Source organism: Solanum verrucosum, unplaced genomic scaffold, assembly GCF_900185275.1.
Source record: "Solanum verrucosum unplaced genomic scaffold, falcon-dt-bn FXZP01000232.1, whole genome shotgun sequence".
NCBI lineage: Eukaryota > Viridiplantae > Streptophyta > Magnoliopsida > Solanales > Solanaceae > Solanum > Solanum verrucosum.
This window is the reverse complement of record NW_026020017.1, coordinates 1,292,603-1,364,691: the sequence shown is the minus strand read 5'-3', so window position 1 is coordinate 1,364,691 and position 72,089 is coordinate 1,292,603. Positions and strand designations below refer to the sequence as shown.

Sequence of the window (72,089 nt, the reverse complement as noted above, 5' to 3'; positions counted from 1 at the left end):
CTTCTTCTTCTCTTTCTCCTCTTCTTTTCCTCTTCTTTCTCTCTTATCTTCCAAGCCCTAACTCTCACTCTTACTCTCACTCTTTAAAATGGGACAAAAAATGATCCAAACATCAGTCTAACACCTCAATATAACCCAAAGAAAAGATTAGGGAAAAGACCAAAATACCCTTAAAATTTTCGGACTAAACAAACTGCACTGTGCGACTGTGCGACTGTGCCAACAACCCAACTTCCAAAGGGCATAAGTCACTCATACGAACTCGGAATCAAGCAAACTCGGCGGCGTTGGAAAGATCATTCCAAGGGCTTTCCAGACATAACTGGAAATTCGCCTAAATCATTTTGAGCTAGGAGATACGACTGCTCAAAGTTGACCAAAAACTCACCTTTTTTCCATAGCCAAATTTTCCAGATTCTTTCCAAAATGACTATTTCCAATTCAACTCTTCTTGGAACTCAATGTGCTACACCTAGGGACCTTAACTTAACACTCAAGAAATTTTTTTATTCCTCGGTAAAATCCCACTCCACATGAAGGATGGCTCGAGTCTTAGTTCGAAAATTCTCTGGGGTGTTACAATTGCTACGAAAATAATCCCCAAGTAAATTTCGCAGATAATTTATAATTTTCTAGTAGTTATAAATGTCCTAAAAAATTATAAATATTTATTTAAGACAATAAGCTAGTCTTTGATATATATATATATATATATGAAGAAAAATAGCTTTATGTAAAATATTTTAAAGATCGTAAATATTTATTAAAGACAATAAGCTGAACATTATTTGATATGTCGAGAGCACAGACAAATCACTATGTAAATATTTTAAAGATTGTATATATATATTGACAATAAGCTGGTCACGATCGACTTTGATATGTGTTCCAAAAGAAAAGACAAATCTTCGTGTAAATATCTATTGAAGACAACAAAGTTACTATTAATTTGATATGTCGGGGGCAAAGACAAATTAATCATTACGTAAATGTTTTAAGTATTGTAAATATTTATTGAAGACAATATGCTCGTCACGATTGATATGTCTGGAGGAAAGACAAATCATTATGTAAATGCTTTAAAGATGATAAAAATTTATTGAAGACAATAAGTTGATCACGATTTGATATGTCAGAAGAAAAGACAAATCTTTATGTAAATATTTTAAAGATTGTAAATATTTATTCAAGAAATAAGTTGGTTACGATTTGATATGTCGGGACAGTTGGGAGGAAAGATAAACCATTATGCAAATGTCTTAAAAGATTGTAAATATTTATTGAAGACAATAAGCTAGTCTTTAATATATATGTAGAAAGGGAAGATAAATCTTTATGTAAATGTTTTAAAGATCGTAAATATTTATTGAAGATAAAAACATATTATGATTTGATATGTCGATCGGAAAGACAAAATCATTATGTAAATATTTTAAAGATTATAAATATTTATTAAAGATAATAAACTGATCACGATTAACAATTGATAAATATATCGAAAGAAAAGACAAATTTTCATGTAAATATTTTAAGGATCATAAATATTTATCGAAGACGATAGAATTACTACTCAATATGTCGAGAGGGAGACGAATTAATATGTGAACTTTGCTAATGAACTATAAATATTTTGAACATCACAACGCTTTATTCCAATTTTTTCAGTATAAAATAAATTTATTGAACTTCATTATTGATATCAGAATTTAAGAGTGTGCACTTGATTTTTTTATTTAATTTGAATTTTTTATTTTTTTATTTTTAATTTTTGAAAAGGCGTAACTCAATTCGAATCAAAATAGATTTGATTTGTTTGATTTTTTTCTATTCGGTTTAGATTTTTTTGGTTTGGTTATTCGGTTATGTCATTAATTAATAACATAATCATAGTTATATTTGTAATTTGAAAAAAAAAAAAAAAAAAAAAATAAATAAAAATAAAATAAAATATATATATATATATACACTAGGAGAAATGAGTATTGAATCCCTTGACTATACTTTCTAATATAAATCATAAGTAAAGTTTAAAATACAATACTTATAGGCAAATCAATTATAGATGTCCAAACATAAAATATGAACATAATCATAATGAAAGGTAATAACTAAAAAAGGACAAAAGTGGTTAACTCCAACTTAATTCTAAACTTATATATAAAATTAGTTTTTTTTATTTTTTTTCTTTCTAAATCCGAAATCAAACTAAAAAAATCAAACAAATTAATTATTAATCCAAAATTAAATCAAAAACATAAAAAAATCAATTCAAATTAAAATTTAATTTGATTTTTTAATCTAATCTAAATAATGCACTCCGGACACCGAATAAAAAAAAACATAATCTCTATCCTTGAAGCGTGTCAATAAACTAGGACTAATGTGTGAGTAGCCAAATTACATATACGTGGCATGCCACCAAACATGCAAAATTTTCAAGAACTCAACACGTGTCATATATATATATACTTAACTAAAACTTATATATAGAAAAATAACTAAAATCGGATAAAATCTCACTCTCTAGAGTATCTTATCTTATTTCATATAAAATTTTAAAAAAAATGTCCATAGTTTCATTATCATCACAAAAACAACCACCGCCATGGCAAGTTGTTGTTCTTGTAGCAACTCATCTTGATCCAAAAACCCTAGCAATTTCTTCATGTGTTTGCAAATCATGGTTAATTTCTATGTCTTTAGATCAAATATGGCAACCCCTTTGTTGTTCTCATTATCCTTCTCTATCAACACTTCATAATTTTAATAATAATAATGATGACGATGATTCGAGTGTTTCTTATAGGCGGTTATTCGCCCTCGGTCAGAGGGCGAGTAACCGTCGATGGAAACCGCCATCAAAACCTTGTATTTCGCTTAAAAACGTCATATTTGCACTAAACATTTATAAAAACTCTACGTGTGTGGTGAGTTTAGTCAAGCATGGAAATCAACTTAGTTTCGACAAAAAAGGCGTTTTTCGATTTGATATCGATGTTGAGCAATATCGGAGGAGGTAAGTGTGTTCAATTGAATTCTTTTCGTAGAAAGTTAGTTCTCTCTGAATTTCGAGAGTCAATCAAGTTTTTTAATCATGTTTTTAAATATTTTCCCTAATTATCAAGGTGGTTTATACTGTTTTTTTTATAAATATTTTAAGTTAATTAAAATATTTAAAGTTGTTAATTAGGGTGGGTTATACTGTTTTTTATTATTTGGCTTTTAAATATATAAATTTTATTTGAAACGGATAGAAGTGTTATGTTCAAATTTTGATCAAAGTTTATATTTAGTTATTAATAACGATGCTTTATACGAGTACTATTTTTTAAAGTAGTATTCAAATATAAAAAAATTAAGAAGCTTTTATGTTTGAATTTTGATCAAATTTTTAAAATTGGGACATAGGGAGTATATATACACACACATTGTCGAATTTTATGGATACTTAAAATGTATTTACCCCTAATTATTTTTTTGAATTTCTTTGTTAGGATTCCTGGCTCCGTCACTAATATCAAGAACGGGGATTTGGGATCGTTCGATACCCTGGGAGACGTGAGAATAATGTGGGACGTAATTTTGGAAGGGTATAGAGGGTTTTCAATGTGATGAATTGTAAAGGGAAAGGTAGGTTTGTTTTAGGGTTAGAAGGATGGTTTTCGGAGGAGCTACCACCGCCCGGGTGTTGCTCGATCGAGACCGTTAGCGGTCTCGTGGCGGATTTACGGTTAGGATTGAAGCTTGAAGATGGAAAAGCAATGGTGGAGAAAATAAGTGCTGGGATTTTGAGTATAGTAAGTTGGAGATATTTATTTGTTGAAAATGCTCTTAGGTATTTACAACATTTTCTTTCATCTTAAAAGTGTTGTGGTAATTAATTAGGAAATGTTTGTGCCTTTCGGAAAATTTAGTTTGGAAAAAAAAGAAGTTTTTTTGTTATTAAGTTAATTCGTCATTAAATTGCTCGTAGCTACTATAAATTTTGTGAGATATTAATGACGGATTTTGTATTTTAAATTTTCTATATCCTAAAAGTCTTAAGAGAGTAAATGAGTATGTCAATGTAACAATTTTGCTCAAATTATTGGAAACTATTATTCGAAAAAAATATATATATGATTTTCCTGGATATTGATAGGACCTAACGACGAATGAGTGGGAGTTGATCGCACACTTTCGATTGAGAAATAGAAAATTTAACTACGTTGAATTATGCTTTTAACATTTTAGTAAAACAGAAAAATAGAAATTTAACGACAAACGAATTACATATAACAATTCATATTAGCAAAATAGAAAATAGAAATTTAATGATGTTAAATTATATTGGCACTAATTTTACTCATTCATCGTTATATTTCTTTATATCAATGAAACTCAAAAGTTAACTTAAAAAAAAAAAAAAAAAAAAAAAACTCATTCATCGCTATATAGGTAGCGTTTTGGCCAAAGTGATTTGGCTTTTGCTAGTTATTAATAAAATGGCCATCAAGGCCACCAAAAATTTGACCTTAAAAGAAAAAAAAAAAGTTAGCGATAGCGAAACAATAAAGTGAAAATTACAACAATATAATATATGTATATACTCTTTTTTATTTACAAAACTAAGTTTAAAATTATAAATATGATAGAATATTTAATTTCGATTTAAAAAAATATATATTTTAATATTTGATTTATTTCCTTTTTTGGGGGGTTATGTGCTAAATTTATGGGATTGATAATTATTTACTTTTTGATTTTTCAATCATAATTTTATTTTTTATATTTTATTTTTCATATCTTGAATTTCCATATTTTTTTTGTATATTTTAGTATACGATTATTTTCCTATATTTGGGGATTATGTGCTAAATTTATGGTGTATTGATAATTATTGTTTACTTTTTGGCTTTCCAATCATAATTATACTGTTTTATATTGTTTTTTTTATCCATATATTGAATTTCGATTTTTTTTTGTTTATTTTAGTATCCGATTTATTTCCTATTTTTTGGGGGGTTTTTTTTTTTGGGGGGGTATGTGCTAAATTTATGGAATTGATAATTATTGTTTACTTTTTTACTTTTCAATCATAATTATATTTTTTATTAATTGTAGTCTTCTCTCACCTCTTTAAAATTGTTTTTATACAAATATCTTTTTCTTGTATTGTGACAAATTTTTTTCTGAAATTTATCTACCTTATCTTTTTTGAAAAAATATTTATTTTGTATGGCATAACTTAAATAACCATTTAAATCTAGAAAGTTTCATAAAGTAATTAAAAACTTGCATATTATATAGATTTCCATACAACTTTGATGTAAAGTTGTATATAATATGTTAATATTATATTACACCTCAATATATACCATATAATATATCAAAATTGTGTAAAAGAAATATATGAACCATATAATTTATCAATATTGTATCATCTAAAACACCAAGTTATATCAATATATAATCATCTAAAATATCAAAATTATATTAGCATTGTATCATCTAAAATATCAAAATTATATCATCTGCACTATTTAATAAATTGAACTTGTTGATATTTTTTGTCATTATTTTTTTTTCAAATTGCCAATTTATAACAAAACGAAAAATATTATTTTGATAATATTATCTTTTAAAATTAACACTAGTACAAACCTGAGAACTTGAAATTATACTAGAACTATATGACACCATTTATGAATAACATAAAAAATTTCTAATATCAAAATTATACCATATAATGATACTAACATTGTACCATATAATATGCCAACAATTATTGAATTATACCCTATATAATATATCAATTTAATTGATATTTCGTGTCATATTATTTTTTCAAATGACATTTTATACCACAAGGGAAACCAACATAAATAATAGAACTAATTACATCATATGATTAAATATGATTCTGAAAAGAATGTTTAATAAACAACGAATAAAATTCAAATCCGCTAATATCATTCAATTAGATTCTTAACTCAACAATGTTCGGTAATAAATATTCAGTACAAGTTCTCTTGTTGTGGTCCTCAATAAGCTATAACACATTTTCTACAATTTACTTTAGATCTCTTGAAAAAAAATCAATTGATATTTGCAACACATGTCACTCCTTCAATCTTGAAATCCACATACCTTCTTGCAATAAATTTCAAAAAAAAATTAAAGAACCTACTAAACAACAGTTATAACAATCAAATTTGAAATACACAATCATATTTTTTTTATATCACCAAAAAAGTTATATACGAAATGGTGCATAATGTGGTTAAAAACTTTATTATTTATGCACACTATCAATTACACCTAAATGTACCAAATCACTTACCACAATTCTATAAAACTATACATTTTCATCAGATCACTTACAAAATCTCTTACCATGAATGGTAACTATCACTAACCAAATCACTTATCAAATCACATACCAAAGCATAATTTACACTATCAACTACACCAAAGTAGACAACTCAATAATTCTTTAAACATGTTATATATGCCAAATCAGAAAAATTAATACACCAATAAATGTACCAAATATTTTACCAAAAATATTTGATAGTCAATTTTGAAGTTGGTGTTTACACATGGTCTAAAAGTTAATAATTACACCAAATCGCATACTATAAGAATTTGAGAATTAATGTATAAAATTCATTTTCACACCAATCAGACAAACAAATACACCAACACATGTACCAGAATATTAATTTGAAGTTGATCTTTGTATAAGGTCTTAAAAAATACCAATAACAAAATATCACACATCACCAATTAAATTAGATCACATATAATTAAAAAAAATCGAATTAGGTGTTTATATATGGACAACAACTTACGCTGGTGCAGTAATCAATCAAACATAATGTTATACCAAAAAATATTCAATGAAACGGTTTAACAACCAAAGCTCTTTTCCATACCACCAAAAAATATAACTTGCAGGAAAAAAAAACGATGTTCATTATCAGCTAAATTTAATAATATACCAAAAACCTAATATTATACCAAAAACGACTACTAATATTTAATGTTTATTCAACAACAAAATCCATCCAATCGATGCATCAGACTATTAACGAAATCATATAAATTTTATATTACACCACAACAACGTACTTTATAAACCAACGATTAATTATCAAAAAAATTAAACACAGATGGTGATTAAAAATCAAATATATTTATCATGTAAAAAAAATACCAAATCAATCCTTTTTTATTCAAATACCTAATGAGTCTCATCGCCCGTTGTGTTGTATTAGAATTAAAAAATTGTTGGTATCCATTTTGAATAGTCGATCATAGTTGACATGGAGATTTATTTTTGTTAGAAACCTCTCTTCATGGGAAAGAATATATAACAAAACTAAGTAAATTAGGGAAGGTAAAATAATTGGAGAAAATTAAGGGATATGGGATAAGCATCGCTGACTATTTTGTACGTTTCTTTTTTTTTATTTTTTTTATTTTAAACATAAATTCTAGTATTATAAAAAAACTATTGTTATATAATTGGAAAAAAAGTATTGTTATATAGTAGTAATTACGATACTTAAGTTTTTTACCCAACAATAAAATTCATAGTAAATTTTGTATTAATTAAATGAATCAAATTGAAACTTAAGAAGGTAGGAAACGAATGATACTTGCGTATTTTCATTTTCATAAAAAAAGAGAGAAGAAGATCGTAGTTAGACAATAAAATTTGTCTAAAATTTATGGTAAAATAATGTTGAACGATGTAAGAATCTATGGATGAGATTTAATTAATTATGAGTGACTTAACTAATTAGCTAGTGACACGATTTATATAGGTATCAGTGGATGAGATTTAATTAATGACGAATGATTTAGGTAATTAGTTGGTGACACGATTTGGATAGATACACATATAAAATTTAATTAACGAATCTAAATACATAGATAAGATTTAATTAACGATGAACGGCTTAACTAGGTATTAGCTAGTAACACAGATAATATTTAATTAATGATGAATGGCTTAAGTTGTAATTAGCTAGTAACACGATTTATGTAGGTATCGAGTATCGATGACTGGGATTTAATTAATGACGAAAGACTTATGTAGTTAGCTAGTGCCACGAATTATGTATGTATCGATGGATGAAATTTAATTAATGCCGAACTATTTAAGTAGTTAGTTAGTGACACAATTTATATGTAGGCATTTATGGATGAGATTTAATTAATAACAAACTACTTAGATAGTTAACTAGTGACATGATTTAAATAGTACAACGAATGATAATTATGTAACTAGCAAATGTCGCCAAAATCAAAATTCATCATACAAGTTCTATAGTGTATAAATTTTCTATGTAGCATCCCATCAGTTTAAAGTTGGCAATCATAGGTTATGAACATATACATAAAATACATAGTATTATGAACTGATCACGAATTCACATTGCTTTTTATTTTAGCCTCAAATTATTCCGTTCATGCATGATGTTTGAGTTTAAAGTCTTGACAAATGGAGCCTCACTCTGATGTGTTAAAAAATTTAAAAATTTACGAGAGTTTCAAACTATCTGAGTAATTTATGAAATTTAGATATTTATCTATTTAAATTCCATAAAAGATTCTAGAGTTTTTTCATGTTATAACTAAAAACATTTCTGTCAAAGTTTCATTTTCATATTAAAAAGTGATAAATAATCGAATAATTTTAAAACTGCTCAAACTTAATTAATTCTTGACAGTCCAAAAATTATTATTTTCCAATTTCTTCCATAAATTATATAAATATATAAATACTTTTTGGATCAAAAATGTTTTGGGCTTAATGGATAAAGGGCTATACCTTATGGATCTATAGGCCCAATGAAAATTGGATAAATAAACAAATAAAATAGACTACAAATGAGGGCCCAAATTTTTAATTAATTGCAGTTTGCTCTTCTCCATCTTTCTCCGGCGAAACCTGATGTAAGTTTTTTCTTTGATTTTCTTCTTCTCACAATGAACTTTTAGTGAATATTGCCAATTGGGTTATATAGTTTTGTGTATATTTGATGATATATGTAGGAAAAATCAGTTCTTGATCGTTCAAATACTTGGATTTCAATGGTACCCCAGAAGTGTGTTTGTTTAGCTGATACAATCCACTTTTAATGGTAAAATAATGGAAATGTAAACTTGGGTTTTTGTTGGTTTGTGTCTATTTCTTGATATATGTAGGAAAAATTGATTCTTGATTGTTCAAAAGTTGGATTTTAATGGTACCCAGAAGTGTATTTGTTCAGTTTATGTTGTGTATGTAACCTGTTTGATGAAATGTCTATGAAAGAATTTGGGTTTATTTCATTGTTACAGTCTTACAATCAGTCAATACATTAACTATAGGTCAGTTATTACTTGTTATGTTACTCAGACTTTAGTTTTTGGATTCTATGTTTTTTTTTTTTTATATATATATAAGTGGCTAAGGTGTACGAACGCCCCCTACCTTGTTAATAAAACTTCAAAATATACTTGAGAGGAGGGCTACGCCATATCTCCCTAGTTACACATCAAAAGATATTTCCGGACTTCAATTGAACACTTCCTTAGAGAGAACACTACTGATTAAAGACACTCTAATTAGCTATGTTCTCAGCAAAAAGTGGGAGTGGATCTCTTAGCCTAAGTCCTTAAGGAACATCATAAGTAAATAAAAGGTACTAATTTTACATTGGATACGTAGTACATTCAGTATGAAGTTACTACCAAGGTACACCAAAAAAAAAAAACTACTATGCTATACAAAAGATAAAGATCGTTGATGTTTTGTGTATCTTTATACTTCTGCTGCGTGCAGCTCCCTCTTCCTTTACCATTGTTGTGCTTCATTTACTTCATTTATGTTTGATTCTGAAGTTGGCAAGCTGAGGTTTGTCCATTCTAATTGGTCCTCTAGCTTCATGTGGAAGTTCCTGCAATGAGACGAACATATTAGCTATCAAGTTATCTGGAGATTTATTGCCAAATTTAGCCAAAGCATCATCTACAGTGTTTGCTTCCCTGAAACAGTGTTGGACTTTGATTCCCTTTTCTCTATGATTCTCTTCATATGCTCCACCTCGTGTTCAAGATCCCAAGGAACAATATAGGCTCCTTCCAACCATTTTACCACCATCATGAAGTCCACCTCCAAAATACTATCTCTGGTGTCATTGAAATCTATCCAGTTGAGACAAATGAGGCAGCCTTGGTTTCTGCATTGTTATTGGAGCAGAACGATATAGATTTGACAAATGCCATGATGATATCCCCTTTGTAGTCTCTTGCAATGCCTCCTATTCCAGCTTTGTTTTCTTGTATAGCACTGCTACCATCTGTTTTAACTTTAATAATATTTTCAGGAGGCTTATTCCATGTAATTGGTTTACTGGACAGCTTGGCCTTATAAGACTCCATAGCTTTACAAATGCTACTCCAATTGTAGTTTGTGTCCATCTTGTAGCCTTTGTTGTTCATGAATCTTATTAGATGTTGAGATACTTCATAACATATCTTGCCCACTGAATATCTTTTTGGGTTGTACTTTATTGAGCTCCATGTGTTCCAAATTTCCCAACAAATAAAGATAGGGATGCTTTGGCAAACCACTCTCATCATCGAGTTCTTAGAGTTGCAGTGCCACGAAGATAAAATCATGACCTGAATACTCTAATTTTGCATGTTAATGCCCATAGAATCCCCAAAGTATTTCCAGACTCTAGTAGCCATCTCCCCATGAATGAAGACATTTAGAATACTCTCCTCGACAGGTTGTGTGCAACATTTGCACATATGGTCAACATTCGTGGCATATTTCTTTATTCTGTCAAACATTGGCAGTTTTCTTTTAATGGCTCTTCAGGTAATGAACACTATTTTGGAAGGAAGATCCTTACTCCATATGCACTTCCAGATAAAATTTTCAGGTCTAGTGCTTCTGAGGTTTTGAAAAGCACTTGCGCAAGAGAATTTCCTGGTGAGCACTTGTCCTAATAGCCTGATCTTTCCAGTTCCTGGGACCAATATTCACGCTTTGGATGATTTGGCAAATGTTGTTAGGCAGTAATCTAGATATATAATCCATATCCCAGTGATCTCCATCTAGACAATCGGCAACAGTGAGGTTTCTTGGACTGCTGTCTGTATGATGATAAAGGACTAGTGAACCTATGCCACTCCAATTGTCCCACCAAAAGGAAATTTGACCGTCATTAATCTTCCTCAACATGAAAGCCTCTACCTCAGCTTTAATTCTCAAGAGATCTTTCCAAATAGAGGAATGATATCTTTGAATCTTCCTAGCCACCACATGGCCTCTTTGACAATATTTGTGCATCATGAATTGAGACCATAAATTGTTCTCAGTTCTCAGTCTCCACCATCTCTTTGCAGCAAAAGCTTTACATATGTCTTCAAGTCTTTTAATTCCTGTCCCACCCTCTTTAAGGGGATAACACATATTAGCCCAAGAACTCCAGTGATACCTCTTTTTGTTATCTGTTTGCCCCCAGAAAAAGTTAGCAAAGTACCCTTTAGTTTGTTTGATAATGTCCTTAGGAGGGGACATAGCAGCCAAAATATGAAGAGTTTGTGACTGAAGTACATGTTTTATAATGCTGGACCTTCCTCTTGAAGAAAGAATATTCCCATGCCATCCTTGAACCTTGTTCATGATTGTTTTAGCAATATCAGCAAAGTGTTTAAACCCTCTTTCTTCCTGGAAAATAGAGCATCCAAGATATTTCATAGGAAACAGTTCATGGTTATAACCATTGATTCTGTTAATCATGCTTCTTGTACTATCAGGTGAGTGAGTGGCAGTCAGGAAGACTCTTTTGTCAATATTGATCATTTGTCCAGACTCCCTCTCATACTGTCTCAAAGTCTTCATGATCATCTTGATAGTTCTCATGTTGCCGGAAGAGAACATGACTATGTCAGCAGCATAGCACAAGTGATTGATCAAAGGGCCCTTCTGGTGCATAGAGTAACCAATGCATCCTTTGTTTATCATAGAGTTGATTAAGGGCCCTGGATAAAGTTTCAGCAGCCAAGACAAACAAACCAGGAGATAGAGGGCGTCCTTGTTTGAGACCCCTGGTAGAATGGAAAAAACCATGCCTTATACCATTGATCATGACAGAGTGCCACACTTCTGATATCAGTCTCTGAATTAGATCAATGAATATCTTAGAGAACCCCATTTTTCTAATAATGGACTTTAGGAAAAGCCGTGAACTATGTCATAAGCTTTAGCCATATCAAGCTTCATGATCACGAACCAACTCTTGAGTTAGTAAACTATTCTCAGTGATCATTTTGCCTTTAATAAAACCAGTTTGATTCTGAGAAACAAGTCGTGGAAGGATATTTTTTTCTGAGAATTGGTAACATTATATCCTTCAGCATTAAGGATATGCTGGGGATACTTACAAGGATCCTAAGAATTCTAAAAGTTGATGTGAATCCTCTAATCCTATCTCTTTACACCAAAAATATAGAGATACAATGCAATTCCATTTAACCTTGTGAATGGAATTGGATATATCTTCAAAATTCCTACTATTCCTCTCCTTCCACTCTGTCCACCAAATGCAATGTGGAATTACATTCCACCAGGTCTTCCATCTCTTGCTACCTCCTCTCCTGATCCAACAACTAAGTAAATCAGCTGTATGTTGTGAGAAATTACTAGGGGACTCTACTTTAGGTAGCAAAATAAGGCAAGTTTGTGTGTAAAATTTTGTGAGTTTGGCTCCGCTGAAAAAATCAACAATCATATTACTCACATCATCCTTTATAGTATCCCAAGTAGCTTGGTAGAACCTGCCATTGTAACCATCAGGACCAGGGGCACTATCAGGGTTCAGAGATGTTATTGCCTGGTAGATTTCCTCTGAGTTTGGAATGCCAGTAAGTAGATCATTCTCTTCATCAGTAATAATACCTTCTATGTTATCCAGGATCTTAAATTCCGGTTGCTGATCGGTTTGTGAAAATAGACTGTTGAAGTGTCTAGTGGCTGCTTCTGCAATCCTTTCATCACCTTGAATCCAGTTGTCCTGCTCATCTTTAATTCTATAGAGATGAACTCTCTTCCTTTTATGTCTAATAACACTATGAAAGTATTTAGTGTTACTATCTCCATCTTCCTGCCATTTAATTATTGACTTCTGTTTTAGAATGGAGGATTCTTTTTTTAACCAGTGAATCTGCTCAGCATATTTGGCATGAAGATAACCTCTATTTTGATCACTGTTGTGAGAGGCATAAACTAATTCTGCCTTCTCCACCTGTTCTTCTGGCTCTTTTACTTTCTCAAAACATTGCCAATAGATGTTTTAGACCATAGGCTAAGGCATTTGCTCAGTCTCTTCAACTTATGTTGTCGAATCCACATAGAATTACCCTTAATCTCGTTTTGCCATGACTCTTTTACGGTGTCAATAAAATAATTTTGATCAATCCAAAAGCTTAGGAATTTGAAATACTTAACTTTTGGAGGATCGATAGTACCACAAGTCATTAACAACATTCTATGATCAGAACCTGTTCTTGGAAGATGTCTGACCTTAACCATTTGGAAGCTCCGAGACCATTTATCAAAATACGTAACCCTGACTAGTTTTATTAGTATTCTCTTACTGAGCCTTCTACCATTGGTCCAGGTGAAAATGTCCCCCGAATAGCCAGCATCGGTCATGTTGCAATCTTCCGTACACTTTATAAAGTCCAGACTCTTACTAAGCCTGTGCCTTTTACAAATATATACACATGTGTATGCCTTGCGCATATATGTCGCATCAGATATGCACAAAGATCACATGAGAGGAAGCTGTCTTTTTAATTGCAACTGCGAGCTAAGAGCTGAATCTAAAAAGCTCAGTTGATCCAACTGCATCTCCTTCCCTTTCCTAATTTATGCGTCTCCAACCACATTGTGAAGATAATGTGTATCAGATATTGGTAATGGTCTAAGCTTGTTCTACTCATGCAACTTACAAGTTCGATTAATGTGAGAAATCCATGGTTTTTTCTATCCATGTAAAATATCCATAATTGATGCCTATGTAATAAGCACATAGATTGCAAATAGAGGTACTATAAATTTCTTCTATGTTGTTTTGCAATGACCAAGGCTCACTGGCAAGCTGTGCAAAAATGGATAAAATGATTTTTGTGTTGTCCTTGAAGATACACCCTGAGTAGCTTAGAATTGTACATAATTCTAAGGTTCTCATATGCAAGTATTATACAATAAAGAAAAATGTCCTATTATGCAGTAAAATTATCTGATTAGGCAGTAAAAGTTATCTGATTATACTTATCTAATGATTTATGTATTTTTATTTTACATGGACCATTGTTTCTATTGATACAAGAACACTGAAATAAAAGGAAACAACAATTGAATACTTAATATGTTAGGCTTGTCAATGCATGGGTGTCATCTTTCTAGTGTATATATAAAGTGACCATAGGTAGACAACTTTTACGTCCAATTGTGCTTTGTTAAGCTTACAGTGACAATGTTCTCTGTTATCGCTTGTATAAACTATTGGGAAACTATTAGGTGCACCCAAGTGTGTGATCTAGCAAATCTCAATAGTGGAAAAAAATGCTTGGAGATTTCTACATGTACTTATTTGTACCTGTGCAGATGGAAGATCATATTTTTCTCTCGATTGTGCTCTTAGAGAATTTTATTTTACTTTTCATTCTTTTCTAATGTTTTCACAGGGAACATTGACTTGCATTAACAGACTAAAATAATTATTATGCTTCTCTGCTTTGTAGACGAACTGAGATTGTCTAGAGGTATTGAGGGGGATTTCGTTTAGCTGAAGAAATGGTGGGCTGGGAACGTTATTTTCAGTGCATACTTCGTCAGGCTGGGAAGAGATATCAACAAAATCTAACTGTTCCTTTCAATTCATTGTTTCACTCAAAGGCAACTCCAGTACTCGGTAAATCTTAGTTTTTCTGTGTGGAGTATGATAAAACTGATGTTAGGAGTGTCTCATGATCAGTGTACATAGACGATGCAACAACAGTAAAAGCAAATCGATTATGGGGTTCAAAGATCTGCTTTTAGTTGCCTTCAAGTCCTTTTCATTTCTGATGTCTCAAGTTATACATCAACTTATTTGATGGTTGAACATAATGCATTTTCTAGGTGAGGTGCCTTATTTACCAAGGCTGCAGAATACACTTTCCCCTTGCATCTCAAGGCCATTGTACCAATATCTACAACATCTGGTAATACTTGAAATGTCCTTTACTTGATCTATTGTGCCCATTTATGGTGTGCTGAGTTGATATTCTGTGATTGTGTTTTTCTTGTTTCAGTGGGATAAACATTTTATGTGGTAGAGCTTCATGGTAACAAAATATTCATTAGTTGGAGTTCTTATCTTATGTTCATAGTTGTTAGGGTGTTAGACTAAAGCATGCGTCATTCAAGCAGCTAACTCCTGCATTGAGATATTCACAAAACGATCTAAATATGAGTACCTTCATGTACACATAGTTACTAGCTATTAAGAAAGTTTTATGCACATACACTAATAGTTATATCTATAAGGACATTAACACAATATGTTTTCTTACAAATGCTTTTCTTATTTTGACATCTACTTCTCCGGTATAGATATGCCTATTCAGTTACTTATAATGACTTACAACTTGCAAGCTACAAAAGGCACTTGTGCTTCTTTTTTCTTTATTTTTTGATAACTGTGGTGTCGGGGCTTATGTTCTTTAGCTATAAAATGGTTCACCTGCAAAACTAGAATTTAATTGGTTCAAACAGTTCCATTGTTTTTAAATGTTTATTTTACTTTTGATAGGGTTTGTCTAGTTCAAGGACATTACTTGCCGACGATGCAACACCAATTTCTTCTCCATTAACACCAATGTTACCATCAAGTACGGGAAGTACAGAAGCAGAGAAAGCAATTTCTAAACCTTCAAAAGTTCAAGCTATTTTGAAGGGTATAAAACAGGTATGAGATGCCACAGCCTTCTGGTTTTATGAGATTTATATGTTTTATTGCTTCTTTCTAGGTGGAGTTTTTAGAACTTTCTTCTTCACCTTACATATCATCCACCTGCTGCTACCTTTAACCTAGCATTACCTGCTTAGGAAAGTCTCCCGAACTCCAAAATGTCTTCTTCCAGATTCTCTCCTTACAGGGCAGCCATCCACACAGTTTTTCTACCAGATTCTCTCTGTCGGCCAAGGGAGTTGGCCTTATTTACAGGAAATAGTTCTCCACGATTAAGATTGGGTGAGTTGCTTTTCTTTTTTGATATCTTTGGTGTTGGGGACAGTTTACGTGCACCTCATTTAATCCATCCTTACCTGTTACCTCTCACCAACGTAGTTATCGGGTAACTCTACTCACCAAGGTTTTAGACAGATCTGAAGAATTTACCAGTGTACACAGTTTGCACTTTACTGGGATTCCCTTGGTTCTCTTTGACCGCTAGGTCAGCCCCTCAGAGACTGAAACATTTATTTTTTTCGGAATTCTCTCTTTATCATCTTCGTTTGATTTTTCTTGACAAATTTTGTTCCCAATCTATTGTAATCCTTTGTATCAGCAAATCTCTCTCCTGTTAAAAAGGACTTATTTCAACTTTTATATCAAATCAACTACATTTGAGTCTAGAAATAGTTGTGGTTGCCTATATGAATCATCTATTCTCAAAGAATTGATCATAGTTAAACTACAGATAAACTTTTTCTTGGCGACTATTAACTTACTACAACCCTCCTTTAATTGAGGTTGGAGTTAGCTATGCTTTGTGGAGTTTGAGTGGTTTATCATTTCAAGCAGTTTGTTGGTGCTTTCTACATTTATAACTTGTCTGTATTTTTACAAGTCATGACATCTCCCCTTTACCTAGTCTGTAATCTTGTCTGATTTTCAGATAAATTTTCCAAACTTGGAAGTGCATGTGGTAGTTATAAAATTCTGCTGTTTGTTGGATTGGGATCACTAACAATCTTTATTGATGTTACTCCCACCAGCAGCAACTGCTAATAATCCTAGACCTGCTATTCTTTTATATTTTAACATGTTGTCCTTTTCAGAGCCCAAAGAAGGTGAACTTGGTTGCTGCATTAGTTCGTGGTATGCGTGTTGAAGATGCATTGTTACAGTTGCAAGTGACGGTAAAGCGAGCTGCCAAAACTGTCTATCAGGTAAGGCCACTGCAGATCTGATATTAAAAGTAATTGCTTCTATGACAAACATATTGCCTACGGTTCCGTCAAAACAGGAGGCCACATCTATCCACAAGAAAGCACACCTAGCTGTATACTAACCTTGACAAGTGTTCTTTCCCAAACACCAAAGAGCAAGCCCTCCCAAGTTGTACTACTATTGTCTAACATGAGAAGTATAAAGAAGTTGATTACTCATAGTTCAAGTGTGATATAACGGGAACATTTCTCGTGTAGGTTATACACTCTGCTCGAGCAAATGCAGTGCATAACTATGGATTTGATCCGGATCGTCTTCTTATTGGTAAAATGACATACAATAACTTTACATGTTTTCATCTCATTTCTACCCTTGGAGTACTTCATCCTTGTTCATGTTTGATGCAGCTGAGGCATTTCTTGGGAAGGGACTCTTTAAGAAAAGGTTGTCCTACCATGCTAAAGGAAAGTGTGGAATGATGGTGAGGCCAGAATGTAGACTGACAGTGGTTCTTAGGGAGATAACACCGGCAGAGGAGGCTGAGATAGCTAAGTTGAGAGTACACAACTTCAAAAAGCTAACTAAACGCGAAAGACGTCTTGTCCCTCATAAGCTCATCGAAACTACTCCAATATGGAACCGCAAGAGCAAAGCTAGAAGTAGTGGCACAGGTGCTGTTGCTGAATGAGCCACGACCCCGTTGTAGTTCTTTTTTTTTTGTTTTTAGAAACCAATGCAAATTACATAAAGATCAGTTGTTGATGAAAATCCATTGCATCTCATCACATTTCTTTTTTTGTAAGAGCTGTAACTTAAGTTAATCCCTGGTTTCTGTTTTCTTCTTGCAAGGCAATACACTCTCCTTTTTATTGTGTTGTTGAAGTACCTCTATTTTTTTCTCGATTTAACTATTTGGTACCTGAAATTCATTGGCCCGATAAATTTTGATTTGTGTTGGATAAGTACACGCTAAGGGTTGAAGGGGAGTCTTGGAGTAATGATAAAATTGTCTCTATGTGATAGGTCATGGGTTTGAGTCATTGAATTAGCCCCTAATGCAAGCATTAGGGTAGATTCTGAGCATTACACTGGAGCTTGTGTGAATGCGAGATGCTTGGTATATCAGAGTGCTTATCCGCTAAAGGGTTAACACCCTTCCTATCGAAAGGGAGCATTCCATTCTCCCTCATTCTAATGGTTATAAACATGTGATGTGTTATCTTTTTTCATGAATCAAAGATCAAATATTGCTAATACAAACAAATATTTTGCCATTATGATAATTTCCTTGGGACCAGAAATGAATGAAGGATATGAAAGGTCTTCGTAATTTGTAATAACTATTCATAGTCCATGTGCCATGAGAGTGTCAATACTGCTACAAGCACAGGCATCGAGTACCTCTGCCCACCAATACTTAAAGCAGTTGAAAAGAAATCACATAGCATATGAGAAACTACAACTCTTGGGTTATAACTTGCAATATATAAAGGAATCAACTTTTTTGTTGTGTTTTCTTTCTTTTCATTCTCAATCATGCACTCAACAAATGCAGATGGAAAAGATTCTAAACACTACACATGAAGAGAAAAAGCTAGCTTTGCAATCAAAAGAAGTCATTGAACAATAGGATTTTGAATAACAAAAACTAATACAAGCAACATGTCTTGGCTTTACACATCAAGATCTCTGCAGTGTCTGATGATCTCGACACCTAAGTAGTCAACAGGTCCTTGAACAGCCACATGAGGCTTTCCAACTTGAACACTAACAGCAAATACATGTTGAGGGTTCTAAAATCTCTTTCACTATTCTGCCAATTCTCAGATGAAAATGATATCAAGTCAATGTCACATCGAGATAAACATAACGATCAACAGAGAAAATTGCTCAGCAAATTAACATCAGGCCAGTTGATTGAACAATTTCCCAAAGCCAATGTATAACTGAATGTTCTTACGGGTTTATTTCAACAAAAGAACTTCTTATCTCCCATCATAACCTTCAGGAAGAAGAAAATGAAGCACGATTGCAACGACTACTCACCTGTATATATCAGTGTAACTTAGAGTATCCGATAAGCAGTCAGATTTACCAGCTGGTTGAAGATCCATTCAAGCATCGACATCCACCAAGAACTTCTGTCCTCTGGATTCACCCCGTGATATCCATGGAACTTTAAACCCCTCAACACGAGCTTATCTCCTTTTGGTATATCCATGGGACCTGTCATTGATCCTCTTAAAGAGCAGCCCATTTCAATCAATTTACCAACAACAATTCACTAGCCAATATGCATTTCTCTCATGCCTTTCTTCGTTCATGGTTCGATATCCTGGTGTCCTAGACCTAGAGGAACCACACCAGTTGTAAAGATATGACACTTGGGCCTAACTCAATCCCAAAAGCTAGCTTATAAGGGGAGGATTCCATATAAGGAGACCACCCGTTCATTCCCGAACCAATGTAGGACTTTTATCCACTCTAACACCAATCCATCCTGAAATTGGTGGTTAAACTCTTACTAATGACGATACTATAGGAGAGGTCAACAAACCTAGTGTGTAGAGAGGCTGAGGAGGGTAGAGTATACATATACCTTCCCTACCTTTGAGAAGGTAGAGAGGTTGTTTTCAAAAAACTCTCTACTAAGCAAACAGTGAAAAAGATGCAATAGCAACAAATAGAAACAACAAGAAGATAAGATACTGAAACAACAAGCAGTGATATAAATAAAAAAATAAGGGGAAAAAAGGAATAGGAATAAAACTCTAGGAAAGAGAACGAAAAACGCCTGACTACTAACTAACATTCTATTATATCATGATCTTTACACATAATTTGGTCTAACATGATCTCTCTCTTTTTTTCTGGTTTTTTCAACGATTTACATTTGATTGGATATTTAACTAGCATTGCAGGATGCAATATGGCAACAAAGTTAGAATTTTTGCAGTATATTCGCCTCATGGTGGCCTTGGGTTCGAGCTATGGAATCAACTATTGATATTTGGATGCAAAACTTCCCCGGACACTACTTGATCGCATATTTTGTGCACTAGACTAGCCAGTAGTAAGTCATATAAATTGGGATAAAGTAATATTACATAAATTCTCAATTTTTTCCCTTTTTATAAATTTGAACTAGAGATATATTTCAATTTCCAACTAAATAAACACAAAAAGACAATGCCTTTACATTGTTAGTATATATTAAGAAGCAATGAAACCCATTTCACTAATCCAAATTGTTTGCACAATCAAAAATGTTTAAAAGACTCACAAAAAGAAGAAGTGAATGAGTATCAAATTTTGCAGAATATAAGAAATAATGAAATGCTGAAAACAAAGAGAAAAACTTTTTAAAGTATTTACTGGTGCTGGCTGATGCCATGAATGTTGTAAAGTCAAGAAAATTGCTAAACAGAAAAAGCCTCTTGGTGGCTGGTGGGGGTGAGGGATTGAGGGAAGTCACAATGAAAATAGTGTAAAATAACAATCATCGAGTCGTAAATTATTAGTTTCATTTCCTAATTATTTATAGTCTTAAAAATATATCTTTACTTAATTAACTAAATTTATATATATCCCGATCCGCCACACCACAAAATTTGGGGTCAAGTAGAATCGTCAATTATATTCCAAAAAATTCATAAACTAATATACATAAAAAATTGAAATAATCCCGAATTTTTTCATGTAACCACAAAACTCCAAAAAAATTATGTTAGGCCTATAAAGTCAATGAGTATTATTCACTAGGTCATTTCAAATTGACCTTGGGGCCAAACTGAATCGAATGGTCATATCTGTATAGTTTATGGACTAATATACACGAAAAATTAATAATCTCAAATTAAAGATTTGTGACCACAAAAGTCCAAAAAATGACGTCGATCCTATAGAAATAATGAGTATTATTCAATAGGTCGATCATATGGACCTATTCTTCTTTTATTTGCTACATTAACTAGTTAACAACATACTATATATACGCATTTTATTCATATTTTGTTATAACATAAAGAATATTTTTGATAAATCTTTAATTTAAGTAAAACATTTCAAAGCAATATACCAAAAAGAATATAGTAATGAAGATGTCCTAATGAAAAAAAAAACTAAAACATAATTATAATTTATACCTATATGAAAGCAAATGAAATCATAGTGTTGTCCACTTGTTACTAATTGGGGTCTACGTGCTAAATGTTATTGTTAATGAAATTAGAGACAAAATGTGGGATCACTTTCATATAGTATTGCTTTAATTAATTAATACTATGAACTTAGACCAAAACCAAACAAAAGAAATAAAGTGGAGCTTGGACTCTTCCTAGCTAGTGCCCAATGATGAGGAAGATCTTTTAGCTTAATGGACCTTTTCATTAAGCTTATCTTTTAGACTTTTTTCTAAAATATATCATGTTATTTTCGGAAAGCAATCTACAATATCTTATGACACTGATTTTGGAGCTAATTTGTACCTAATTTAATTATCTTTTGTATGTATTCAATGTTTTTTTTTTAATCAGTATAAATATTGAGTAAAGATGACCTATTAATGTTTAGACAAATAGAATATTGAAATTTGAATGGTGACCTAAAGAGATTATTGATAGAACCATTACCAAAAGTGACATAGACACAAGGCCAAGAAAGGATTGATAGAGCGTACCTATCAATTAACAACACTTGACTGAGACCTCGTAATTGCATCATGATTTGAATTCAAAACAACCCTAATATATATAAACAACAACATACCAGCCTAATTTCACGAGTGTATACACAAGACCTTACACCTACCTTTGAAATTAATAGAGGTTGTTTCCGATAGATCATCCACGGCTCAAGGAATTGCCAAAAATTATAATGGCCTGCATCCCCCAAAAGGCTGAAACTAATGAGGAAAGGCAGAAATTTAGAACATTCTTCAAGAAATAAGACTCAAAAGACATGCTCTTTTTGTCAACTGATTTTTACATATATTTTTTTTTCACTTTGGACAAGTTTTGATGTTTACAAAGTTAAAAAACTGATGAAAAGATATACTAAAACTATGAACAAGGCTAGATACAAAAGTGCCACCTCTACCTTGCTCTATACAAAAGATAACAAGAACTAAAGACTCTTGAAACTTTCTCAATTGCTGCTTTTCAAAGATTAAAAGCTGCAGATTAAGAACTAGCAAACACCCAAACTACAAACAAAGAACTTTTGCTTAAGCTAAACTACATTTAGCGGGGCTGCTGGATGCGGCGAAGGCTGTTCTTTGGGCTAACAATCTTTGCTGGTTTCTCGTACAACTTCGGAGGCTCAATAGGAGATTTTGGCTTTGGCATGCTCAGTGTCCTCACGAGTGCCTCAGAACCCTTGGGTAAGCCTGTAGTCAAGAGGTAAATGCGAGTAAGAACCAACGACATGAGAATCATAGACTATGGAATTGTAGATAATGGATATTGGTGTATACCAAATTGAAACATACCATTGACACCAGAGAGTGATGACTTGATGCCTTGTTGCTCACTTTCAGATGATTGAAGAAATTCTTCAAACTGAGCTTCCATATTCAAAATATCCTCATCGACATCAAGATCAATGTTTTCGGGAAGCAAGTCAGCAACATCATTTCCAGCAAACCCAAGATCATCATCGCCATATTCCTCTCCTTGATGCTGGCTCGTCCAATAATCGCGGAACCATGTTGCAGTTGTTACCAAATTCCACCATTCAGGTGAAAAGTCCTCCACTTGTTGCACATAAGATGGGATGAAGAGAGGTGCATTCGGATTCAGTGTTGACGACCTTCCTCCAGAAACTAAAGCCATTCTTCTTTCTCCAAAATTGCTATCTGAAGACATTTGAGAAAAGAATGAATCCAACATATTAGTGCATAAACACAGCAAAGAGCCAAATATGATCATATAATCTAGGACGCTGCAACTCAAACATTCAACTAATAACTAGAACATAGAAAACTAGAAATTTCAGCAAAACTACTTTAACAAACCCCTCTTGAGGAATGATTCTGTGATGATAACAAAAACGTACCGATTACAAACAAATATTCTCTAATTAATGAATAACATCCATCAAAAGAATACTTCACTTCCACTGCAATTTCAACTTACTAAAACGACTATTGTTTCTCCATCATTCTTTCAGATTTAACCAAATTATTGAATTCTAACCACGAAAACTCCTCAAATCTAACAGATCTATTCAAACAAATTTCACATAATCATCAAAATGACCTTTTGGAATTTAGATAAAATTAACGACTACAAATCGCCAAAGACCAATTCAAGGTCAATCAATCAATGAAAAGTATAATCAAAACTACAATCTGTAGTCGCAGTCTCTACTTTAAAGTCATCTTCCAACTGATCAAATTTTTCAAGTCAAACATTTTTCAGTTGATTGATTGACCTTGACTTGGGAAATATATTTGGATCAATCATTTTTCCAGTAGAACTTCTCACTTCCAAGTCAAACTTCATACTCATCAAAATATCCTTCACGATCGCTAGAAAAACTGTTCTTCACAACTCATCCCAACCAAATATCAATCATATTTAGCAAAAATTACATCAAAAAAGCCAAATTTCAAACACAATTCCACAGATCGGAGAAACAAAAGATAAAATCTCAAATCAAAAACCGGAAATTTAATACTAAAATTTCAATTCCTTCTTCCAACTGATCAATTACAGTTCAGCTAAAAGATGTTCATCAATCAATAAAAACAACCAAAAAATCAATCATTTTCTAGTCAAACTTCTCACTTCCAAGTCAAACTTCATACTCATCAAATATACTTCACGATCGCTAGAAAAAAAGTTAATCAGAACCAAAAATCAATCATTTTAAGCAAAAATTACATCCAAAAATTCCAAATTTCAACCAGAATTCAACAGATCGGTGAACGGAAATACAAAATCTCAAATCAAAAACCAGAAAATTCGAAACTAATAGCTATAATAGCAATATTTACAGTACCTTAGCGAAGAGAAAATATCTTTCAACTACAGAAGCGACTCGTACACGTATGAAGTCTTATCTCCAATCGGAAAAAGGTCTACTATTTATAGCAAGAATACCAAGCCTAGAAGGTTCGTAACCGAAGCATAGGTTCGGGGAAGACCAAGGCAACCTAATGATTGACTTACAAGAATTAAATTATATTCCTATAATAACTTATTCTAAATTTTAAAAATCTAGATTTTTGTTTTCACCAACCGGCTACCCTAGTATATATAATTTGGAAATAATATAATCGTAGTTATGATTTAACTTGTTTAATTACTTTTGTTGATGATATTTTAATATAGTAATTAATAAAAGTGTGTTCACATCGAAATATGTTATTTAATTATGATTTATATTTTTATTTATTTATAATGATTTCCATGTAATTTCTTATGAAATAAATATTAGTACCTTTGTGGATAATGACTTTATCCATATTGGTAGTGCAAAGGTAGTGGTCTCCATGTTGTTGAATTTATCAAAGATTTAATTGGGACAACAACTTTTTTTTTTTGGTTATATGTAAGAGAATATTAATAGGTCAAATAATTTTTTAGATTGAGTCAAAATATTTTCGAAATGAGATACTGTTTGACTACTTAGAAGGTGAAAATAATACTCAGGCAATTATTTATCATGTAAACTATATAAATAGAAAGTTTGGGAGGAAAAAAATTTGCTAGCCTTTGTTTTTAGTTTAATTATACAATATTTAAAATATACTGATTCGATTAATTCAAATCAACACTTTTTCATACTCTTTACTCTTTAAAGACGAGAAATCCTAATTTCTTTCTCTTTTTTTTCCATCTCTAATTCTGAAAAATGGTTGAGAAAGAAACAAATTCCGTCTCTAGCTAATTAATGAGGAAATTTCAATCGATAGACAATAATATTGAGATGAATGGAGTATTGATCGATACGAGATTGACAAACAACAAGTATGTCTAAAAAAAAGAAGTTAAACGTGTTATATTTCGAAATTCAAATTTGAAAACTTTTACGAATAAAGAAATATCGTCTCACTCTCCCACCTCACTATTGGTGATACATTCTTTTACATATTTAATTCAAAGCATCATTAACAAGGGATGTATCTTAAAGATTAAAAATTATTGATTTGATATTAAGAGATGAAGACAAACATGATAGGTGACATTTTTTTTTTGTCTCTGAGAAAATAGTAAATAAATAGACTTGGGTGACATTTTAAAAACCAAATGAACTACTTAATCCTTTTTTTAGTGACTGCTTATAAAGCATATTATTACGCAAAGTACAGTGTCTAGATAATAATAATAATAATAATAATAATAATAATAATAATAATGTATTATTAAAGAAGGAAAAAGGAAACTCCACCATAAAAGTCTATAACTTAATTCAGTTAATCAAGTGTCGTTTTGCTACCTTACATAAATTGAGATAGAAGAAGCATGAAATTTTAATACAACTTTAACTATGCATAAGTATGTTCTAATTTTTTTTAATTCCTTTTTGTTTCCCAAATGGTGTTCGGTACCTACATTGGAGTTCGACTAAATCCAGATTTGCATCAAAAAGTCCTACATTGTGAGGATAAAATGCTCTTTAACAAAGACAACTCAGTATCTAAGGAAACTCGAACCTAAAACTTGTATATTCTAAATTTGATGTGTGTATATGCTTAATGAAGTTTTCTAATACAAATATACTGTTTAAGCAAAAAATATTAGATTCAATTGGACTCGTATTTAGATTTCCACCTCCACTCCTAGCGCGAGATAATGCTATTTCATCCCATTTATCCAACCCCTAGTAGAACCTATTACTTGTTTGTGATAATAAAAGACAATAAATATCTCGTAGAATTAATCGATGTGCGTGTTTGGCGGTGGAGTGGTAGAGGATACAAAGTAGCGGTAAAGTGTTAAAGACATGTACACGTGTTCATATTCAAGTCGAGAAAGAGAAAATTATTGGGCCCGACAGAGCATGTTATGGGTTATAATTGTGGGCCAAGTGTAAATGATCCAGCGGACTATATAAAAAGGCCTTTTTTTAATCTAATGGCTCAGAATGGATTGGGTAGTTATGATGACGTTTTTCAAAAGGAAAAAAAATCATAAATAATACTATAATTTCAAAATATAATAATACTTTAGTTTTAAAATGTAGCAAAATATATGTACATACATACATACATATATATATATATAACTAAAATATATAAATTTTATGTGATATCCAATCTGCTAATAATAGAATAGAAGTTCAGAAGAAAGTTATTAGAGAAATAGATATTCCACTAGTATTAAGATAGTAACTATAACTTGTCTTCAGAATGTAAAAGATGTTCTCCTTGGCTAAAGTTGCACCTTATTACCGTATTGTCTTTTAATATTCTATATTTCTTTTTTGGGTAGATTCTAAGGTCTAAGTATTCTAGTTATTTTAATGGATCTATATTGATTTAAATCCTACTCAGTACTCCCTCTCATGCTGTGTCCTATCATGTTTAGTTCAGAATTTAGCCATATTTTCCCCTTTTTTTTTTAATCTTACTACCCTGTTTATATCTCTCTTTTAACCTGTGTTCTTAATAACTTCTTCTTTAACCTCACCTCGGAGACGGCAATCGAGACGTCCTGTAATTTTGGCGGACTTTTTAATGCCTTTAAAACATCCTAGGAATTTACAGGTTAATTCATCGTTGTTATTAAGAAGTTAAAGGCTTAACCATATACTAAGGGTAGTTCATAACATAAACACATAACGTAATAACATGTTATAATACAAACATAATTTACATAAGAACTATTTTTAGGGGAAAATACAGGAAAACATAAGAGACTTACATGATTAAGACGGAGAGAGGTTTCCCCCCGACTGACCCTTACACGCTAAAATTCAAAAACTTTTTACAAACGTAATATTACAAGAGGGTTTTTAGAGGTCTTTATCTTTTGTAGTGGAGAGGATTTTTTGGAACGTTGGCAAGGGGAATATGTTGTGTGTTTTCTTTCTTTCTTCCTTTTCTTGTTCCTTCTTTCTTGTGGAGCGGTGTCTTTATATAGAGGTCTAGGATAGCAAATGACAAACACTAGTGGCCTAACGTGGCCGACGCACTAAGGTGAAAATGGGATAAAACGTAATGGCCTGAAATTGGCCAACCCTTTTAGAGATAAGATCAAATAATACACGTCATGTACACATTTGGGCCCCATCGTCACATGTATTATTGTCACTTATTGACACGGACTTGGACGCGTGCTTATCAGTTTTTTCCTTCTAGAGGATAGTGATAAAGTAAGCACTCACACGACAAATGCGGGCATACCACATGGCATACTTTTATTCACACTTTATTTTATTGTCTTCATCTCTTTTTGTCTTCTTTCATTTGTCTTTAGGTATCGAGATTGTGCAAAGCGATGGAGTCAAAGCTCATTCTGAAATCATCATCTTCGTTTGGATTTTGATCATCTTGATAATATTAGTTGTCTCTATAGTCGTTTTCTCCGAAACTTAGGGATCTGGTTCTAGTATTAGTACTGTCTCTTCTTGAGCTCGTATTTATTTGTCCTGCGTGTGGTACCACTATCTTCACTTGGATTTGGAGTTTCTGTAGTAATTATGTGTTTATCCTGTCCTTGTTGGAAAAACTTTTCTAAAGTCTTTTTTATTACGCTCTCTATTTTCTCATTTTTTTTCTTTTTATGGAGCATAGTTTTCTTTTTTATTGCCTCTACCTGATTATATGATCTGGGTAACCTTCGTCTTGAAGACTTCATCTTCACTTTTAGGCAAAGTGACAGCCATAAACGGATTTGAGGCGTCTTTACCGGTTACCGTTTGAACCGGACTAGCCGTATCTTTATCATCCAATACGATGGCTTTTATTGCATTCGTTGGGGAATGCACACCCTTCTCATCCATTTTAGTTTGAGATGGAAAACTCGGTGCTGATGTCTCTGTACCGGTGTGAGCCTTTTGAGATGAATCCTTACCTTTGAATAATTTTACCTGATCTATTAATTCGGCATTTTCTTGGAGTAAAGCTTCGATTTTTCCATTTAATCTTTTGAAGGCTTCTGTCATCGAGGAACAGTGGTCACATAAAATTATTTTATCGGTGTCTTTCTGGATGTTATATTTAGGGTTTTTTTTGTGGATTTTGTCTAAGGGGTGGGGAAATATAGTAGTTTGGACCAAGTATCCCTCTTGCATAATCTAGAGCTTCAGTAAAATCGTTAAAAACTTTAAAAAAAGGAGTTTTAACTCCGTTTATGGAGTCTAGTACTTCTATCCAAGTTTGAAAAATACCATTAGTTTTACCATGTATTACAACATAATATTTAAATTTATTCTCTTTACTTTTGTCTGTAAAATATTGACATAATCCATTTAATGAAGCTATGAAATATTTACTGTCTTTCTTATTATATGTCATCCATAAATTGTCTGCTAAACATTTCTGAGGTCTATCTAACACACATTCTGGCAATTCTCTAAAAGATAGGTTTGAATTTGGCTAACATATTAAATTATGCTTACCGAAATACATATGTTCCATCATTTCTTCTGATGTTGTCTGAGGTCTAAACTTCATATTGCTTAATAGAGTCTGAGTGTATGTGTCTGATGCTGAGGCTACTCCTTTGCCTTTGTCTATTGGAGCTGGACCTGTTGGTCTCATTCTAAAAACAAATGTATAGTTAAGTTATTTTTATATTAAGTCTACTTAACTGGTCTTCTAGACTGTTATCTTTTCCCTTTATATATTCAAAAATAACATTTGGATAGATAGATATAGTATCCATAAAATTTAGTCATCTTCTCTTGCTACTAGCCTTTTGGTTTATCTTTTGATGAAATTTAACTATGGCTTCGCAGTCAGTTCTTATTAATATTTCATTTTTATTTAAAACATATAACTTGAAACTATTTAGGCCATATATTATTGCTAAAACTTCTGCATCTATACTACTCATATTTCCTTTCTCTTTATATTTTTCACTTTGATAAGCACAAATCTTTTCTTCTGTCTTATCACTATATTTATTTGGTCTGACTTTTAATACAACTCCACATCCTTGGAAACTTCCATCTGTCTCAATTATTAAATAATTCATTTCTAATGGTATACTTAGTTCTGGAATATTATTAACTCTTTCTTTAATTTTTTGTACTAATTTTATATCTTCTGTGTTAAAATGTTTTTGCCCTTTGCTTCCTGTTTTTGAATATAATGGTCTGGTTAGTTTTCCTAAATCTTTAATAAAGTTTCTAGCATAATTTACCAATCCTAAGAATTTTTGCAAGTCTTTTGTATTATCTAATTTATTAGGCATTTCTAATACTTTTGTTGCTATATGTGGTTGTAGTTTAATTTTTCCGTCTCCTAATGTTACTCCTAAGAAATTTATATGATTCTTGCACAATTCCATTTTCTTTTTACTTACTATTATTCCATTTTGTACGAATAATCTAAATACTGTTTGTAGATGTCCTAGATGATCTTTGATATCTTTACTAAATACTAAAATATCATCTACATATACTAAATCAAACCTTTTATAGTCTCCAAATATAGTATCCATTTTTCTTTGAAATATTGGCGGGGCAGTTTTTAGCCCAAATGGCATGGCTAGCCATTCAAAATGTCTTTCAGGGCAAGTGAATGTTGTCCACTCAATACTTTCTGCATGCATTTTAACCTGCCAATATCCTGACTTACAATCGAATTTACTAAATACCTTCTTTCCTTGGATTCAGTTGATTAATTCATTTTTATCTGATAATTTATATGCATCGGTTCTTGTATTATCATTAAGTCTTTTGTAATTAATTACCATTCTTGTTTTACCTCTTACTATCTCACTATGATTTCTAACCATGAATGCTGATGATCTATGTTTTGAAGTAGATCTTCTTATTACTCCTAAATTTAATAATTCTTTTATCTGTACACCAAAATCTTCCAGATCTTGGTTAGTTGCTTCAATAGCAGCTGTTTTTATTATATATTCAAGGTTTATGATATCTAATTTACATACTACCTTATTGTTTTTTCAATATTTTAAGGGTTTTTCTCCTATTATTTCCATTTCGTCTAATATTTTTACTATATTATCTAAGTCTTTAGGACTTCTAATTATGCCTATCTTATCGATTCCTGTTTGAAAATTATAGAATTCATTCTCTACTTCTATTAGAGTATAATATTTTTCTCTTATATCATATTCTTCTTCTTCATCTTCTTTTTCGTATTGTTCTGTATGTCTTAAGTCTTTACAACATTGGTTTTTATTTTTACAGTCTTTACAACATTTCTGTAAATTGTCATTATCTGGGCTACTAGCTTGTCTTTCTTTTGTTTCAAAATTGATAGTCTGTATTGGTGTGTAAGTTAGATGTTTAAAAAATATTACTCCATCTCTTGTGATCAATGTTCCTCCATTGTTTTGTATCATGAATTTTAATCCTAATACAAAATCGACATTTATGTTGAGGTCTCTTACCCATATTCTGTCAAGAGTATACATTGGTTTATAAAATTCATTACATGTATTTACAAAACTTATTGGTTTATAAAATTCATTACATGTATTTACAAAACTTGCCTGTGTCTTTCCTATATAGTGTTGGTATGTATTATACGTTTCGTCCATTTGCATTGCTGCTATTGGCTTATCCAAGGTTTTTATTAATTTTTGTGGTAATATCTTTTTGTTTATTATACTTCCTGTACATCATGTATCTACTAATGCTAAGGTTTCTAATTCTATATCCTGTATTCTAAGTCTAGCTAGCACTTTAATAGTAGTAAATTCTTTATCCTCGTTACATATTAGATTTTCATAATGATTTCTAATATCTCTGTATTCATTAATTCTGCTTCTTGGGCAGATGTTTTGCACATCCCCCAGTTGTCTGGTATTTGTATTTACTTTGTCCTATCTTCTTCAAGTTTTTGTTTTCCTTTTTCTAACAATATCACCTTCTGTTCTAGTTCATTTATCCCCCAGTTGTCTGGTATTTGTATTGACTCTGTCCTATCTTCTTCAAGTTTTTGTTTTTGTTTTTCTAACAATATCACCTTCTGTTCTAGTTCATTTATCCTACTTTCTAATGTTATTATTCGTAAATTTATTGTATCATTATTTATATCTCTATTTTCATGCTTTTTACTTTTATTTTTAATAACTTTTCTATGCATGTGATACATCCTTCAGCATAGCAAAACTTACATTTTGCCCTTTTTTTCTCTACTTGAATACCATTTACATAGAATACATTGGTTACTATCTATTCCTTTATTTCTTTCAAACTCATGAGTGCATTCTTGTGAAATATTCATCATTGTACTTATTTGTAATTCTTCTAAATCTATGTTCTTTAATTCTAAGCCTATTTCGTTTATTAATTCTTCATTATCTGAATCAAAATCTTCAGATTGGTTGTTATTTTCTGTTATTTCTACACTTACTATTGAATAGATACTCTCATTATCTGACATATATTCATCTACATTAATTAATGTTTCTTGGAAATCTTCTATTAACTGTGAGTTTCTAGTTCTACTATTATTCCTTTTAGGACATACATTTGCTAAATGTTCTCTACTTCCACATGTGAAACATTCTAGCTTATTTTTATAATTCCTATCGTTTCTATATTTTCTAACATGTCTATCCTTATTTAGATATGGCTTCTTGGCTGAGGACCTTCTTAAATAGTATCTTCTATTATTATATTGCCGATCATAGTACGGTCGTCGTTTCTTGTATCTTGTCTTTGGTTTACTCTGTTCTTTATCATAACTTTGGGTTGTATATATAACATTTTTACAGAAACCCATTTCATTCTGCTTTAGTTGTTTCTGTATTTGTATATTTGTATATTTTTCTGTTAATATTTCCATTATATGTTGTACTTTGTGTCCTATAGACCATTTACTATTGGGGTTTTGTATTACTCCGTCTCTTTTATACCATATTTCTTCTATTTCTCTTCCTAAAGCTCCTGGTAATTTATTAAATAATTTCTTTTCTAATTCTTCATCAAAAGAATTTTCACTAATTGTGCAATAATAATAATAATAATCTTTTAGAAAGTTTTTGATGTGGAACCAGCTTGTAATGCTTAACTGTTCTAGTTTTATTAAAGCATTTCTTTGTAATACTATTAAACCACTATTTAGATCTTCTCATGTAATTAGACTATGTATCTTATTTGTAAAATTGTATGGGTTTGCTCCTATATTTACTAATGCTTGGAATTCTTGTGGGAAATTAGATTTATATGCTTCCCATAAGGCTTTTGCGAATTCTCCAAGGAATGTTTCCATGTATTTATACATTGTTTCTGCGTATGAATCTTGGTATTTTTTATATAGTCTGCTACTACTATACCTTTCCATAAGTCTAGTACCACATTCCACATTTGCGAATCATGTGCCGCGATGTTTAATATTTTTCCTTTACTTCCTCCTTCTTGTAACCTAATAGGTTTTTCTATAGGCATTCTTCTACCCATTGGTCTTACATTTTCTATTACCATATCAGGATTTATCCTAAATACTCTTCTTCTAGGTACATTTCATGTACTTGTGTCTATAGTATGTGTAACACCCTGTATTCGAAACAGACAAGAATGTAGATTTTGAGAAGTTGCAGGTGCAACTTACGGTCACCATCCACGGACCGTAGGTAAGACCACGGCCCGTGCTGGTGGTCCGTGGTTCGCCACTGCAACCCCTCCCCAGCCAACTCAGAAAAAAATTGGCTAAGTCTCGACTCACGGACAGACCCACGGTCCGTAGATCAGACCACGGTCCGTGGTCTGTGTCCGTGGATCAAGACCTCCTTTACCCAACCTCTAACACGAACTACGGTTGACCAGCATGGACCGTCGTTCGATCCACGGTCCGTAGGTCTGACCGTAGATCGAAGGTTAGTAGCCAGTTAGCTGAAAATTCTGATGGGTCAACTTCAGATGGTCATAACTTTTAGCACAAAATGAATTATGTGTCCCATGACCTATGGTTAGATATATAATTGAATTATCTTTCCAACTCCACCGAGTTTTCTAAATTCTGACCTCCGAGTAAAAAGTTATGCTCGTTTTAGTGAAGGCCTGTCGAGCAGACTTGACTTACGGACGCAATCTACGGACCGTAGATTGAACTACGGCCCGTAGGTCCAATCCGTAGGTCACTCCGACAATAGTTAATTCAGGGGTCCTTTGGTCTTTTCCTATTTCGTTTAACCCCTAAGATACGTCGTTTAGACCCTAAATCATGAGATTTTAATCAGTTTAAGCCTAGAAACCTAACTAGAACTTACCTAAGTCAAATTCATTAATCAAAACTTAGAAAATTAGAAGCAAGAAGGGAGAAAAAGGTCAAGAACCCTAGTTCAAGAACGCAACAAGGTTCCATCAGTTCCAGCTCCGAAATCAAAAGATTTTTCCATGGAATTCGTCACCAGGTATGTGGGATTTCACTAGTGGGTTCCTTTCGCCTATTAGGTCCCTAGAATTCAGTCAGATTCTTGATTCCATGATTATGAACAGACCTAGGGTTTCTAGAATTTGAACAGATCATCATGAATTAGTTATTTAAATGTTCAAAATCAGATTATCATGTTATTGCTCAGTTTATCGCATGAATTTCAGAACCCTAGCTATGTATTTCTTTAGTTCTTGAATTACACATGCTAGGTCAGATATTTCAGTATTCAGTTTTACATGCCTCAGTTTATGAATGCATCATTATCATATTAATTGTTGCATTCTCAGTTTGCATGTTCAGTTTCGAGCTATCTAATATTTACAGAAACTCAGTCATAATGTGTTAACCACTTAATCTATTGGGAGTAGCATAATACCGAGTTGGACTAGGGTTTCAGCGTACCCATATAGTCCTAGAACTACGAGTCACGTAGGTGTAAGTCCCCTATGTGGGCAACATTAGTTTAGTGATCACGCCAGCATGCCTCTATACCTCTAGCAGGGTATATTGGGTCCTCTCGATGGGGCGTATACATCGGACTCCACATTTAGCTCATGTGGTTTTATGTCAGTTATTAGTAGCTCCCACAGTTCAGTCAGACTCTATTGCATTGACCACATTTACAGTTCATTCAGTATTCAGTCAGCATGTTATAAATTAGTCATTGCATTCAGTTAGCTTAGTATTCAGTATCTATATCATGTTCAGATTATTTCATTGATTTATTGCTTTGTTCAGTTATATGTTCTTTCACCTTTACTCTATCCTGCCTGCTCAGTACCTTTCAAGTACTGATGCATACGTGCGCTACATCTTCTCGTGATGTAGGTTCAGGTGCTCAGTATCCAGATCACGCTTAGATCGATTCTCGATCTTCAGTTCAGCAGCATCAGTGGTGAGTCCTCATTCTTCGAGGACTAGTGACATGTTTATCTTTATCGCTTTTAGTCGTTAGTTTCAGTTTTGCTATATCTAGTTGGGGCATGTCCCAACATTTTTAGTCAGTTTAGAGGCTTATTCGAGACATAGATAGATTCAGCTTAGTATTGAGTTAATAACTTCTTTGTATTAAACTCATCAATTTTCATATATCTTAGTTATAGTATATGGGTATTCCCCATCTTTCAGATTTATTTATGATTTAGCTTCCGCACAATTTCTATATTCAGATTATATTTAGTATACTCATGATCATGCCAGCAGGGTTAGCTTGGGATCACTTGTGGTTCTAGGTCCCGTGTCCGCGTCTCGGGGGTAGCTCGGGGCGTGACAAACTTGGTATCAGAGCATTAGGTTTAAGTGTCCTAGGATGTCTGAAAAGTCGCACTAGGTAGAGTCCTTTTCATGGGTGTGTAGTGTGCACCACATCTAATGAGAGGGAGGCTACAAAGTGTCTTAGGAAAAATCTTCATTTTCTTGTTACTCTTATCGTGCGTAAGGTATGATCTAATTCCATTCTAACTAGACGTTCTACGTTTCAGTGATCATGCCTCCTCGTAGAGCTTATGTCAGGAATGCGAATGCCAGGAACGCAAACGCAACTCCTCCAGTTCCAGATCAGGAAGTCTCAAATGTTGAATTCAGGAATGACATTCAGATATTGGCTTAGAGTGTCGCTAACCAGAACAATCAGCGGGTTCAAGCTCCTGTGAATGCAAATGGTGGATCAGCAGCAGCAAGGGTCCGTGACTTTGTTAGGATGAATCCTCCAGAGTTCTTAGGATCGCAGACTGGTGAAGATCCCCAGAATTTCTTGGATGAGATTAAGAAGATCTTTGAGGTGATGCAGGTCACTGGGAATGATCGGGTTGAGTTAGCATCTTACCAACTTAAGGATGTAGCTCATATCTGGTATACTCAGTGGAAGGAGAACAGGGATACAGATGATGCTCCTATTACTTGGGATTGTTTCAGCGAAACCTTTCTGGACAGGTTTTTCCCCATAGAGTTGAGAGAAGCAAGGGCCCAAGAATTTATGAACTTGAGGCAGGGTAACATGACTGTCCAAGAGTATGGGCTCAAGTTTAACCAACTCTCTAGGTATGCTCCTCACATGGTTGCTAATTTCAGGGCTCAGATGAATAAGTTTCTCTATGGAGTGTCAGACTTAGTGAAAACAGAGTGCAGAAATGCTATGTTGTTGGGAGACATGAACATCTCTAGGCTCATGACTCATGCTCAGCAGGTTGAGGGTGATAACTTAGGGAACAGGCTAAGGAGACTAAGAAAGCAAGAATAGGTAACTACGAGTATTCCCACCAGAAATTGGGTGGTGGAAACCGCTCGCATTTTCAACAGAAGTCTTCGACTCCAGCCCCTTCATCAGCTAGTGCTCCATTCCCCAGGTTCCGTAATGATCAGAAAGGTAGGGCATCAGACTCTAAGTCTCAAGGTAGTGTTTCAGGCACCAAAACTTACCCAACTTGCCCGAAATGTAGTAAGAACCATCCGGGCGAGTGCCTTGCAGGTAAGGAAGGATGCTTTGGGTGTGGTCAGTCTGGTCATAGATTGAAGGATGTCCTTCTAGACAGGGTCAAGGAGGAAATAATGGTAGAGCTCAGTCTACAACTTCAACAGCACCAGCAGGTCACCCGACTCAGCAGGGTAACTCTTCTGGTACTGGTGGCGGACAGCGCCAAAACAGGCTTTATGCTCTTCAGGCTCATCAAGATCAGGAAGATTCTCCTAATGTAGTCACTGGTACGTTACGAGTCTTTGATCTTGATGTTTATGCATTGTTAGATCCAGGGGCTACTTTGTCTTTTGTAACTCCTTACATAGCAGTCCAATTCAGTGTTAGTCCAGAAACTCTTTCAGAACCCTTCTCAGTCTCTACTCCAGTCGGTGACCCAGTTATAGCTAAACGGGTATACAGAAATTGCCCTGTCACAGTCTCTCAGAAAGTCACCTCAGCAGATCCTGTAGAGTTAGAAATGGTAGACTTCGATGTCATTCTAGGCATGGATTGGTTACATTCATGTTATGCCTCAGTTGATTGTAGAACTAGGATTGTTCGTTTTCAGTTTCCAGACGAACCAATCCTAGAATGGAAGGGTAGTAGCTTAGCGCCTATGGGTCGATTCATTTCTTACCTTAAGGCCAGAAAGATGATCTCTAAGGGTTATCTCTATCATCTAGTTCGGGTTAAGGATTCTAGTTCCGAATCCCCAACTCTTGAGTCAGTTCCTGTAGTCAGTGAGTTTCCAGAAGTGTTCCCAGAAGATCTTCCTGGAGTTCCTCCCGAAAGGGAAATAGACTTTGGAATTGATCTCCTTCTAGATACCCAGCCTATCTCTATTCCTCCTAACATAATGGCTCCAGCTGAGCTTAAGGAATTGAAAGAGCAGTTGAAAGACCTTCTAGATAAGGGCTTCATCATACCCAATATTTCGCCATGGGGTGCACCAGTGTTGTTCGTGAAGAAGAAAGATGGTTCTCTCAGAATGTGTATTGACTATAGGCAGTTGAACAAAGTCACAATCAAGAATAAATATCCCATCCCCAGGATTGATGACTTGTTTGACCAACTTCAGGGTGCTAGTCATTTCTCAAAGATAGACCTCAGATCAGGTTATCATCAGCTTAGAGTCAGAGATAGTGACATTCCGAAGACAGCCTTCAGAACTCGGTATGGTCATTATGAATTTGTAGTTATGTCATTTGGACTAACCAATGCTCCTGCAGCTTTCATGGATTTGATGAACAGAGTGTTCAAGCAGTACTTGGACTTGTTCGTTATCGTCTTTATTGATGATATCCTCATTTACTCTAGGAATGAGGAAGAACATACATGTCATTTGAGAGTTGTTCTCCAAACTCTCAAAGATCGCCAGTTATTTGCAAAGTTTAACAAGTGCGAGTTTTGGTTACAATCAGCTGCCTTCCTTGGGCATATTGTGTCTAGTGAAGGAATTCGAGTAGATTCCCAAAAGATAGAAGTAGTGAAACAATGGCCCAGACCTACCTCTGCTACAGATATCAGAAGTTTCTTGGGTCTAGCGGGCTATTACAGACGGTTTGTGAAAGGATTTTCATCCATAGCCTCTCCATTGACTAAGTTAACTCAGAAAAAGGTTAAGTTTCAGTGGTCAGATGATTGTGAGAAAAGCTTTGCAGAACTGAAAACTAGGTTGACTACAGCTCCTGTCTTGACTCTACCAGAGGGTTCAGATGGCTATGAGATCTATTGTGATGCATCCAGAGTCGGCCTAGGTTGTGTATTAATGCAGCGACGTAAGGTTATAGCTTATGCTTCTAGACAGCTTAAGGTACATGAGAAGAATTATCCAACTCATGACCTCGAGCTAGCAGCAGTGGTGTTTGCACTTAAGATTTGGAGACATTACTTGTATGGTGTTCACGTAGATGTGTTCACAGACCATAAGAGCCTTCAGTAGGTGTTCACACAGAAATAGTTGAATCTTCGCCAGAGAAGGTGGCTTGAGTCCCTCAAAGATTATGATATGAGTGTGCATTACCATCCTGGTAAGGCCAATGTAGTAGCAGATGCCCTTAGCAGACTATCCATGGGTAGTGTAGCACATGTTGAGGAAGAAAGGAGAGAGCTAGCAAAGGATGTTCACAGACTTGCTCGCCTAGGAGTTCGTCTTATAAGCATATCAGATGGTGGTGTAACGGTTCAGAATGGGGCAGAATCTTCTTTGGTAGTAGAGGTTAAGGAAATGCAAGATAGTGATCCAATCTTGCTTGAACTTAAGAAGGGTGCAGTCCACAATCAGAGAGTGGAGGTTTTCTCCAAAGGGAGAGATGATGTACTTCGCTATCAAGGTAGATTGTGTGTTCCTGATGTGGGTGAATTGAGACAGCATATTCTCGCAGAAGCCCACAATTCCAGATATTCTATTCATCCAGGTGCCACTAAGATGTACCGTGATCTGCGGGAAGTCTATTGGTGGAATGGTATGAAAAGAGATATAGCAGATTTTGTGGCTAAGTGCCCTAATTGCCAGCAAGTCAAGGTAGAACATCAGAAACCAGGAGGTATGACTCAAGAGATTGACATTCCTACTTGGAAGTGGGAGGTGATCAACATGGACTTTATCACAGGTTTACCTCGTACTCGCAGACAACATGACTCCATTTGGGTGATTGTTGATAGGGTTACTAAGTCTTCTCGCTTTTTGGCGGTCAAGACTACAGATTCGGCGGAGGATTATGCTAAGCTTTACATTAATGAGATTGTGAGGTTTCATGGAGTTCCTTTGTCTATCATCTCAGATAGAGGTCCTCAGTTTACATCTCATTTCTGGAAGTCATTTCAGAAAGGTCTTGGTACTCAGGTTAATCTTAGCACAGCATTTCATCCGCAGACGGATGGTCAGGCAGAGCGTACCATTCAGACCTTAGAGGACATGTTGAGAGCTTGTGTGATCGACTTCAAGGGTAGTTGGGATGATCACCTTACTCTTATTGAGTTCGCCTACAACAATAGTTACCATTCCAGCATTCAGATGGCCCCTTATGAGGCATTGTATGGGCGTAGATGTAGATCTCCAGTTGGTTGGTTTGAAGTAGGTGAAGCAGCCTTGATAGGACCATATTCGGTCCTTGATGCTATGGAGAAAGTGCAACTCATTAGAGATAGACTTAAGACTGCCCAGAGTCGCCAGAAGTCTTATGCAGATGTGAGAAGAAGGGAACTAGAGTTCCAAGTTGATGATTGGGTTTTCCTGAAAGTGTCACCTATGAAGGGGGTGATGAGATTTGGCAAGAAAGGAAAGCTCAGTCCCAGATATGTAGGCCCTTACCGGATCTTGAAAAGGATTGGTAAAATGGCTTATGAGTTAGAGTTACCAGCAGAATTAGCAGCAGTGCATCCAGTCTTTCACATTTCTCTTTGAAGAAGTGTGTGGGTGATCCAGCATCCATAGTGCCATTAGAGAGTGTGGCTGTGAAAGATAGTCTTTCTTATGAGGATGTACCAGTTGAGATTCTCGATCGTCAGGTTAGAAGGTTGAGAAATAAAGAAGTCGCTTCAGTCAAGGTTTTGTGGAGGAGTCAGTCAGTAGAGGGAGCTACTTGGGAAGCAGAAGCAGCCATGAAGTCCAAGTATCCTCACCTCTTTCCTTCCGATTCCATTCCAGCTTGAGGTAATAGTTCCTCTTCAGTTTTTCAGTCATTCATGCGTAAATTCAGTCTTAGAATCATGTTCCTTCAGTTTGTACTTGCATTTTCAGCGTATTTGCATGTTCTTGGAACTCAGTTCAGTCAGAAATTCAGTTCTCAATGTTCAGTGGTAGGGATTGCAGCCCTCTCCCTCCATTTCAGCTAGTTTAATTTTCATTCGAGGACGAATGGTCCCAAGGGGAGATAATGTAACACCCCGTATTCGAAACAGACAAGAATGCAGATTTTGAGAAGTTGCAGGTGCAACTTACGGTCACCATCCACGGACCGTAGGTCAGACCACGGCCCGTGCTGGTGGTCCGTGGTTCGCCACTGCAACCCCTCCCCAGCCAGCTCAGAAAAAATTGGCTAAGTCTCAACTCACGGACAGACCCACGGTCCGTAGATCAGACCACGGTCCGTGGTCTGTGTCCGTGGATCAAGACCTCCTTTACCCAGCCTCTGACACGAACTACGGTTGACCAGCACGGACCGTCGTTCGATCCACGGTCCGTAGGTCTGACCGTAGATCGAAGGTTAGCAGCCAGTTAGCTGAAAATTCTGATGGGTCAACTTCAGATGGTCATAACTTTTAGCACAAAATGAATTATGTGTCCCATGACCTATGGTTAGATAGATAATTGAATTATCTTTTCAACTCCACTGAGTTTGCTAAATTCCGACCTCCGAGTAAAAAGTTATGCTCGTTTTAGTGAAGGCCTATCGAGCAGGCTTGACTTACGGACGCGATCTACGGACCGTAGATTGACCTACGGCCCGTAGGTCCAATCCGTAGGTCACTCCGACAATAGTTAATTCAGGGGTCCTTTGGTCTTTTCCTATTTCGTTTAACTCCTAAGATACATCGTTTAGACCCTAAATCATGAGATTTTAATCAGTTTAAGCCTAGAAACCTAACTAGAACTTACCTAAGTCAAATTCATTAATCAAAACTTAGAAAATTAGAAGCAAGAAGGGAGAAAAAGGTCAAGAACCCTAGTTCAAGAACGCAGCAAGGTTCCATCAGTTCCAGCCCCGAAATCGAAAGATTTCTCCGTGGAATTCGTCACCAGGTATGTGGGATTTCACTAGTGGGTTCCTTTCGCCTATTAGGTCCCTAGAATTCAGTTAGATTCTTGATTCCATGATTATGAACAGACCTAGGGTTTCTAGAATTTGAACAGATCATCATGAATTAGTTATTTAAATGTTCAAAATCAGATTATCATGTTATTGCTCAGTTTATCGCATGAATTTCAGAACCCTAGCTATGTATTTCTTTAGTTCTTGAATTACACATGCTAGGTCAGATATTTCAGTATTCAGTTTTACATGCCTCAGTTTATGAATGCATCATTATCATATTAATTGTTGCATTCTCAGTTTGCATGTTCAGTTTCGAGCTATCTAATATTTACAGAAACTCAGTCATAATGTGTTAACCACTTAATCTATTGGGAGTAGCATAATACCGAGTTGGACTAGGGTTTCAGCGTACCCATATAGTCCTAGAACTACGAGCCACGTAGGTGTAAGTCCCCTATGTGGGCAACATTAGTTTAGTGATCACGCCAGCATGCCTCTATACCTCTAGCAGGGTATATTGGGTCCTCTCAATGAGGCGTATACATCGGACTCCACATTTAGCTCATGTGGTTTTATGTCGGTTATTAGTAGCTCCCACAGTTCAGTCAGACTCTATTGCATTGACCACATTTACAGTTCATTCAGTATTCAGTCAGCATGTTATAAATTGGTCATTGCATTCAGTTAGCTTAGTATTCAGTATCTATATCATGTTCAGATTATTTCATTGCTTTATTGCTTTGTTCAGTTATATATTCTTTCACCTTTACTCTGTCCTGCTTGCTCAGTACCTTTCAAGTACTGACGCATACGTGCGCTACATCTTTTCGTGATGTAGGTTCAGGTGCTCAGTATCCAGATCACGCTTAGATCGGTTCTCGATCTTCAGTTCAGCAGCATCAATGGTGAGTCTTCATTCTTCGAGGACTAGTGACATGTTTATCTTTATCGCTTTTAGTCTTTAGTTTCAGTTTTGCTAGATCTAGTTGGGGCATGTCCCAACATTTCTAGTCAGTTTAGAGGCTTATTCCAGACATAGATAGATTCAGGTTAGTATTGAGTTAATAACTTATTTGTATTAAACTCATCAGTTTTCATATATCTCAGTTATAGTATATGGGTATTCCCCATCTTTCAGATTTATTTATGATTTAGCTTCCGCACAATTTCTATTATTCAGATTATATTTAGTATGCTCATGATCATGCCAGCAGGGTTAGCTTGGGATCACTTGTGGTCCTAGGTCCCGTGTCCGCGTCTCGGGGGTAGCTCGGGACGTGACAGTATGAGGTTGGGCAGTTCTTTGGAATGGACTAGCACTTGAACTGGTGGATTCCATAAGTTCTTTTTGACTTATTATAGAATTCCTTTCGGTTTCATCTTCGCTAACATATATAGTTTCTATTATTTCATCAAGGCTTGCTAATCTTTCTTGGTTATTATACTCGTCTCTATATCCTAAATTATTTGTTCTGAATTTGCATGTTTTAAAATGTCTTTCTACTTCTGCTATGCCCATATTTCCTATTTTACATCCTTTGCATTTAAACGTTATAGTCTCATTATCTCTATATTTTCTTTCTGCTTCTTGCAACGCTTCATCTACTTCATATCCTTCCTATATTATTTCTACATTCATTAGCTCTTTTTCGGATTCTAATTCTATTTCGTCTTCTGGATCTGTTTGATTAGAGTAGCTATAATTGGTAAATCTTATTGATGTTTCTCCTTTTGTATTAGTGTACATTAGATGAGATTCCGGTGTGAGTGCTTTCTTTTCATTGAATTGTTCCAAGTTCCATTCTAATCCTGCATGCTCTTCTGAATTTATTTTTATTGGCTTTATTAGCTTTATGCCCTTGTTACCCATTACTTCTACTATATCTTCTACTTTTAGTCTAAACCTTGTATTGCTACTTGATGCAATTTTTCCAATGAAGCCTACACACATAAGTAGATTATTCCCGCTACTCATTTCTTCGTATCTTTTAGTCTGTATTCCTATTTTTATATGCTTTCCGAATTCTTCTAAATTAATCATAAAATCCGGGCTAATATAAAATATTCCTCCATTATTGGTCATATCTACTTCTGTTAATCCTATAATGGATTTCTTTAGATCAGACCACCGATCATCGTATATTACTATTAATACTTTAGTTCCTAGATTTTTTCTAGTTAATCCTTTTAATCCTACTACTATTAATCCCATATGCATTAATGTCAGTCTGTTATGTATTATCCCTCTTAGATATTCTGGGTTTATTAGATTTATAGTAGCTATTTCTTTTCCTATAGCTGATTGTTCTTCCATATAATGTCTATATAGCTGATTATTTCTCGCAAAATATCCTGTAGCATATAATATCTTTGGGTTAAGTAGGTTTAACTGATTCAGTTGGAATATTTTTATGTCTTTATCTATATATATTACTTGGTTTAATTCCTGGATTTGTTTATCCTCTTGTTTGTGTCGTGTTAAAATTCATGATATAAGGCTATTTCCTATTCTATTATCAGAGAAACTTACTCGTGGTCTTTCTTCGGCTGCTGCTCTTCTACCTGAAAGAAAATCCATTTTTGAGGTTTTCTGGCTGTTATTGGTCTGTCTTTATATGGAGTGATTTCTATATTTTTTTATTGGGTTATTAATTCTTCTATTTCTGAGTTCCTAGGTTGTTCTTTTAGAGCTTCTTTTTCTTTTATTATTTATCAATTTTTTAATAATTACTTGATCTGATTTACTTGCAGGTTGGTGATCATCAACCCTTGTGGATCTGGTTGGATGCTAGCTGTAAATTTTAGGGCTCTAGCGTATGATGGATCTTGACATAAATCATTCATGAAATGAGTTTTTCTTCTAGTCTTTGTATTGTCTTTTTTAATTCGTTGACTTCAATAGTTACTATTGCTACTTGCCTAGTAATTGTTGTAACTAATTCAGTTGTTCTATTTTTTAATTCGTTAGGCTTTTCTGTTATAGTCTTTATTAGCTTTTCTATTTCAACTTTTGTAAGTATCTTTTCTATATTAAATTTATTATATAAATTAAATTGGTAAACCCAGCCCTTATAGTTTAATTTTGGCATCTTCACACACACACACACATATATATATTATTGGTTTATCAATAATGTGTTATTAGTTTAGGAGTTCTGGTGTTGATTTTGATTTTTATTTTAATTATCGGGTTATTGATTCTTAACGGTTTGAGGTTTTTTCGAGATTAACCGATAATCCAATATTAAATTAAGAAATTATATTTATACCATTTAATATATAAAATTTTTTGACTTAAGATTTAGTTTCATACTTTTATTTCTGACTATCTCAAACTCTTTGATTCTACAATGTGCTAGTATTTGTTTTTGAGTAAGATGTAATATATCAACTCATGTGCATAATTCATTTGGTTTGTCACTTTATTTATAAGTGATTCTTAATTAAAAAAAAATTGTATATCAAACCTTAACGATTAAATCGATAACTAAAATGATAATGATCAATAATTGATAGATCTATAGCCGATAAACTAATATATTAATGATTCTATAAAGTCAATGAACTTCAAAATAGAATTGAACCTATTGATATGACGCTATCACTAGTTTGTTTTAAAAAAAATATTTTTATCAAAACATAGTGCAATGTGGGGCCTATTTAACAACTGGATCCTTATAATTAGCATTTGGTCACGTGGCTAAGTTTGGTAGGTAAACGGCCCAAATCAATTCATTGAATTTACTTTATAGGCATGCATGATTAATTAATTAATTAATTAAAGATTATTATGCTACTTTCTCTAGTCATTAATTATAACTTTATTTTATAGTACTATAGACCTACCAAGATAAAATTATGTTCACCTATAATAAAAGGACATGATAAATATACTAAGGTTATGCCACATTTTGCTACCTAGTGCTTATGCTATTTTTTCATTTCATCTCCTCTCAAATGTTTTGAATTGATTTTATAAGAAAACAAAATAAATAGTATATATTTATCTTATTGATGATGTTACATGTAGTTTATTTTTTAAAATGGTGATATCTAAACTAAACCAGTATAAACACACCTTAACTATTTTATCGCCAACATATGTATAAAGTAACTTTGTCACAAGACTTGCTCCCTTTGTCTTTTGTTTTCAAATAGCAACAAAATTGAAGGACAAAGAAACTATAATATTCCGAAATTGGAGATGGGAAAAGATAAGAAGACATATCCAAATGTATTAACTTCGACCTCTGTCCATCAAGATTTAGACAGATTGAAACAAATCACCTAGTGAACTTTACACAAACCTTGTTAACACTTGTTCATTGCAATAACAAATATAGAGATGAACTTTGGGAAAGTAGTCTAAGAAGGAAAAGAACATTACTCCATTCATCAAATATTCAGTGCTATAACAAAACAAAATTGCTGCATCATGGATAGAAGATGGCCAAAAAAAACAAAAACCCTTCTAACTATACACAAATAGCTTACTCTTCCACACTACCTTTCGCCTTCACGTGTACAAAATTTTATGAAACAATTCCTGACACTGAAAATAATGAAAGGAATACGCGTATGGAATGGCAGTGTGAAACATAGCACGCTAAAGAATTCTCTGTCTTCTGTTGTTGTCCTACCTTTTTTGACAACTATTGGTGCAATTGGCAGTAGCAATCTTGCCTGCAATCGAGGACTGCTTCATGGCAAAGGCGCCAGTATTCATTGTACGGAATAGACACCCATGGCAGTGTCGGAGGAAGACCAATCTTTGGAGCAGATGGAGTTCTATATAATGAGAAAGTAAACAGAAGTGAGAAAGCCAGCAAGATTAAGATATTGGTATGACAGAAGTCATTTTCCATAAAGAACACTTCCTGAGAAATGTTTTCCGGTGTTTGATTGATGATTGGAAAATATTTTCTAAGAAAAATATATTAAAGACTAATATTAATAATAATAATAATAATAAGTAGCAAGTAATATGAAGTAGGAAAAATGACTTCTGCCCATAAAGGAGAAAAGTCATTTCCCCTCTTTTGATGGGACCTCAAAGAACATTTTCTTGTAACTGAACACTAGAAAATGACTTTCTCGTGGAAAACATTTTTCTGAAAAAAGACTTCCGTCAAACCAAACATATCTCAAGAATTAGTTAAAAGGTGTAAGAGAAGATCTATTGAAGAAAAGTTGAAATACCTTTTCCCTGTCAGAACTCCATAAGCTGACAATGCAATAGAAGATCTAGATACATCAGAAAAAACATTTCTGTAGTGTGGCCAAACTACTTGTCCTGCAACATATTTTTGCGGAGTTAGCAAACACAATAAACACACTTCAAAAAAGAATAAACAAGAAGCAAAGATGTTATACAACCATGGGCAAGTAAGATGAAAGTATGATAAGCTGGGAACAGATAGAAGCTAGTTCTAGTTTCCAGCTCGACTCACTGACATGGTAAAATGGTGCAACAGTTATGTGAAAACTTGTCATGTATATTATTCTTTGTCGGTTCACTTCACTGGTGTCATTACAGTGGTAGTAGAAAATTTCTATTACTTGGAAAGGGGAAATGTGTAACTATGGGAGAAACAATAAACATCCTGTCAAATTTACACTAAAGAGCCCTTGCTCAATCAATTGTTGAAGAAAATGTTTGCTCCCCGAGTTGTAGATACCACTACATGAATGAGATACTATCAGAAAAAGGTGAGGATGTTGTGGAATTAACATTTAAAAGTTGGACTTGCAGTAAAAAGGATCACACCACGTAGAGGAGACCTCCCATCCAATAAAACAAACTCTAGAAGCAATAAATATGTTATCCTTCACCTCTTTGGTCACAAAATTTTAAGAATTAAATAGAAATGCTCAAGGACTTACTTAAGCTCAAAAAATTGCTGTGAAGAAATGAAACCGGAACTGCAGATCTACAGTGGTGGGGATCCTCAGATCCTGAAACAGTCTTATCAGCAGATTTAACCTCTGCTGAATTAGTGGCATTTCTCTGACACAAAACAATCTCAAACCATAATCCACTAGGAAATCGTTTCCTCCTCATGAACCAAAAGAAAATCTTAATATAAGGTGTGGCATGAATTATAGATATGCCAAACTGAATGGCTATGCAAACAAAGCTAATGGTTGTCTTCATAATGGTGAAGAAAATATAGAACAATGAAGTCGTTGGTAGCAGAAGTAAAAGTGGAGTAAATAGGAGAGACCCAACAACATGTTGTTCCACACTGTATGCATAGCTATCTAGTCTTTGACGAAGAGGATTCCACTTCCTACCCCTGCAATTCAAGGAGGCAAAATGTTAGTGGTTTTTTAAGCAACCACCACAACAGAAGCATATTGGTGACTAACAAAGACAAAAGAGATCTATAAAAAGGAGAGACCTGACACAACATGCTTTATACTGGTTTCGCAAGAAAATGATATAGTGACTTTGTGAAAATAGCTCAGTTAAGCAGTCCTTTCCAGTTAAAAACCAAGCAAAGTTATGGTGGATGTCCATGAAGGAGTTGTTTGACGAGCACAGTTTGGGAAAAACAACCATGGGAATAAAAATTGAAGAGACAAGTAAATATAATAGAAAGCATAGACTAAATAGGCCGTCAAAAATGAACATTTGTTCCATATAAGTTAAATAATGATTATAACCAGAACATAGACAGCGAGGTTAGGTATTTTTGGTTAGTCATCTTTCCTTTCAGCTGCTAAACTCCCCACGGTATCAGATGAATAACCAAATTAAAGTGTGAAGCTATTACACTCCCCTTTTGATAACCACACTCCTCTTCTATATTGTTAGACAATATTAACCTTGCGAAAATTCACGTCCCTCTTTTACCTCATTCCTCCTCAAGGAATGACCCTAACATAGATCACACATTATTTTCCCCATCTTGATCTTACATATCCCCCTTTTTCTGTTCCTTCTTTTCCTGCAGTTCCTGCTTTAGCAAATGGTGGTGTTTTCCGATCTGTTGTCCAGCAGAAAATAGTCCCTACGCCATGGTTAATATCCATAATTTTTTCCAGTCACCCCGGAAGTAAAATTATTGACTAATTAATTCCAGACAAAGGTAAAGATCCTTGTTTTTTAAGTTTAAAAGGGGAGAACTGGTTCAACTCACACTTCACTAAAAATGATGAAAGATTTATTTTTAGCTTTTAGGGCATTTGGATTGAATGTTCATAGGGAACACTTAGTGTTAAGTGATGAAGCTTCAATGTTTACCTCCTCTTTCCAATGTTATTAAGTAGCCTACAAGAATGAACCAAGTTCTGTTGTATGCCCAAAAGAAAAAGGACTATATATTTTTGGTCACCATGTCTAAACCACGTAGTGACCTCAAAAAGATAAAAGTTGATTAACCCTGGATTAATTGATCAATACCAGTCCACAAGATACTTTAGAGTGCAGATAGCATTATAGGGAAAGATACCTGAAAAGTCGCCATAAAGCATCTACTGCCTGTATTTGCCACGAATATAGCAGTGTAAGCAACCACTGAAGAGCAGAAACATGTGTAGTTGCTAGTGAAATTGTGTCGATGATCAGAGCAGCTGCTGCTGTCAGACCAAACAATGAACCAAATACAGCTACTACTTTTATGAGATGAATCAAGAAGAAACCCAATAACCACCATAGGGTAGACCAAATTTGAATAGCAATCAGGGAAATTGTTCCAAGAACTCCGGCTAGCTCAGTATTCAACTTGAATCCCGCTGGGTTTCCCATAAGCCACACACAACCAGTACGCAGAAGATAGTTAGTGGCATTTTCAGAAAAACTTGAAACCCACACGCAAGCTGCTCTAGCTCGAGACCACAATATGATGCCAAGAAAGTTCCCCAGAAGTAGATCAACTACAAGGCCTGCCCACATGGAATGTTTGTGAAATGCCGCTTTCTCAGCATACTCCACACAGGATTGAGACCTAAATACAAGTCCTCTTAGTGCAGAAATTAAAATCAGAAAGCATAGCAGAAAAAATAGTATACACATATCAATCAATTGCACCAGGTTCATTATATGAATCCTCTGCATTCATTTTGCTCTATCCAGAATACACAGAACACACATAGCAGGATGGTTCAGAAAAAAAGGTTATCAGAGAAAGTTTACCTGAGACCAAAATCTTTGAGAATAACCGGCCAATAGAGGAGCTGGCAGCATCGAATTTCCATATTTTTGCATGTATTGGAGAATACCTTCTCCAACGCAACATAGATATATGAGTGAGACACATGGATCAAGCAGGCATGGAAGAACTGAAGGATAACGTAGAAGATAGTAGAGAATGATGCAAGCAATATAGCAAGCAGTTGCCATGTCAAAATAGAAAACCTGGCAAGACATTGGATAGCTATTAGAAATAGCAGAGAAACCAATGAAGCAGCAGAAAATCAAAGCATGTCAAAGTTTAAAAGATGTTACATGCAAAAGAAATGGAAGGGAGCCCTGGATCTTTTGGCAGAATAATTTGCTTCTGTAAAGACTCTAGCTGCATTAGCAGTGTTGATAGATAGAATTACAGCATCCTGTTTTTCAGATAATTGAAAGCAAAGAGGTTTAGAATCAGTTAACAGTGCAGGTAAGATTAAACTTCATAATTGGTATACCAAGTCAAGATATGGCCGCTTCCTGTTAAGATCCTTAACCCATTCAGGCTTCTTGCAATGGTTTGTCACCTGCTCAGATGAACTCTTGAAACCCAATGAGTAATGGTGGCCACCAAACACAGGAATTCCGTAAAACACTACCTGAGTTTATTGTGAAGAAAAATAGAACAATAAGGAACAGCAAGACAAAGTCAAGTAAATCTAAGGATGTCGTATGGGTGATTATGACTTACATACGTGGACATCTAATTGGAATATGGTTTCTCCCATCCTATGTATATGATGAACTTTTGGTATTAGCTCTACTTTTCTGCTAACAGCTTGAGAATTATCACATACAATCTGTGCCCAAATATTATCCTTTAAAGAGAATGCCCTACTCTGCTCTAGTATTGCATCCAATTTGTGACATCCACATCTCCATCTTCCACGTTTCCCTTCAGGTGCATGTTGTTCAGCACACACACATGTCCTCTTACTAGTAGAGTTGACATGCTTTTTCCCTTTGCTTCTGACCATTAGCAACTGCCCATTGCTGCTGAAATCTGCTGCATAATAACCTAGCAGAGATAACTTGCTTTTATCTTGTAGAAACACAGGCATCTTTCTGTTTATGCCTTGAAGAACCCTCTAATAAAATGAGACAGAAATCATCATATAATAAATTAGACAAAAATACTAGTACAAGATAATTGCAACAAATTTGTAAAAGAATAAAAAACAGTTTTCATAAAATATATATATAGTGCACATGTAAAGAAATACAACATAGTTATCTGTACAAATGAATCAAATCCATGAACTAGCATGGGATAGTTGCAAAGTATAAGTAATAAGAATGTGATTTCCTATAATTCTGGACAAAACTATAATGGACGGAGGGTTATCACCCACAAAAGCCACTTACACAGTACATGTTTTTGTGGGTGTATAATTGATCCCAAACATCTCTAAATCCACGTTGACATATGTTCAATGATTATCATCCAGACTTCTCATATCAAATAAAAACCAGAAGAAACTTGCTCAGACCAACCATATTGATCCATTTGCTTGAGGTTTAGAAATTTTATCTCCTTAAATTAAATGCATTTACTTTAGTACCTAAGCTTTAAGTGTGTAAAGGGGAGAAAATGGTATTTTACTAAAAGCACCATACCAAAGAATGTTACCACATTTTCATTGGTTATTTCTTAGCATAAATGTGGCTTATATTTGGAACAAGGAGGAAGTTCCATGTTAACTACCCTCATTTTAACCGCATGTCCTCATACCATCTATTTATGCAGATTCCTCAAGTATAGCCAATAAAGATTCATTAGTCCCAAAGTTTCCTAATTTTTTAGCAATCAACGAAAAATCTAATTCATCACAAGTTATACTCTATAGATGCCAAACATTATCTCTTTTTCAAAATAAAAAGGCAAAATTTCATTGCCAAGTTCATCTCCATAAAATGGTGTCAAACAGTTAAATAAGAGAGGGAAGGAAGCTCAACCTTTACCCACTTCCCCTTTCCACACTTAAAAATATTAACCAGTTGACTATGTTTCATCTTTTTCATATTTGAAGATGATCACATCTCACCCTTTATTTCACTATTTTCATATTTGAAAATGATCCCAGGTCACCCTTTATTCCACCATTTTGACATTAACTAGCTCACCATTTTCACAACAAACTTTTAGAGTAAGGCAACATGCACTTTTTACAACAAACTTGAAAACACAACTTAGATACTCAATTCACATCACAACAAACTTGAAAAGATATACTTAGAAACTCAATTCACATCACAACAAACTTGAAAAAACACAAACTTGGATACTAAATTCTCATCAACCCAGATTGTGAAATTTGAACACCAACCCAGCTCATCAATGTTTCATCTTTTTTCATATTTTGAGATTAACCCAATTCACATTAAGGCATTTTTTTCAACTTTTCTCACAACAAACACTAAATTACATAAACCCAGATTGCAAAATTATGAATCTTTGAAGGGTTATTTAAGAAATTTTACCTCAAGATTCATATGGGTCGTCATAGAAAGAAGTGAAGATTCATCGCAAGCGAATGCAACAACAATGTCGAAAGAAGCATCAGATGAAGAGATAAACCAACCAAACAAGAAAGCATAGGAATGCAAATTAGTCAATTGATTTAAACAAGAAAGATGGGTTGGCCACCAAAGCCTGCACTTTCTATTGGTTCTTCTCATTTGTCTATTCATTTCTACTTTTGATTCAAAATTTTGACCATTTGGGTGTCTAAATCTTCCATTTTTGTGGCTTTTGGGTGGATTTTTTGCGAGTTAATTACAGATCCTTGTGGGATTTTGAAAGCTCTGCAAAGAGAAGAATTACAGATCGAAACATTGGAGGGGAGGGGAGTGACTGGGGAAGAGAGATTCGCTTTGGAAGTTGCGAGTAGTAGGGAAGTAAAGTGGAAGAATGTTTCTTTCTTGGTTATATCTCTGCTATTTTTCCCCCTTTTATTGGTTATATTTTGAGTGACTTTATATTTTACTAATTTAAATTGTATTTCACAAGTAGAATTTGTAAAATATGTTTAGTGAATAAGACTTGTAAATTATTATATTTTGAAAAAGAGATATTTAAATGCAAATTACATTTGACAATCATATATATAAGAGATATGATTGGTATCTCTTCTCTTATTTGAGAAATGTGATTTATAAGTTTGCATTAATTGCTATGTTAAGACACATTTGAGAACAAAGAATTACATTGTACACTTGGGATCACAAAGAAGTTTGGATTTTCTTTCGCATTAAAGCACTTAGTGAGTTTGAATATATTTGAATTATTAAGATTTAGAACAAAGTCTAATATTATTAAGAGGTATTTGTGTGACTTGTGAGGATAATATTCATCATCACTTTATCCACAATCATTAGTTGCTATCACTAACCACCTGTGTTATCACAACCACCATCATTACTAACCACCTCTCCTATCACAACTATAACTGTCACTGTCACCATCATTGTTAATCACTTTTTTACCGTTATCTACTACCAATCACCTATGTCATCACATTTACCACATTTGCTAACTACTATCTTCAGTTGCTACCATACTTACCTCCCCCATAATTACGATTATATTCATGGTCACCACCATCCCGTTTGTTAGGGTTTTGCCTCGATTTTTCTTATTATATTTGAGTTTTACTCTTTTCTAAAAGGAAAGTTAAAACATTACCATAATTGCTTTTACCTTTCGGTAAAGAAAAATATAATTTTCTTTCATATTTGATTATTCTTTCTTTGGAGGAAACATTTGGAACTTTATAGATTAAAGATCCTCTTCCCATACCAAGGACGTAAGAGTATCCACAATGTAGTTATTAAAGAGTTTTGTTTATAGGAGATATTCTCTGAACAATCACATTTATTGATCACATATATATTACACTATTACAAAACTATTCTTCAAAAATACAATATTTATTGATCAAACTTTAATTTAATAAAAAATAAAAATTGAACATAAGTTGTAGTGTACTAGTATTTAATATATTCTTCCCACATATTGCAAACAACCTTCTCACGTTGAACTTACATTTTTCAATTATACGATCGAGAAGATGAACCAACATTGTTACTTTTAGCCATTTCTTGGTTAATTTGGTTGGTAAGTCAAATATAATAAAAATTGTTGAATATAAATAGTAAGGTAGGAATTGATTTGAAAGTAATACTCCCTATGTCCATCTTTACTTGTCCATTATACTAAAAATAGTGGTCCAACAGTACTTGTCCACTTTGGAAAATCAAAACATAATTTACCCTTTTATGTTTGTTTCACCATTGCTATTAAATACAATCCAACATCTAATACATTTCTCAAAACATTAAATTTAATACTCCATCCGTCCATATTAGTTGATCATCTTACTAAAAATAGTTGTCCCATATTAGTTGTCCACGTTACTAAATCAAGAAAGCATTAATTATTTTTTTCCTATATTACTCTTGCAATTAATTCTTTTTTAAAAGTGTTCACATTTCTTTGTAAAATTCCCAATAAGTATTTTAAAGGGTGAATTAATAAAACTATCTTCTTATTTATAATTTCTTAATATGCTTGTAAAAAGGAAAGTGATCAACTAATGTGGAACAAGAGGAGTATGCTCTTATTATTTATTGTTTCTTAGGGTGTGTGTCAGACTAATAATGAACAACTATTGTTGGATAAAGAGAGTAATAAACTTTATGTTGGTGATAATAATCATTATATGTGATATAAATGATTCTAAAAGTAATGATATGAATTATACATTTTATTTACATATGAAATAAATTGTTAGTTAATATAAATGTATGATTGTCTTTACAAAATATACACTTGTTGGATAATTGTTATATTTAAAAAATCTCAAATCATGATTTTAGGAAAATCTAAAATTTCATCTCATGATATGACAACATCGTGAGATCGTATGTCTAAACACTGATTTCATCTCGCCATATGAAATCACATGCCCAAACACCTATTTATAATATTTGACTATGCATAGTTTATCTTCAACTAATAAAATTACATGTCTTGGATCTCTTTATATAAGAAATACGTGATATTTAAAGTACTTCCATAATGTTATCATTTTCAAATATAGAGTAAAAGTATAAATTAGACATAGTAATTTGATTATTGAGTAGTTTAGCACGTTCAAAATGAAAATTCACAATTTTAAGGGATTAAAAAGTATACAAGTCATCTCTCTCATGCCAACAGCGTATGTTAGCTAAACCTAAGCTAGTGGTGTCACCATGGCAAGAGGACGGGGAAGAGGAAAGGGAAGACCAAGACGGTAAACTATTCTCACTTTGGGTAGCGCTAATGAGGCAAGACTAGAACCAGAGAGGAAGAAGAAAGTAACCCCTGCTGCCACACATGCTCGAGGAACCCTAACTGAGCCCACTCCGATCTATGCAACTAATGGGGTCCAACAACTCCACTTGAGTACGAGAGCTACTACTAGCAAGACAGAACCAGTAATTGCGACTGTGCAACAGAAAGGCGAGGTGAGTACCAATGATATAGTAACTGGGGCACCTCTCATTACAACCACAAAGAAAGGTAAAGCTCCGATTGAATCATGGGCTAATCTTTTTGCTAAAAATAGATCGGTTACAAATGGTATGGCTCTATCTTAAATCCCACCTCAAGTAATTGATGGAAAATCAGTCATACATTTAGATAAAACAGAGGTGGATAGGGAAATTGCAAAGTGGAAGTGTGCTCTGATAATGCATGTCCTTGGTGAGTCTCCAGGATACAATACCATGCATAAATATATTAGCCAGACCTGGACAGAGGTAGTGGCGCTTGAAATATTCATGCATGAGGAGGGGTATTTCATAGTGCGGTTCCAATCTGTGGAAGATATGCAAGCTATCATATTTTTCTGGTCGTATTCTATAAATAATAAACCCCTAATTTTAAAGAACTGGACAAAGGATTTTAATGTTGATCAGGAATTCCCCACAAAAATCCCTATATGGGTTAAATTTCCCAACCTACCCATGAACTGCTGGGATTCTGATTCACTAAGCAGGATTGCAAGTGCCATTGGAATTCCAATGTTTGCAGATGAGTGCACGACTAAGCAGATGAGAATTTCTTTTGCTAGAATGTTGGTTGAGGTGGATATTACTAAGCCACTACCTGATAAAATCAATGCCATTGATCCAACTGGGAAAACAATAGTGCAAGGAGTGAAATATGACTGGAAGCCTATTTTTTGCCAGAAATGCCAAATAGTAGGTCATGAATGCCTTCATGAGCAGTCTATGAGACGCAGAAGAGCCTTGAAAAAGGTAGTGCAGAAGTGGATCTCAAAGGAGGTAGGGAAGCCAATTAATAAGCTTGTCATGAGTGCAGGGCCTACCTTTGCATCAACAAAGGATGGAACTGTGTGCAATTGTGACAGAGCTCGAAATCATCAATAGTTTGAAGGCAATTGGGGAAGACAAAGCCCCTGGTATTTATGGCTACAACGTGGTTTTTTTTTAGAAAGCTTGGAACATTATTAAAGATGATGTTACTGGTGCTGTACAACATTTCTTTATCACAAGAAAGATATATCGGAACATAAATTGTACTGCAGTTACTCTTGTGCCTAAAGTTTCCAATCCAATGAACATCAAAGAGTACATACCAATAGCCTGCTGCACTGTAATGTATAAAGTTATTGGGAAAATCTTGGCTACTAGATTACAAAAGGTTGTCTTTACCATAATCAATCCCACTCAGGCAGGTTTTGTTCCTGGTCGAAGAATTGGAGATAATATCATCATGGCACATGAGCTTGTAAGGTCTTATACTAGGAAACATGTATCACCTAGGTGCATGATCAAAATTGATTTACAAAATATGATAGTGTGGAATGGATATATCTGGAGCAGGTGATGCAGGAGTTGAATTTTTCCAATCAATTCATCTCTTAGATTATGGAATGTGTGAAAACTATTCGTTACTCCATACTTGTTAATGGGAACCAACAAAACCATTTCCACCAGCAAAGGGTTTAAGACAGGGCGACCCAATGTCACCATTCCTTTTTGCGATTGCTATGGAGTATCTCAGTAGATGTCTCACCACAATTGTAGGAGTAAAGTAGTTTAAATTCCATTCGAGATGTGCTAAACTCCAAATCACTCATCTATGCTTTGCTGATGATCTACTCATGTTTTCTTGAGGTGATAGCTCTTTTGTCCAGGCTATGATGGAATGTTTTCGACTATTCTCAGGTGCTTTAAGTCTGCAAGCAAACATAGGGAAAAACTGCATATATTTTGGAGAGGTAACTACACAAGAAAAGGAAATAGTAGTGGCTTCACCTATGGAGATCTCCCATTCAAATACCTCGGAGTAACTTTGTCCACCAAGAAGATCTCTTTAATTCAATGGTACCCGCTGATCACAAAGATGATAGCTAGGATTTCCTCTTGGACTTCAAAGAAACTCTTATATGCGGGCAGAACACAACTTGTCCAATATGTGCTATTTAGCATCCAAGCATACTGGGCTCAACTATTTGTACTCCCCGCTAAGGTAATAAAATTAATTGATAGCTATTGTAGAAGTTACCTATGGTCTGCAAGTAATAGTATCACCAAAAATGCACTGGTAACATGGAATAAAGTTTGCTCTCCTCTATGTTTTGATGGACTAAACTTGACTAATGTGAATGTATGGAATAGAGCAGCTATTGCTAAAACTCATTGGGCACTGGCCAAAAAAGAGGACAAGGTCTGGATAAGGTGGGTTCATAGCTATTATATAAAAGGGCTACAACTTGAGACAATGAGGGTACCTACACAAGCGTGTTGGATGATACGGAAGATAATTGAAGCTAAAACTACTTTTGACCAATTCTAGGTGGATAAATCAAGCAGGCGCAGTCTAACAAGGCAACTCTACATGCACTTGCCGAACCCAAAACCTAGAGTAATATGGAGGAACTTCATGTACAAAAATGCAGCTAGGCCAAGAACAAGATTTATATTGTGGTTGCAAGTGCATAATAAGCTATTGACTACAGATAGACTTATCAAGTGGGGGAAATATGTGTCTCTAATATGCCCCCTATGCACTTTGCACAACGAGTCTAGGGATTATATTTTCACTTCTTGTGTTTATGAGGTAGGAATCTGGAGAATAGTGTAGCGGTGGATCCAAGCCAAGCCAATTCAATCCCTGCCATGTGTCCAACATCTTACTGAAGTGCTAAGGTGTGTGAAAGGAAAGACACAAGCAACTCAAGTTTTCAAAATGGTTTACACAAAGTTCGTACACTGTTTGTGGATAGAGAGAAATATGCGAATCTTTGAGAAAAAGAGTAGAGAGTCAAATGCCATTGCTAAAGAGATAACTTTTGTTTGTAGTGTTCAAGCCCCACCCAAGATTAGTGCTCTCATGTCTACTTTCAGATTTAGTTGTGACTAAGTAGGAGCTCTTTGATGTATTGGATAGCTAGCTGTGTGTAGTCAGCTATGGAGATTATATTGTAACCGCTTTACATTGGTGATTAATGAAACCGTTAGTTATAAAAAAAAAGTATACAAATTAATTTGTATTAAGGGTGTGTTTGGTAGGGGGGTAAACATTTTCTAGAAAATATTTTTCAATTTTTCCATGTTTGATTGGTTTAAATATTTTCCAAATCAATTCATTTTTCTCAAATTTAAGAAAAATGATTTATCTTCCAAAATTAAGGAAAACATTTTCCAACCAAATAAAAAATTATTTTTTAAAAATATTTCAAATTTTAAGATTTTTTTTACCTCACCCAACCCCTACCACCCCTACTCCCTACCCCCAAAAAATTGCTTTTGAAAAATATTTCAAATTAAATTTTTTTTACGCCACCCCCCTCCCCCACAAGGCCACATCGTCAAAATTATTTTTGGGAAATTTTCAAATTTAAAATTCTTTCATTTTTTACGCCACCCCCACCCTGGCCATCCTTGGCAGTTTTTTTTTTAAATTGTTTCTGGAGAATATTCCAAATTTAAAAGAAATTTCATTCTTACGCCACCCCCTGCCCCTACCCTTTCCCTTGCCACCTCACCCAAGCCATTCCTGTCAATTTTTTTTTATTTTTTATGCCACCCCAACCCCCTACCCCCCACCAAGCCACCCACATCAATTTTTTTTTAAAAAAATTGTTTTTGAAAAATAATTCAAATTTTACAAAAATTCATTTTATGCCACCCCGCCCACTACTCCCACCCCCGCCGCAACACCATCAATTTTTTTTTAAAAAATATTTTTGAAATTTTTTTCCTGGGTCAAATCTCAGAGTCGGATTTTGAAACGGTCATTGGGGTCTTGTCCTAGTTTGGGTGTCGGGGTCGGATCCTAGATCAATTATCAAGGTTGATATTCGGATCAGAAATTATTTTTCTAAAGAGTATTTTTTAGTCTCAAGCCAAAAATAAAAGATATTTTCTGAAAAATATTTTTCATTCACCAACCAAACATTAAAATGTATTTTTCAGAATTTTTTTTAAGCAATAACCAAACATGAAAAAATAAGTTAGAAATCTACTTGTTTTTCTAGGAAAACATTTTCCTTCGTACCAAACACACCCTAAAAGTAAAATATCCCTAACCAGAAATATAAGGATCAAAATTATAATATATTGATATTAGAAGGACTAAACGTACTAATAATACTAAACTTACTAAAATTTCGATTTTTTCCTCTTCTTCACATTAATATTAGTGGTTTTTTTAATTTCTCCTCTCCTCCCTTTTGCTCCGCCGCCGTATCTCCTCCACCGCCGTAAGCGTCGCCGCTCTATTTCTTCCGCCGCCGTAAGCTCCATCGCTGTATTTCACTGAGGTAAAGTTTGTGCTTCGTTTTGATAAAATCAACCTAATTAGGTACCTTATATTTTGATAAATTGGAAATTTTTGATGCAGTGGGTGTGAAGAAAAAGCTTCAGTTGATAAGTTTCTGTTTTTTGTGAAACAAGAATATAGTAATTAATGGCGCATAGGTTGCTTAGAGATGCAGAAGCAGATGGATGGGAGCGATCTGATTTTCCGATTATATGTGAGTCTTGTCTCGGGGATAGTCCTTATGTGCGAATGGTAATATTTTGAACTTCTCTTCTTTGATTTTTCTATTATTTTGTGAATAATTTCATGATTTGGTGTTCATTTTAGTTTTCATTTGTGAATAGAATTAGGGTTTGTTTTTTATGTTTATGGTGTTTTTGAACTAGAATTGAGGGGTTGTGTGTTTATGGAATTTAGGAACTGATTTTGTGCCTAATTTTCTCCTAATTGATTGTGCCTTTTCCATTCAAATTAGTTAATTTTGGTTTAAAAAGATCACACCTTTTTCTTATTTGAATCTCCCCTCCTATGCATAGGAATGTGTTGACGGTATTTATACCAACAAATTAAACGAAACAGCATGCTAGCAGAGAGAATGCAAGCATGAAATTGGACATAATTTGAGACCTTTTGGTCTTTGCTATGTTCTCATTAACCACCTTTAGCAAGGTGGTTAAAAGATTAAAGAGAAAAAGCCTCACTTTGGTTAACACATTCTAATGTTTGAAAAAGAAGTTGATGAAGTTATTCTTAATACCACAGAGAAATTATACTTCAACAGTAGGTGGATAGTGGTATGCCTTTTTACCCTTCTCCACGTAAATACTAGACTTGTCCACAACTCAGATTCTAACTTGTTACGTGCACCCACCATACATCATACGTACCAACTTGCGGAAGTCATTTGTCTTAACTTTAGGTGAATATAATCAGAGCGTTCCAGGATTTAAACCAAATGGGTTCAATCTTTATGCCTCATCACTGAACTATAGCACTTCTGCAATTATTATGGGTTTAGAACTTAATATTTGCTGAGCCGTTTAAAAATTGAATTCGTTGAGTCTATGTTGTACATTGGCATGACAGCCCCTGTATGTAGCACTCTTTCATTGATAATATCCAAAAGCTTGTTTCTGTATAGTGGGGTTGGCATATCAGGAATCAGGAAAGTAGATAAATCATCTGTTTCTCAGCAATCAGGATTTGCATTACTTGGTAAAAACTATAATAAACAGGGTCACTTTATTCAGTTAGGAACTAAAAGGTGTAGTTGTGTTTTTCTAAGGAATCAAACATCAAAGGTTAGAGCGCCATTCTTTTATATCTGATACGCCTCACGCCCTCAGCTTCTTACTGAAGTAATTATGATGTGTGATTGATCTGGCTGCTCATATTTAATGAAGATAACAAGTCAAGTATTTTCTTTGAGTCATAGGGAAAGAATAAGTTGTCCTTTCTTAATAAAGGAAAAGGCTGTTAGCCTATTAGGCTTATTACTCTCTTTCTAGTCCTTGTTTGCTGATTATTGGTTAGGTTATACACTTGCTTGCATCACGTTCTTATCAAAATAGATTCTACATTCATTTCACATGTTGTTAACTGATGACAGCTCCCCTTAATACATAGCTGTTTCCTACTTGATTGCTTCTACTGGCCACTCCTATTGTCAAAATGTCAGTTTTCTTTGTACAAGGCATAGAGATTGATCTGAGTTTTATGACGTGGTCAAGTTACATTTACTTTTCCATGCTCAAGTATTGAACCTTTTGATCTTGTCATTGTTCCTTTCAGACGAAAGCAGATTATGACAAGGAGTGCAAGATATGCACACGACCCTTCACAGTGTTCAGATGGAGACCTGGTCGGGATGCAAGATACAAAAAATCTGAGATCTGTCAGACCTGCAGCAAGTTGAAGAATGTTTGTCAAGTTTGTCTTTTGGATCTTGAGTATGGTTTGCCAGTTCAGGTCCGAGACACTGCTCTCAGTATCAATTCTAATGATGCAATTCCCAAGAGTGACGTTAATAGAGAATATTTCGCAGAGGAGCATGACCGCAGGGTATGTGAAGTTTCAACTTGAAGTTTGTTAATACTTATTATAACATGCCTTTGTGCTCCACCTGCATATTCACAGTTACATGCATAAAAAGGTCATCCCCCACCCCCACGCCCACGCCCACCCCACACAAATTTAGAATAATACTCATCTATTACTGAGGGTATGTGCTTGTTACCATGAACAATTTTTACTTGCAACTTTCAGAGTGCAAATGTGGATTAGCTTATACGAAAAGTTACTAAATCTTTGTGCCGAAACTTTCTTTTAGCCCAAAATTGATTGGGCTGTATAATTATTGGGTTTCCCTCCTTCCTCACCTCAGAGGGAGGAGTACATAAGGAATGAGAAGGACATATATATATAATATGTAGAACCTTTATAGATAGTAAACATAAAAAATTAGCTTCAGACAAAACTGTTCTATTATAATCACTTTGCTTTTCTATATTCTCCTGTTGACTTATGCCTTCTTTCTGAACAGGCAAGAGCAGGGATTGATTATGAATCTTCATATGGAAAAGTCCGTGCAAATGACACTATTTTGAAGCTCCAAAGAACAACTCCATACTACAAGAGAAATCGGGCACATGTTTGCAGTTTCTATATACGTGGTCAATGCACAAGAGGCTTGGAGTGCCCTTATAGGCACGAAATGCCAGAGACTGGGGAGTTGTCACAGCAAAACATTAAGGACCGTTACTATGGGTATGTGCAACTGAATCTTTATCCTGTTAATTTGAATGGTTTTTGTTTTCTTAAATCTCATATGATCATTTTGACATTTAATCTCCTGATGTCAAACTTTCAATATCTCCAGGCTGTTTATAGCATATTTCTTATTGCTTGCTCATACTTTAGTTTGATAATTTATGCTGTATAAATAATTTTTGAAATTGAAAAATAATTTTTTTTCGTAAATCTTGTCCAATACAATCTAATGATTCATTAATCTAAAATCTAATTATAAGTGACCAATAATAAGTAGTAGTAACAATTAAGGTTCTATTTCAACATGGAACAAAAGAGCCAACATACAGGATAGTTAGAAAGAGGTTTGATGCTTGGCTTGGTCGGGAGGTGCAGGATAAGAATCTGTCATCCAGTCAAATGCCCTGGTCCCTGGATCACCAGGAGAAGATGGAACCTAGCTCAGCAACAGGCAACATCAGCTGACTAATAGTGATCCTGTATTTTTTCTTGCTCAAATTTTGCCTACTTTAAAACCTGTGGACATCAAAAAAGTTGCTTGATCACACATGTGGTTAGGGACTATGTTGCCTGGACTCTGATAATGCGTAGCTGAACTTGTGTCTGCACCTCAATAAAGACTCGAGGCTGAGCCACATGATCACAATAGCTATCTCTGCATGTAAACGACCATTCACCTTTTTTTCCTGAGAAGATATTTGATAATCAAAGATCACAGACATTTATGATTTAACCTTAATTTGCTTGCCTACTAGCCAAATCCTTGCATCAGTGTTAATGATCTTTTAATTTCCTTGTTTCCTAAGTTCTTCAACGTGATCACAATAACTGTCTCTGCATGTAAACGCCCATTGACATTGTTTCTCTGAGAAGATATTTGATAGTCAAAGATCACAGACATTGCCTAATAGTTTTATCCTTTCATCAGTGTTAGTGATCTTTTAATTTCCTTGTTTCCTAAATATGAAACCTTTGGAAAATCAATCACCTCTAGAGACATGGATGTCTGGCATCCCTTAACGGGTCTAGGTGATTTAGGACAAGTACAGGTGATAAGGTGGGACTAGTGATGTCATCGTAACTGCATGGTTCTGTTTTCTGGATTATAAGTTTATTAGACAATGCTGGAGCAATCATTTTTCTCATACTCCAAGAAGCTACTGTACCACTTATAGTTTGAAATGTCTACCCTCGCTGTGGCTAGATTAGTGACATCTTGTTGCATGTCCTCTTTCCTGAATGTTAATTATCCTAATGATCTTCATTAACTTAAAAAAGCTAAATTACTATCTTGTTCATATTTTTGGCTCAAGAAGTGTTGTCATTGTGTTACCTGCAATGCTTGCAGAGTTAATGATCCTGTGGCGATGAAGCTACTTAATAAGGCAGGTGAAATGCCTTCATTGGAGCCCCCTGATGACGAGAGCATTAGAACCCTCTATGTGGGTGGTGTTGATGCAAGAATCAGTGAGCAGGACCTAAGGGACCAGTTTTACGCACATGGAGAAATCGAGTCCATTAAAATGGTGTTGCAGCGTGGTTGTGCTTTTGTAACCTACACTACAAGAGAAGGTGCAGTGAAGGCGGCTGAGGAACTAGCGAACAAGCTAGTGATAAAGGGCTTGAGACTGAAGCTGCTCTGGGGGAGACCACAAGCTCCTAAACCAGACACCGAACTGTCTGATGAAGCAAGGCAGCAGGCTGCAGTGACTCACAGTGGATTGTTGCCCAGAGCTGTCATATCACAACAACAGAACCAGCTTCCTCCACCCCCAGGCACTCAGGAACAACCCCCACAACCGATGCCATACTTCAACATTCCGCCAATGCTTCAGCAGGAAAGAGCATATTATCCGTCAATGGATCCTCAAAGGATGGGTGCCGTAGTTTCATCTCAGGATGGGGCTTCTAGTTCAGCTGCAGGGTCAGGGCCTGAAAACAAGATTGGTTCCGAGAAACACCCACAAGGACAACACTATGCATATCCACCGGTGCCTCCACCTCAAGGTCAATTTTACCCACCTTACTATCCACCACCACCCTATGGGTATATGCCACCACCACCGCCTCCACATTATCAGCAGTATCCCCCGCCTTATCAAGCTGCCAGACCACCTCCCCCACCTCTTACCGGTGAGCAAGCTGCTTATCAGCAGAAGCCTCAACCAGCAGGAGCTGCAGCACAACAACCTTAATTTTGAGTGTTTTGTCTAAGCTGCTTTGATCAAGAAGAACTTATGTAAACTAGTGTTTCATATTTTCGTTACTGCAAAAAAAATTTGTCACTGCTTGAGCCATTTGAATTAAGTAATTTGATTCTGTTGACAATGCAATTTTTTTTTAATCATATTAGTAATTATTAGGTGCCTCTATTGCAGCCATCAGAAGAGAGGGTCTATCAGAAACCACCTCTCTACCTTTAACGGTAGGGGTATGGTTTGTGTATACACTACCCTCTCCAAATCCTGTTCGTGGGATTATACTGTGTATGTTGTTGTATTAAATGATTATGCTAGAACATGAAATCTTTCAATCTTGGTCCTATTACAATATATATCATAATTTTGATCCCTATTGATTGACAACAAGCAAAAATGGTTAAAAAAGCAAGTCACGAGGCTACTAAAGTGAACCAACATACCATAACCTGCTAAATATCAAAAACACTTCATGGCTCACACACACTCCAAGTTTTACCAACTTCCAAGAAAATACAGAAGCTAATAACAGAAGATAACAAACTACTCGAATTTTCCTGCAAACTGATAAATTATATAAGTATGGTTCACGAGAAGTTTAGCATAGTGTACTTGGTTTTAAATATCGATAGAGCCAAATAAAAAATATTAGGTAGTTTTCTCTCATCTATCCAAGACTCAGTGGACAAAGTTATTCAGTACATAGTCGAAGTGTCTTATGAACCCCATATTAAGTATTCAATGAACTAATTGAGATGCGCGCATCTGAATTCTATTGTTTATAAGAAAAGAAAAAGAAACAATGGTTCACAAGAAGTTTGAATAGATTATTAGATTGAATGATCTTCCTAGCTACCACTTGTTTATGAAGACAATTTTTTTAAATAATAAAAGTAGTTATTTTGAAGATAAGAGCTTTGTTTTCTTTTGAATGTTATATGGTTTATGTAAGTTTTTATCTGTTAGGTCTTCAAAAACATTGCAGACCTCTAAAATCTTATTGGGAACATGTGAGCTAGTGATCAACACATGTGAAGTTTCTTCTACTTTCATTTTCATATTCTGGATTTTCACATGGATTCTTGGCTGTTTTCCCTATGTAAATTGACCACCAATTTCTTTTGCTTTGTTTTCTTGTATATACACTCTAAATATTTTTTACATTATCAAGATAGTTCAACTTTTTATATCATTTTTACTAGGTTACTAATTACTAAGTTTTTATCGTAAAACTCTACTCGTACAATAAATACATAAATGGTGCTGAATTTGATCCAATACAATAAACTCACAAAACTGTTTTTAAAATATATTTGGTATATATAATCCACTGAACTAATTAATCTCGATTCGCTTTATTCAACACAATAATAAACTAACAAAACAATATGATATACGAAACTCATTGATCGATCAAATTAATTAGGATTCCTGAATTCATGCGACAGAAGCTTACTAGGACATTTTATTGTTTCCTATCAAAGAATACTCATATCCAAAATTGAAATTGAAATTTTTGTTAAAAATGAAAAAGTCTTTATCGTCCCACCACAACCCATAGCGGTATATATTATATATAATCATGTTGCTATCAAAGAACATTGAGAAATACCCATAGAATTCTACTCACTTTTTGAGTTTCCAACTGCCTATAAATACCTCATCTATCTAATATTCCCAACCAACATAAACCATCAAACATCATTTCTCTCTTTTGTTCAATATAATATATCAAGAAAAAAACAAAATGGAGAAGAAACTTAGCCTAGTGCTATTACTCCCTCTTCTAATAATGCTTCTTCTTGTTGGAACCCATGTAAGCTATCACCACACACACTCTTCATAATTACAATCGAACTCAAATTTAGAGTCAGTGAATTTTGTACATTATAAAGTAATTTATATATTTCGAAATAATAAGTTTAGTTGAACTAATATAGACCTTTCTTTTAATTGTTTCTTACAACAATTTTTTTAAAATTTTTTTTATGTCAGGCAACAATAATAATAGAGTCTCCAGCACCTCAGCCACAACCTCCTAACACTTTACCAATGGTAAGTCTTGTTTGAATTATCACTTTTTTTGTCCTTTTTTTTTTTTGGTTATGAAATTTGCCAATTCTTACTTATAAAATTGTTTTTATTTTTCTGCAGAATGGTACTACTCCTGGTAGTCTCCATCCTCAAGGTAATTAAAAATGAATTGTATTCTAGTAAGGGTGATCAGTTAAATATCTTTCGTAAAAAAATATAATGTAATTTATAATGTATGTACATCAATTCTTGAACTCCCCTTAAACATCCTTATATTTATTATTATGTATGATTCAAATTATGATCTCTTGGCTACTGAACTCATAGGATAGAGTTACAGTAGTCGAAGGGTGGTCAGTTGAATATTCTTTGCGAAATTTCTGTCTTCGCCGTTGAATTTATTTATGTGAACTTAATTTTTTTATTATTTATTTTTTGCAGATTGTTTACCAAAGTGCACATATAGATGCTCAAATACACAATACAGGAAGCCATGTATGTTCTTTTGCCAAAAATGTTGTGCAAAGTGTCTTTGTGTTCCTGCTGGGACTTATGGGAACAAACAATTTTGCCCTTGTTACAATAATTGGAAGACCAAGAGAGGAGGCCCAAAATGCCCTTAAAATCATATGCACTGACGGTGAAAAGAATTTTTATGTTATGAGTTTACTTAATTAATCTGTTTTAGGATGATGTTTGTATTATTTTTAAGTTACAAGTTCCACTTATTATAGACTATCTCATGTAATTATGTTTTAAGTGATTGAATAGAATAAAATTATTTTCTTTTATCATTATATAAAAGTGTTTTTTTGGCTAGTATTTGTTTTGGCCATACTCTACCTACTTAGGTAGATAATTGCTAAAATATAACTCAATGTTTATGTTGGCAACCAAGTAAAGTTCATTCTTCTAATATCATGGTCCATACCCTATTTCATCTTCAAACTAAGACCACTCGATCAATTTTATCCACCTAATAATTGAGATAAAAATTGCTAATTCGATTTTTTAATAAACTAATTAGTTCTGTAACTTGTTCATAATTCAATAGTTAATAAGTAAAAGTTAAAAGGGAGAATATCGCTTTAATAATTTTGATTCCCAATATAAAACCCCCTATGATCGAAATTATCAATCGATCAACATTAGGCTAAGCTTCTAATAATAAACCAACCTTCTAGAATGAAAATATAGACCACTTTTCATTCACGTGCATTGTTTGGTTAAAGTCCTTTGAGGACCACAACTTTTTATAAGTTGTAATTATACAAAGTCAATTAACTACTAGTAATAATCTCTTTAGGCTGCCCCCCCACCCTTCACCCCCCAAAAAATAATAATAATTTAAATACACAATTTATTTTATCATATTCTCTAAAATTATTTAAAAAAATTATAAAAATTTCTACTTTTTCATATTCTTGGAATCAGGATAGGTGTGTCTTGTATCAACAAAGGTAATGTATGGAAACGCTAAGTGATGTATTGTGATAGGTGTATTGTATCAACAAAAGTAATGTATCGGAATATGATGTATCAGATGTTGAGTAATATATCTGAAATCGAAACGCGATGTATCCGGACGTTGAATGATATATCCAAAATCCTTAAATTTTAAGAGATTTTTGTAATTTGGAACAGAGTAGGTATATGATGTAATTAACTCTTAACACTGTGGGTTTTGTGTAAAATATACAAAATAAAATAAAATCAAATCTACTTCTACTTTATAAAAATGACAAAGGTATTTATATTTGTTGTATTTCATCTTATGTGATGTAGCTTAATTATATATTTGACCAATTTTTTTTTTTGTAAAACTCCTGAGCTATCAAAGGATGTTAATAAACAAAAAAATAAATAAATAGCATCACTGAAAGAATATATTGCTTCCAAACACTGATACTACACTTTATTTATAAACAAATTTTAATTTGTAAGAATTAAACAAAACTTTCTTTTCATGAAGTCAAAAGATCAATAAACTAAACTTTATTTATCAATCTTGAATATTCTAGATACATTCTAGAATATTCATTTCTTATTTCCTTTTATATTTAATTATATATTTTAATTGGATTGAACATTTTGATGCATTCCCTAATGAACAAGAAAGTTGAATTGACTAATTGATTATGAGCATAATTGAATTGACTTAATGGAAGGAAGAAGATTCATAATGATATCTTTATCACCTTTTTATTTATTTATTAATGAAGGGTGATATATATAGTATAAGTTTTACCTCTCTTTTAGCCTTAAACATGTGGATATTGGAAAATATTCATAACTAATATAATACAAACTATTATTAATATGATACATCAATAACATTTGATGAGTTTAGAGAAGCCTTTTACAACACCAAAAGGTCTCCAAATACACATATATTCATCAAAAGAAACAAAGAGATACATGCACGCCTGATTTTTAGAGATTTTTCGACTATAAAAAAACGATATATCAAACCATAATAATATACTCAATCTTAATCTTTATTCTTCTTCTTTTGAGATGACTTTGAGAGCCTTATTGTTGTCGTTGTTGATCCTTAGAAGATTTCACATAGATCACAATAATATGTACTTATCTCAAAATTAATATATGATCAAGATCTTCTTATTGAAATCAGAAGTCTTGATTTTGATCGTAATCTTGATTTTCCTTGTGCTTTGTAATGGGAGCCAAGGCAAAAGAGGAATTGACTTTAAGGATGTTATTATTGTTGTTGGTGCTACTAATGAATTTATTATATGATTTCGAATCATCTAAAATTTCATTATCACTATTCTTTTTGGTTTTGATTAAAAGAGAGTTTTGTTGAGAAGTGTTGATGTTTTTGTTTGTTTTTTTGGAGAGGATAAAGGAGATCTGTTGGGAAGAAATTGTATTGAAGGCCAGCCATGAAAAGTGTTAAAATCACTTGGTTTTTCTTGATGTTTTTGTTTTGTTTTGTTTTAAAGAATTGGATGGGTTGTGCACTTATTTATAGGCACAAAAAAATTTGGGATTTTTGTAATTGGCTATTGGTTGGTGTGAAGGATCCAAATAATAATAAATAGAAGAAAGAAATAAAAGAAAAAGAGAAGAGAAAATCAAACAAATTAATTTTAAGTCACTATTATATTATATATAAAAAATACAAACATTGCTTAATCATGGTTCGCGTCAAAAGTATAAATACACAACCATTATTTAAATATGTTTAGTGTAAATATCTTATGTGAGTAAATTTTGATGAGTGATCGGGAGCAAGGGGTCCTTAGTCTTTGATTTGAGAATTAAGGTTAAAGTGATAATTTAACAAAATATACTATTGATAAAAAATTAAATAAAATATGCTCGACTAAAGCAATTGAACTATTTTATAACAGTTAGTAAGAGGTAAAAGTATTAAATGAGCGAGTTGAATTGATATTGTCACTGAAAGTTAACAAGTATTTCATAGAATAGTCCAAGTGTGTACCTAGATTATTCGAATAATTAGTCCACATACTAATTAATATTAGGGAAAAACAAGTACTCCATAATTTTTAATTGGCTCTAGTTGTGACACTTGTCCAAGTGAAAAACCATTGCTTCTGGATAGTTGGCTAGAAGGCTGGCATGATTTTGACTAGTATCTATTTCTTTACCAAATTAAATTTGTCACCAAACATTTTTATTTAATTGTGTATACTGTATGATATTCTAGCATTTTGTAGTACATGTTATACTTACTAAACTAAATTAACAAGTCACTAGAGGGATGTTAAACGCCTTTTGTCCATGTCACAACTTATTTTACGATATATAATAACAATAATTATTGAGAAATATGACGAATGCAATCTTTCTAGCTATTACAATAATAATATGAATCAATTACGATATTTAGTTAATTTATCGCTAAATATTTCGTAGCTAACATGATACTTGACTAGATACTAATACAACCATCAAATACCTTATTCATGGTACTTTGCTCCAATATTGTTCAGGCTCTCAAAAAAAATGATGTTGCATCTGTAACAAATCTGAATTGCTCATAACTGAAACGCGATTATAGCTTTTTAAAATAGTACTTGCAACGCCCAAACTATTGAATTATAATGGAAATAATAAGTAACTAATGATATTGACAAGAATGAGAAGTTTAGACTCTAGAAGAAGAAGAAAGGGCAACAATTTTTCTTCGATATGCATAAAATCCTGAATCACATACAACTATCCTTTTTTGATGAAACTGTTCTCACACCCACTACTCAATCCAAATTCCAAATTAATCCGACCCTATTGCTCATTCTCAATCCAACAACTCTTGTCAGCCCAACAACTAGTTGTGTAACTTTTGTATCCATATTAGGCTGGAGTTGGTTCATAACAACATCTGTTTCAAATCTTCAAAAAAATGAATAAGTTTAGGAGGATACAACACGCACGCATTCTATGGCATTCTTTTGACACTCACTACTTCAAATCATATACAAAAATGAATGTTAAGGGCTCCTGCATTTGAAGACAGACTAATATTTAAGAAAGACCTACTTTCAAATGTCACAATTGTTTTTTCTCGTTTTTACACAAGACTAGAATAGATGATCCACTTTCAATTACTACCAACTAAACTACTACAATGAACTAACTATAAAACAATGATAATTTACTAGTAATAATGTCCAAGATTGACAAGAGCTATCAATGTAAAGCTAAAGCTTGAACCTAAGCCAACACGAATGTAGAGACTTCAACATCTACTATATGTTCAAACCTCCCTTCGCCTACATACATAAAAGTAGAAGAGAGAGAGTTAGTAACTTGCAAATGCTGAAACTTAGTCATTAATCAATATAAAGTAAAAAGCAATGTATATCTCTGTAGAAATTTATCAAGAGACAATGTGGAAATTTTCTCGTGTTCCATTACTGTACCATCATTCAAGTATATATACAAGTATTATAATAAGAAAATAAATAATGTAATATTCCTATTGGCTATGTACAATTTTCCTAACAAACTTTATTCCTTGTCTATGCCAAGCTTGTGCTTGTCACGTGCTTTGTAAGGAAACTTCCTGAAGTCACTGATGTGGACGGCACAGATCTTTTCTTTGACTAAATCAGTATTAAGGGCCTGATCTGTGCCACGTTGCTGCTGACTATTCCAAGGCTTAAAACACTTTGCATTCTTCAAAGTGCCTTTTGTCTCATTGTCTGAACAACTCTTCTTTCTCTCTGAAAATGTCTTCACCATTGATGAATGTGAGTTCAAGGTCTGTGTATTCTTAACAATCTCATTACCCTTGGCCTAACGATTGGGAATTCCAAAGAATTATATAGATGAAGGCGATCCACCACCTTAACTTGAAAATATTCGTTCTCGCCATTCTTGACTGAAAGGGTAATATAGTACATGAAGTGTTTGATGCTATGTCCATTAACCTTGAGAATCTCATTAACCACATATGAAGTGCCCTAAAAGAATACACAATCAGCTTTCTATAGAAGAAAACTAGAAAGACAATGTGACTAGGGCATTCCATTTTTTCATTGTCCCGTCTAGCAAAACCCTTCATCTTTTCCATATGTTCAAGATGTTCTAAGTAGTCTGGTGGCATGGGAAATATGGAAGTCATTGGAGCCGAACCAGGATAATCTTTGATGTCAAATCCCTATTAGAGACAAACATAAGTCTCTTAATAATCAGCTCAATCTTAATAATCACAGGAAATTTCGAAATCCAATCTTCAGGACTCTCCGAATTCAAATCATATGATGCTAGACATCCATGCCACCAGACTACTTAGAATAACTTTTCCTTCTCTTTTAATTGCATAACTTCCGCTATTGCTCCGGTTAAAGCAAATGTCCAACTACAACCTTTTAGTTAAGTAATTCAATATAAGATTAAAAATACTATTAATAGTAATAATAATAAAATAATACAATAATAGTGATTAATAAAATTGTGAATTACAATAATTTTCCTATTCTTGAATGTGAAGGGGGACTTTTCTTCCCAACAAAATAATAACTATATATGACTAATAGTATTAATAAAATGCAGAGTTCTTATGGTCTTTTTAACTATCCTATTTATAAAATGATAAAATAATGATCCTAATATATTTGTGTAGTTTTTC

At 34.0% G+C, this 72,089-nt stretch overlaps 6 protein-coding genes and 1 pseudogene across 7 annotated transcripts; 4 read left to right on the top strand and 3 right to left on the bottom strand.

The window, feature by feature from the left end:
* Nucleotides 1-2,564: 2,564 nt before the first annotated feature.
* On the top strand, nucleotides 2,565-3,863 carry LOC125820999 (probable F-box protein At5g04010). Its single transcript, XM_049500431.1, is given in 3 exon segments — nucleotides 2,565-3,016; nucleotides 3,495-3,598; nucleotides 3,601-3,863. Coding segments are annotated over 3 exon segments (819 nt in total).
* Nucleotides 3,864-14,778: 10,915 nt separating this feature from the next.
* On the top strand, nucleotides 14,779-18,056 carry LOC125820994 (54S ribosomal protein L22, mitochondrial-like). Its single transcript, XM_049500424.1, has 6 exons — nucleotides 14,779-14,966; nucleotides 15,176-15,258; nucleotides 15,849-16,004; nucleotides 17,099-17,209; nucleotides 17,468-17,534; nucleotides 17,618-18,056. The coding sequence occupies exons 1-6, from the start codon at nucleotides 14,849-14,851 to the stop codon at nucleotides 17,896-17,898; spliced, it is 816 nt and encodes a 271-aa protein (XP_049356381.1). The 5' UTR covers nucleotides 14,779-14,848; the 3' UTR covers nucleotides 17,899-18,056.
* An 827-nt stretch (nucleotides 18,057-18,883) lies between these two features.
* On the bottom strand, nucleotides 18,884-19,431 carry LOC125820991 (dihydroneopterin aldolase 2-like; annotated as a pseudogene).
* A 2,723-nt stretch (nucleotides 19,432-22,154) lies between these two features.
* Nucleotides 22,155-23,268, bottom strand: LOC125820988 (protein EARLY RESPONSIVE TO DEHYDRATION 15-like). The gene is made up of 2 exons (XM_049500420.1): nucleotides 22,699-23,268; nucleotides 22,155-22,596 (listed from the first exon to the last, which is right to left on the bottom strand). Exons 1-2 carry the CDS (start codon nucleotides 23,135-23,137, stop codon nucleotides 22,451-22,453), a joined length of 585 nt encoding a protein of 194 aa, XP_049356377.1. The 5' UTR covers nucleotides 23,138-23,268; the 3' UTR covers nucleotides 22,155-22,450.
* A 22,052-nt stretch (nucleotides 23,269-45,320) lies between these two features.
* Nucleotides 45,321-52,049, bottom strand: LOC125820976 (uncharacterized). 2 transcript variants are annotated; one of them, XM_049500404.1, is made up of 9 exons: nucleotides 51,608-52,049; nucleotides 49,818-50,214; nucleotides 49,585-49,721; nucleotides 49,400-49,503; nucleotides 49,088-49,309; nucleotides 48,405-48,899; nucleotides 46,834-47,246; nucleotides 46,150-46,243; nucleotides 45,321-45,738 (listed from the first exon to the last, which is right to left on the bottom strand). In XM_049500404.1, exons 1-9 carry the CDS (start codon nucleotides 51,815-51,817, stop codon nucleotides 45,603-45,605), a joined length of 2,208 nt encoding a protein of 735 aa, XP_049356361.1. In that variant the 5' UTR covers nucleotides 51,818-52,049; the 3' UTR covers nucleotides 45,321-45,602. The 2 variants fall into 2 exon arrangements, with proteins under 2 accessions (XP_049356361.1, XP_049356362.1); XM_049500405.1 differs by having other exon boundaries at nucleotides 49,585-49,725; nucleotides 49,822-50,214.
* A 7,051-nt stretch (nucleotides 52,050-59,100) lies between these two features.
* On the top strand, nucleotides 59,101-64,117 carry LOC125820981 (zinc finger CCCH domain-containing protein 49-like). Its single transcript, XM_049500410.1, has 4 exons — nucleotides 59,101-59,216; nucleotides 60,756-61,025; nucleotides 61,507-61,730; nucleotides 63,082-64,117. The coding sequence occupies exons 1-4, from the start codon at nucleotides 59,112-59,114 to the stop codon at nucleotides 63,926-63,928; spliced, it is 1,446 nt and encodes a 481-aa protein (XP_049356367.1). The 5' UTR covers nucleotides 59,101-59,111; the 3' UTR covers nucleotides 63,929-64,117.
* A 1,414-nt stretch (nucleotides 64,118-65,531) lies between these two features.
* On the top strand, nucleotides 65,532-66,769 carry LOC125820990 (protein GAST1). The gene is made up of 4 exons (XM_049500422.1): nucleotides 65,532-65,747; nucleotides 65,927-65,986; nucleotides 66,086-66,119; nucleotides 66,407-66,769. The coding sequence occupies exons 1-4, from the start codon at nucleotides 65,679-65,681 to the stop codon at nucleotides 66,586-66,588; spliced, it is 345 nt and encodes a 114-aa protein (XP_049356379.1). The 5' UTR covers nucleotides 65,532-65,678; the 3' UTR covers nucleotides 66,589-66,769.
* The last annotated feature ends 5,320 nt before the right edge of the window (nucleotides 66,770-72,089 follow it).

Coding starts and splice junctions, on each gene's coding strand:
- LOC125820994 (XM_049500424.1), top strand. CDS start 14,849: ATGGTGGGCTGGGAACGTTATTTTCAGTGCATACTTCGTCAGGCTGGG. Junction 15,259..15,848: donor ACCAATATCTACAACATCTG/GTAATACTTGAA, acceptor TACTTTTGATAG/GGTTTGTCTAGTTCAAGGAC. Junction 16,005..17,098: donor TTTTGAAGGGTATAAAACAG/GTATGAGATGCC, acceptor TGTCCTTTTCAG/AGCCCAAAGAAGGTGAACTT.
- LOC125820988 (XM_049500420.1), bottom strand. CDS start 23,137: ATGATCATATTTGGCTCTTTGCTGTGTTTATGCACTAATATGTTGGAT. Junction 22,597..22,698: donor ATCACTCTCTGGTGTCAATG/GTATGTTTCAAT, acceptor TCTTGACTACAG/GCTTACCCAAGGGTTCTGAG.
- LOC125820976 (XM_049500404.1), bottom strand. CDS start 51,817: ATGAATAGACAAATGAGAAGAACCAATAGAAAGTGCAGGCTTTGGTGG. Junction 50,215..51,607: donor CGACCCATATGAATCTTGAG/GTAAAATTTCTT, acceptor TCATTTTATTAG/AGGGTTCTTCAAGGCATAAA. Junction 46,244..46,833: donor CAGCAATTTTTTGAGCTTAA/GTAAGTCCTTGA, acceptor AATATGTTGCAG/GACAAGTAGTTTGGCCACAC.
- LOC125820981 (XM_049500410.1), top strand. CDS start 59,112: ATGGCGCATAGGTTGCTTAGAGATGCAGAAGCAGATGGATGGGAGCGA. Junction 59,217..60,755: donor ATAGTCCTTATGTGCGAATG/GTAATATTTTGA, acceptor TGTTCCTTTCAG/ACGAAAGCAGATTATGACAA. Junction 61,731..63,081: donor ATTAAGGACCGTTACTATGG/GTATGTGCAACT, acceptor CAATGCTTGCAG/AGTTAATGATCCTGTGGCGA.
- LOC125820990 (XM_049500422.1), top strand. CDS start 65,679: ATGGAGAAGAAACTTAGCCTAGTGCTATTACTCCCTCTTCTAATAATG. Junction 65,748..65,926: donor TTCTTCTTGTTGGAACCCAT/GTAAGCTATCAC, acceptor TTTTTATGTCAG/GCAACAATAATAATAGAGTC. Junction 66,120..66,406: donor TGGTAGTCTCCATCCTCAAG/GTAATTAAAAAT, acceptor TATTTTTTGCAG/ATTGTTTACCAAAGTGCACA.